This window comes from Garra rufa, chromosome 1 (genome assembly GCF_049309525.1).
Source record: "Garra rufa chromosome 1, GarRuf1.0, whole genome shotgun sequence".
NCBI classification, from domain to species: Eukaryota; Metazoa; Chordata; class Actinopteri; order Cypriniformes; family Cyprinidae; genus Garra; species Garra rufa.
Genome location: NC_133361.1, coordinates 91,390,848 through 91,462,936, shown reverse-complemented (window position 1 = coordinate 91,462,936; position 72,089 = coordinate 91,390,848). Strand labels below are relative to the sequence as shown.

The window sequence follows — 72,089 nt, the reverse complement described above, 5'->3', positions numbered from 1 at the left end:
GAGCGCTTTGTTGATGATAAGGAAGAAAGCGGCGTGCCTAGCGTTTTCCACACGTTTTTAGGCGCGACATGTGAACGGTCCCGCTCTGCTCACACACACACAGAACACTGAGCAGAGAAGAGAACAGCGCGCTCTCTCCACTGATCTATAATAGAGAACTGGATTGCTCATGACGTCATAAAAGTGAAGCCACCGCGCCGCCATATTAGTATTCCCTACTATTCGCATACATTCCATTGAATGAATAGGAGATTATACGATTTCATTGAGAAAACATCACATAACAAGTCAGCGTTTTTATATCTGAAGTCTCACTGTGCATTTTTACAACGCAAACGTCCTAAGCATGTAAACGGTTATTTGTTTATTGTCGGGAATTCCCTCTGCTTATTAAAAATGTACGTTCATAAAGCCTACATTACAGTCATGTACATCAGATAAGCATAAACATCGGGCGTTCAACATATGTTTACAAAAGAAAATGTGCTCATAAATCTGAATGAACACCTTAATTCATCTTAGTACAGTTATTCACTGTTTATGTCATTTTGTTGTATTTATTCGTACAGTAGGCTAACTACGTGTTTCAACAATACTTTTGTTATTAATTCGTTTATTGTATGTTATATTATTATATATTCATTAATAACATTATTTATTTTGAAGCAGGTAATGATTTGTTCGTTAAATTAATAATTAATTCAACATATATACGCAGCATTTTACTCACATGGAAACAGTAATGTTAGTAAATCATTACAGAATTTGGTGATTTGAAGAGACTGAAATAGATGCTGCTCGTTAAAAAAAAACGCACCATACCGCGCTGATTACTTAAAGACATTAAGCTTTATTTCAAAGATTTAAATTTATAGTACAAGAGCAATATTGTACAATCGAAACAATTTCAGGTAGGCTACTAATACCATATACACGGTTTTGTTTATAATTTCCTGCATAATTGGGTACATAAATATATTTTCGTTTTGGTTCAGTTAACTCACCTGTGTCTGCAAGTGCGCGGCTGACACACCCACCTAAACGATTTCAATATATATCGCTTATCCAGCCCGAAAAGACCATAAACATTCCAGGTAACATCTTAAGTATAATTTATTTACATACACATATCCTCAAAACTAATGATGTGTGAATGAAACGCTTCAAATCGGGTGATTTTAGGTCAGTGGTTTACATGCGAAATCAATGGCGCACTCTGCCGGTAGGGAATAGTAAGATGGCGGATCGAACACTTCCGGTGGCTTCACTGCCTAACGGCATTTTAGAACGCAATGAGCAATCCAGTCATTATATAGATCAGTGGCTCTCTCTCGTTCTCTCCCTCAGTCACTCAGGTTTGCGGGTTTTTTCCGTTAACGTTTAGGGTTTCTTCAGCTTCAGGTTTGTTTTTTACTTTGGTTTGTTTGTAGTACTTACTTAACCAGTAGAGTTTTGGTAAACGCGGGGTTTGTTCAGACGTGGTGCTTGGTAAAAGCGACTCGCGTCTCTGCCTGTCGGAGATTTTTTTTTCTTTTTTAAACAGTCAATTGGCTCTGACCAGTTTTTTTTACTTCACTCACTGAGTGTCTGACACTTTCTTTTTTGTATTTCATAAGTAAATAAAAAAATAAAAAAAGGAAGTAGTGGTATTACAAATTAGTTACACACACACACACACTCTCTCTCTCTCTCCCTCTCTCTGCCGTTCATCTGAGTTTTTTTTTTTAAACCTTCTGCTGGTTCGAAGTAGTGGTATAAAAAAAACTATATTACAAATGAATAAGCTACACACACACACACACACACACACACACACACACACACACACACACACACACATACCTGGTGTGGAAAAAAAGAAGAACCAAATAAATAAATAAATAAAAAATCACACTGCTCAAGGTTAAAAAAAGAAAGTTATGTTGAAATGAAAACTCTTGTCCATTACATTTTACTTCATAATTGCAACCGCATGTGTTGTATTCATTGTTGCAAAACTTGTTCTGTATATGGTTCGTTTGTTATCATGATCAAAACCACTGATCTGAAGCTCAATGCTGATGCTGTCATGTAAATAGTTTTCTAATCAGCAATAAATATAACAATTTCTGATCAACCCATATCAATTGCATGCTTAAAATAACATACTGGTTAAAGCCCCGCCCATTTCAAGACAACATGACCAACTTCCAGGTTAAATCCCACTCACTTCCGGATTAGGCCCCGCCCACTCCGAGTACAGATACAGATACAGATAATTCAATAGGGTTAACAGATACAGATACAGATACAGATAATGCTGTACTCGCTCATCCCTACTAGTAACAAACAAATTGAGGATTCAATTTTTTTTCATATTTGATTGTGCGTTTTCTACACATTGCACCCTTGTATGCATTCCAGTCCTTTCAGACCCTTTTCTCTATGCTGTTTTTTTTTTTTTTCTGATTTCAAATTTCCCATAGGTATAGGGTTTCTCTCACACAAAAAAAAATGCATATTCTGATCAGATCAGATAACATACCAATACTTTACGATGGCTGTATGACATGTTGGTCAATGTTTTTTTGTTTGTTTTTTGGAGAGTTTGAGCTTTTAAAGATTATTTCTACTTTCTCTGCTCACAATTTCCTTTGTAAAGCTATTTGAATCAACTGATGTGTAGGCAGAGGCCTGAAAGTTTCGACCTAGAGAGAGTTGTGCAGCTACTGCATTCTGTTAGCCTGACAAGCCAGACCCACATAAATGTAGGGTCTGGGCACTCTCCATAGACAGGGCTCAACCGGAGGGGTGGGATAAACGGTTGTCTTTCAAACTCCCTCTCCACACAATAGGATATTGCTACAACCAATCAGAGCAACGAAGAAGGTGACGTAATCAGAGCGACGAAGATTTTTTAACGAAAATCGTTGCAGTCTGTCAGCCAAATAATGGACATAGATTTGCACCAGACCTTTAAAAGTAAACAAAAACATGCACAGACAAATCCAAATTATTATTAAATGTACAGCTATATTTTGAAAAATGCAATTTTTTTACACCAAGCCAGTGGTGATCACAATGATGTAAACATACACATTAAAGGGTTAATGCCACAACCTAAAACTAACAAAATACCAATGTCTAATGATGTTAGAGTTTGACTTTGTGTGGATACTACCACGATGACGTCTATCAGACGTTGGATTTTGGTTGCCATACCTGACGAATAAATGTCAGTAATTGACGTCAATATGACGTTGGCTTAAGATGTTGGCTCGACGTTGGATTTTGGTCACTTTCCAACACAACTTAAAATCAACCAAATATCAACGTCTAATGATGTTAGAGTTTGACGTTGTGTGGACGTTACCACTATGACGTCTATCAGACGTTGGATTTTGGTTGCCATACCTGACGAATAAATGTCAGTATTTGACGTCAATATGACGTTGGCTTAAGATGTTGGCTCGATGTTGGATTTTGGTCACTTTCCAACACAACTTAAAATCAACCAAATATCAACGTCTAATGATGTTAGAGTTTGACGTTGTGTGGACGTTACCACGATGACGTCTATCAGACGTTGGATTTTGGTTGCCATACCTGACGAATAAATGTCAGTAATTGACGTCAATATGACGTTGGCTTAAGATGTTGGCTCGACGTTGGATTTTGGTCACTTTCCAACACAACTTAAAATCAACCAAATATCAACGTCTAATGATGTTAGAGTTTGACGTTGTGTGGACGTTACCACTATGACGTCTATCAGACGTTGGATTTTGGTTGCCATACCTGACGAATAAATGTCAGTATTTGACGTCAATATGACGTTGGCTTAAGATGTTGGCTCGACGTTGGATTTTGGTCACTTTCCAACACAACTTAAAATCAACCAAATATCAACGTCTAATGATGTTAGAGTTTGACGTTGTGTGGACGTTACCACTATGACGTCTATCAGACGTTGGATTTTGGTTGCCATACCTGTCGAATAAATGTCAGTATTTGACGTCAATATGACGTTGGCTTAAGATGTTGGCTCGATGTTGGATTTTGGTCACTTTCCAACACAACTTAAAATCAACCAAATATCAACGTCTAATGATGTTAGAGTTTGACGTTGTGTGGACGTTACCACTATGACGTCTATCAGACGTTGGTTTTTGGTTGCCATACCTGATGAATAAATGTCAGTATTTGACGTCAATATGACGTTGGCTTAAGATGTTGGCTCGACGTTGGATTTTGGTCACTTTCCAACACAACCAAAAATCAACCAAATATCAACGTCTAATGATGTTAGAGTTTGACGTTGTGTGGACGTTACCACTATGACGTCTATCAGACGTTGGATTTTGGTTGCCATACCTGACGAATAAATGTCAGTATTTGACGTCAATATGACGTTGGCTTAAGATGTTGGCTCGACGTTGGATTTTGGTCACTTTCCTACACAACTTAAAATCAACCAAATATCAACGTCTAATGATGTTAGAGTTTGACGTTGTGTGGACGTTACCACTATGACGTCTATCAGACGTTGGATTTTGGTTGCCATACCTGACAAATAAATGTCAGTATTTGACGTCAATATGACGTTGGCTAAAGATGTTGGCTCAACGTTGGATTTTTGGTCACTTTCCAACACAACTTAAAATCAACCAAATATCAACGTCTAATGATGTTAGATTTTGACGTTGTGTGGACGTTACCACTATGACGTCTATCAGACGTTGGATTTTGGTTGCCATACCTGACGAATAAATGTCAGTATTTGACGTCAATATGACGTTGGCTTAAGATGTTGGCTCGACGTTGGATTTTGGTCACTTTCCAACACAACTTAAAATCAACCAAATATCAACGTCTAATGATGTTAGAGTTTGACGTTGTGTGGACGTTACCACTATGACGTCTATCAGACGTTGGATTTTGGTTGCCATACCTGACGAATAAATGTCAGTTTTTGACGTCAATATGACGTTGGTTTAAGATGTTGGCTCGACGTTGGATTTTGGTCACTTTCCTACACAACTTAAAATCAACCAAATATCAACGTCTAATGATGTTAGAGTTTGACGTTGTGTGGACGTTACCACTATGACGTCTATCAGACGTTGGATTTTGGTTGCCATACCTGACAAATAAATGTCAGTATTTGACGTCAATATGACGTTGGCTTAAGATGTTGGCTCGACGTTGGATTTTGGTCACTTTCCAACACAACTTAAAATCAACCAAATATCAACGTCTAATGATGTTAGAGTTTGACGTTGTGTGGACGTTACCACTATGACGTCTATCAGACGTTGGATTTTGGTTGCCATACCTGACGAATAAATGTCAGTATTTGACGTCAATATGACGTTGGCTTAAGATGTTGGCTCGACGTTGGATTTTGGTCACTTTCCAACACAACTTAAAATCAACCAAATATCAACGTCTAATGATGTTAGAGTTTGACGTTGTGTGGACGTTACCACTATGACGTCTATCAGACGTTGGATTTTGGTTGCCATACCTGTCGAATAAATGTCAGTATTTGACGTCAATATGACGTTGGCTTAAGATGTTGGCTCGATGTTGGATTTTGGTCACTTTCCAACACAACTTAAAATCAACCAAATATCAACGTCTAATGATGTTAGAGTTTGACGTTGTGTGGACGTTACCACTATGACGTCTATCAGACGTTGGATTTTGGTTGCCATACCTGACGAATAAATGTCAGTAATTGACGTCAATATGACGTTGGCTTAAGATGTTGGCTCAACGTTGGATTTTGGTCACTTTCCAACACAACCAAAAATCAACCAAATATCAACGTCTAATGATGTTAGAGTTTGACGTTGTGTGGACGTTACCACTATGACGTCTATCAGACGTTGGATTTTGGTTGCCATACCTGACGAATAAATGTCAGTATTTGACGTCAATATGACGTTGGCTTAAGATGTTGGCTCGACGTTGGATTTTGGTCACTTTCCAACACAACTTAAAATCAACCAAATATCAACGTCTAATGATGTTAGAGTTTGACGTTGTGTGGACGTTACCACTATGACGTCTATCAGACGTTGGATTTTGGTTGCCATACCTGACGAATAAATGTCAGTTTTTGACGTCAATATGACGTTGGTTTAAGATGTTGGCTCGACGTTGGATTTTGGTCACTTTCCTACACAACTTAAAATCAACCAAATATCAACGTCTAATGATGTTAGAGTTTGACGTTGTGTGGACGTTACCACTATGACGTCTATCAGACGTTGGATTTTGGTTGCCATACCTGACAAATAAATGTCAGTATTTGACGTCAATATGACGTTGGCTAAAGATGTTGGCTCAACGTTGGATTTTTGGTCACTTTCCAACACAACTTAAAATCAACCAAATATCAACGTCTAATGATGTTAGATTTTGACGTTGTGTGGACGTTACCACTATGACGTCTATCAGACGTTGGATTTTGGTTGCCATACCTGACGAATAAATGTCAGTATTTGACGTCAATATGACGTTGGCTTAAGATGTTGGCTCGACGTTGGATTTTGGTCACTTTCCAACACAACTTAAAATCAACCAAATATCAACGTCTAATGATGTTAGAGTTTGACGTTGTGTGGACGTTACCACTATGACGTCTATCAGACGTTGGATTTTGGTTGCCATACCTGACGAATAAATGTCAGTTTTTGACGTCAATATGACGTTGGTTTAAGATGTTGGCTCGACGTTGGATTTTGGTCACTTTCCTACACAACTTAAAATCAACCAAATATCAACGTCTAATGATGTTAGAGTTTGACGTTGTGTGGACGTTACCACTATGACGTCTATCAGACGTTGGATTTTGGTTGCCATACCTGACAAATAAATGTCAGTATTTGACGTCAATATGACGTTGGCTTAAGATGTTGGCTCGACGTTGGATTTTGGTCACTTTCCAACACAACTTAAAATCAACCAAATATCAACGTCTAATGATGTTAGAGTTTGACGTTGTGTGGACGTTACCACTATGACGTCTATCAGACGTTGGATTTTGGTTGCCATACCTGACGAATAAATGTCAGTATTTGACGTCAATATGACGTTGGCTTAAGATGTTGGCTCGACGTTGGATTTTGGTCACTTTCCAACACAACTTAAAATCAACCAAATATCAACGTCTAATGATGTTAGAGTTTGACGTTGTGTGGACGTTACCACTATGACGTCTATCAGACGTTGGATTTTGGTTGCCATACCTGTCGAATAAATGTCAGTATTTGACGTCAATATGACGTTGGCTTAAGATGTTGGCTCGATGTTGGATTTTGGTCACTTTCCAACACAACTTAAAATCAACCAAATATCAACGTCTAATGATGTTAGAGTTTGACGTTGTGTGGACGTTACCACTATGACGTCTATCAGACGTTGGTTTTTGGTTGCCATACCTGATGAATAAATGTCTGTATTTGACGTCACTATGACGTTGGCTTAAGATGTTGGCTCGACGTTGGATTTTGGTCACTTTCCAACACAACCAAAAATCAACCAAATATCAACGTCTAATGATGTTAGAGTTTGACGTTGTGTGGACGTTACCACTATGACGTCTATCAGACATTGGATTTTGGTTGCCATACCTGACGAATAAATGTCAGTATTTGACGTCAATATGACGTTGGCTAAAGATGTTGGCTCAACGTTGGATTTTGGTCACTTTCCAACACAACTTAAAATCAACCAAATATCAACGTCTAATGATGTTAGATTTTGACGTTGTGTGGACGTTACCACTATGACGTCTATCAGACGTTGGATTTTGGTTGCCATACCTGACGAATAAATGTCAGTATTTGACGTCAATATGACGTTGGCTTAAGATGTTGGCTCGACGTTGGATTTTGGTCACTTTCCAACACAACTTAAAATCAACCAAATATCAACGTCTAATGATGTTAGAGTTTGACGTTGTGTGGACGTTACCACTATGACGTCTATCAGACGTTGGATTTTGGTTGCCATACCTGACGAATAAATGTCAGTTTTTGACGTCAATATGACGTTGGTTTAAGATGTTGGCTCGACGTTGGATTTTGGTCACTTTCCAACACAACTTAAAATCAACCAAATATCAACGTCTAATGATGTTAGAGTTTGACGTTGTGTGGACGTTACCACTATGACGTCTATCAGACGTTGGATTTTGGTTGCCATACCTGACAAATAAATGTCAGTATTTGACGTCAATATGACGTTGGCTTAAGATGTTGGCTCGACGTTGGATTTTGGTCACTTTCCAACACAACTTAAAATCAACCAAATATCAACGTCTAATGATGTTAGAGTTTGACGTTGTGTGGACGTTACCACTATGACGTCTATCAGACGTTGGTTTTTGGTTGCCATACCTGATGAATAAATGTCAGTATTTGACGTCAATATGACGTTGGCTAAAGATGTTGGCTCAACGTTGGATTTTGGTCACTTTCCAACACAACTTAAAATCAACCAAATATCAACGTCTAATGATGTTAGATTTTGACGTTGTGTGGACGTTACCACTATGACGTCTATCAGACGTTGGATTTTGGTTGCCATACCTGACGAATAAATGTCAGTATTTGACGTCAATATGACGTTGGCTTAAGATGTTGGCTCGACGTTGGATTTTGGTCACTTTCCAACACAACTTAAAATCAACCAAATATCAACGTCTAATGATGTTAGAGTTTGACGTTGTGTGGACGTTACCACTATGACGTCTATCAGACGTTGGATTTTGGTTGCCATACCTGACGAATAAATGTCAGTATTTGACGTCAATATGACGTTGTCTTAAGATGTTGGCTCGACGTTGGATTTTGGTCACTTTCCAACACAACTTAAAATCAACCAAATATCAACGTCTAATGATGTTAGAGTTTGACGTTGTGTGGACGTTACCACTATGACGTCTATCAGACGTTGGATTTTGGTTGCCATACCTGATGAATAAATGTCAGTATTTGACGTCAATATGACGTTTGTTTAAGATGTTGGCTCGACGTTGGATTTTGGTCACTTTCCAACACAACTTAAAACCAACCAAATATCAACGTCTAATGATGTTATAGTTTGACGTTGTGTGGACGTTACCACTATGACGTCTATCAGACGTTGGATTTTGGTTGCCATACCTGACGAATAAATGTCAGTATTTGACGTCAATATGACGTTGGCTTAAGATGTTGGCTCGACGTTGGATTTTGGTCACTTTCCAACACAACTTAAAATCAACCAAATATCAACGTCATTTAACGTCGATATTGGACGTCAAAATAACGTTGTCCTTAGACGCTGGCTAGACATTGGATTTTGGTTACCTGACGTCACGACCTAAATCTAACCTAATATTAACGTCTTATGACGTTGTGTGCCTGCTGGGAAGAACGCTAACGGATACAATAGGTGCCTACGCACCTTCGGTGCTTGGCCCCTAAATATATTTAAATATTGCAAAAAAAAACTTTACACAGTTGTTAACATTTAAATGTTTATTTACAAAATGGGAAAAGTGGCTACTTTAAAACATGTACAGTTAGAGTTGTCATAAAATTACACAGATAAAATATAAAAACATCAATTTTGAAATAAAACCTGCACTGACAGCTAAGTTTTAACAAGACTGCAGTAAGGTAAAACAAACCAAAAGAAATTCAGACCTTTAAGACATTTGCATATCAAAATGTTTTTAATAAATTAGTTCAGTGACACTGAACACTTTCAAGGATTCACATTGTCTTGGTTCAATTCTATAGGCAAAGACAAGCAAAGCAAACTGTTTTGATGCAACCAGTACCACAAATTCATTTCTGACAACATCTTTGATTTTATAAAACACTGACAAATCAATGTCTTCTTCTTCACAAATAATTAAACCCAAACGGTATTCAGTTCCATTAAACTTCACCCATTTAACCGAGAGAACATCTGTTTGAGGAGGAAAATTCAACTTGGATGCCATTTGTAAATTTTCACCCAAGTTACAGAGAGAAACAGTCTTTCCTGGTGCAAGCACTATTCTCCCATGTTTTTTGCAAGTGTCAGAGTAATGTTTTTGGACTCTCTTTCACTTTGCCAATGTCAATCTCAAAAATGGTTGTTTGTATAAAGGTATAGATTTTGTGAAGCACCATATTGTACAAGGCACCAAACACAAAGTGGGCTTTAAGCAGTACATCGAAGGCAGCAAGACCACTCGCATGGTATAGCTTTTTGTTGAGGATGATGTAGTATCCATGAGTGCTGCTTTACTTTGTCCCGACAGCAAACAGGTAGGGCTGGGTGCTCTCTTTAATCGAGTCAAGATGTTCCTGTATGTTAGTCCCTGCCTAAAAATAAAACAAAGACAATCCTTAACATTCCATTTGCTTGTTTCTACGTTAGTTTTACAATGAGGTTTTACAACTAGGTTGCAGTTGAAGCAGACAGGTCATACAGAAAATCTCAAATTGACCTTTTTGAAGACCACAGTGTATTTCTCAGCATCAGATGCCGACATTTTCCCATTTCTCTTGCGACCTTGTGCTGATGGTGGAATTAGGTGAAGTAAAAGAATCAAAGCCAGACCGCTGCCCCATCCTAAGAGACAGGATGATTTTTTTTTGGGGGGGGGGATCTAAAAGGGTACATAATCATGTTATTAACTTGTTAAAAACCAGCTTACCGTCATCATCTGATTCAGTATCCAAAGCTGATTCTGCACAATAAATCAGACCATGAAGTTCTTGAGGAGTTAGGCCCCTTGCTCTGCCAAATGACTTTCTGCATAAATGTAGTTGGTCACCTCTCTAAAAACTTAACTGTTGTCTTTTCACCAAAAAGACAAGCAAAATCCAGCTCGATCTGTAAAACCCACCAGCAGAAAAAAAACAAAGCAAATTTGTAAAAAGTGCAAATGTATTTATCTTTACAATGAATAATCGATAAAACTTTAAAATCACCACAAATATTTTATATTGTCCTTATTTCACAGAAAAATAATCCAAATCACATTAAGAACTCAAATGTTCTTACCAGGCCTTTGATATCCATATAATGTGGAAATTCGGTCAGCACATCAGTGCATCTGCTTGGGTCGTGAATCATCTTGCGACGATACTGAAAATTCTCCCTCATCTTGACCTTTACTGTCACCTCCTCTGAAGTATGCTTCATAAGAGAAACAGCTTCCCTACACTGTTCTTCAGTCAGGAAAACTTCTGTGCTGGATGAAGCTTCTCTCTGTGCAGATGGGTGTCATGGATTGGTCAGGTTCTTCACCAGCAATCACACCACGCTCACTGTCACCTGAATTCTAACAAGCCACACCTGCACGCAATCACCCAGGCACCTTCAAATATACTCCTCACACTCCACTCAATGTCCGGGCTCGTCTTGACCTAGCGGACTCAAAGCGGAAGCTCTACACAGCGAACGCTATTCTCCTACACGCCAGTATCTTCTAATCCTTCGGTAAAAGATTCTTACCTGTGTCTACTCACCTGTCTTTGTCCTTCTACAAGTCTTCTGTCCAGATCCTATCGTCGAGGACGATCGTGCCGTAAGTCAGTCCCGGAGTCTTCGGAGTACGTGAGTGTGTGCCATAAACCCTCTGGTCAGTCGCCACATCAGCATGGCCGTTGCTGTCTGTCATCCGTCCATCCTGCAAAGGAAGAGAACCATTAACCATCACCAGTCTACGCATCCCTACGAATTCAGTCTGTGAACGCCATTACTCACCTGCTCCACCAACCTGCTTCACGTCTTGCACTGCTGTTATTAAATAAACATACTTACCTTCACTTACCTTGCTGTCCGTTTGCTTCCCTGACAGAAGCCCGGACCGACACAGTTTACAGCATGAGTGCACTCGATCCATTCCAAGAGTTGGTGGATTCGCTGCGGAAAGTTTTAACCGCGGCTCATTCATCCACACCTTCTGCACCTCCGGCACCGTCACCACCGCTCACTTCTTCTACTACTGGAGTCTCCAGTCCCATGGCTCGACCGGCGCCCTACTCTGGCGGGGCGGAGGAGTGCAGCGGATTTTTGTTGCAATGTTCATTGATTTTCACCATGCAACCCTCTCTATATCCTACAGATCAATCAAAAATCGCCTTCATCGTCTCTCTGCTCACAGGACCCGCTCTTCAATGGGCCGATACGATCTTAAATCAAGCTGGACCGGCCACTCGTTCCCTACAAGCCTTCATTTCCCATTTTAAAGAGGTCTTCGGCCACTCGGATGGTGGCATTTCTGCCAGCGAGCAACTCTACCATCTCTCGCAAGGTATGATGACTACTCAGGAATATGCACTTCGTTTCCGCACCCTAGCGGCGGCAAGTGGATGGAACGAGCGATCTTTATTGACCACCTACCGGCTTGGTATAGAACCATCTCTACGCCTCCAACTAGCGGCGTTGGACAACACTATGGGTCTTGAAAAGTTTATCCAGCAATCCCTCCGATGTTCAGACCGAATGAAATCGTACCAATCCCATACTGAGCTCAAAAGTACTGCACTCCTCCCTCCATCTGCACCCGCCAGCCCTCCAGAACCAGAACCCATGATCCTCGAATCTGGTAGACTGTCCGCTGCTGAACGACAGAGGAGGCTGACCTGGGGTCTCTGTTTGTACTGTGGAGCCGGCGGACATAATCGACTCAGTTGTCCACTTCGCCCCATCAGAGCTGCGGTGAGTGTCATCCGGTCGGATGAAGAAAGTATGAACCCCCTCACAATATAACCACACCTCACTCTTCTGTTTCAGTCCCCGCACTCATCGACTCCGGGTCAGCAGGAAATTTCATCTCGGGCTCCCTCTGTCGTCAGCTCCAGCTCACCACCAAAGCCTCGGTCAATGTCTACCAGATTCAACCCATAACCAATGCCTTCTCAGTAAGACCCCGTATTCAGCGTAAATGCGAACCCATCCAACTTCAAGTCGGAGTGCTTCACAAAGAGAACATCCAGCTGCTGGTTCTGGAGGGTGCTCACATGGACATCATTCTAGGGCGCCCGTGGCTGGTGAAGCATGATCCCATCATCTCTTGGGGCTCCGGAGAAGTAATGCGATTGGGGAAGAAGTGTTCTTCAGAGTGTTTTCCAGATCTTCCTCATCCTATTCCACTTCCAGTACCCGTCTACGTCACGTCCATCGAAAGCCCCATGGAAAAGAGATCTACGAATATCCCTAAAATCTACAGTTCCAGGACATCTTCTGCCCCAAGAGAGCTTCCCAGCTACCTCCACATCGGCCATGGGACTGCGCGATTGACCTGATTCCCAACGCGCCCTTGCCCAGAGGTAAGATCTACCCGTTGTCACTTCCGGAGACGAAGGCCATGGAGGAGTATATCCAGGAGGCTCTCAGTCTGGGTTATATCCGTCATTCCACTTCCCCTGCTGCTTCCAGCTTCTTCTTTGTGGCCAAGAAGGATGGAGGGCTGCGGCCGTGTATCGACTACAGAACCCTCAATCAGAGCACCATCCCCTTCAAGTATCCTCTTCCTGACATCCCTGTGGCCCTCGAACAACTCAGGGCCGCTACCATCTTTACTAAGTTGGACCTCCGCAGCGCTTACAATCTGGTGCGAATATGTGAGGGGGACGAGTGGAAGACCGCATCCGTGACTCCAACTGGCCACTACGAATATCTGGTGATGCCGTACGGATTGGTCAACACCCCTCCTTATTCCAAAACTTCATTCACGAAGTCCTCCAGGAGTTTCTTCATCGATTCGTGATCGTGTACATAGACGACATCCTGATCTACTCCCGGAGGAAGAACATCGGCACCACGTTGCGGAGGTCCTCCACAAACTCCGACAACACCAGCTCTTCCTGAAAGCCGAGAAATGCACCTTCCATCTGAAGTCAGTCCATTTCCTAGGCTACATCATTGACCAGCAGGGGGTCCGCATGGACAAGGGGAAGGTTTCTGCTGTAACCGACTGGCCAACTCCAACGTCCATGAAGGAACTCCAGAGATTCCTTGGATTCGCCAATTTCTATCGACGGTTCATTAACAAGTACAGTATCATCACCGCTCCGCTCACAAACCTCCTTAAAGGCAAGCCCATAACTCTCGTCTGGTCGTCGGAAGCAGCCGCAGCCTTCCAATCCTTAAAGACCGCCTTCACTCAAGCACCCCTACTTACTCATCCGGATCCTGATCGCCCCTTTGTAGTGGAGGTGGACGCCTCCACGTCTGGAGTTGGAGCAGTCCTCTCACAATACCATGGAACACCCAGAAAACTCCATCCATGTGCCTACTTCTCCCGGAAGCTCAGCCCAGCAGAGAGGAATTACGACATCGGGAACCGAGAGCTCTTAGCCATCAAACTCGCCTTGGAGGAATGGCGACTCTAAGCGACTCTGTCCCCGGCAAGCAAGATGGTCCCTATTCTTCTCCAGATTCCGATTCACCATATCATATCGCCCAGGTCCCAAAAACGTCCGAACTGACGCCCTTTCCCGGATCAATGATTCCCAAGACACTCCTGAGGTCACTTCCACGATACTCCCCGAAGACATAATTGTCAGTCCCATCGAATGGACAGCCCCTCCAGCCGTCGCCACTCCCGATCCCCGACCTCCGCCGGGCTGTCCACCAGACCGTCAGTACATCCCTAGGATCCAACGGGTAGATCCATGTCACACATACCTCTCCGGGCACTGGACATCCGGGGGCCAACGAAACTCTCTCGCTGCTGTCCGAACGCTTCTGGTGGCCGGACATGGCAAGGGATGTGAGGAGGTACGTGAAAGGCTGCAAGGAGTGTGCCACATCCAAGACTCCCAGACATCTACCCGCCGGAAAACTCCATCCCTTGCCAGTTCCTAACCGCCCCTGGTCACACCTAGGAATGGACTTCATGACAGACTTGCCCTCGTCGGATGGGAACACCTGTGTATTCGTCATAGTGGATCGCTTCTCCAAATTCTGCAGGTTATTACCCTTGAAAGGCCTCCCTACTGCATTTGAAACCGCAGAATTGCTATTTAATCACGTCTTCAGATACTTCGGCATCCCCGAGGATATAGTGTCCGACAGGGGACCTCAATTCGTTTCAAGAGTCTGGAAGGCATTCTTCAAGCTCCTAGGTGTGGCCATCAGCCTCTCCTCTGGCTACCATCCGCAGACCAACGGCCAGACGGAGAGGAAGATCCAGGAAGTAGGGCGGTTCCTCCGGACCTTTTTTGTCATGCTCACCAGAATTCCTGGAACCAGTTTCTGGGCTGGACGGAATACGCCCAGAATTCACTGCGGCAAGCAACCACCGGCCTCACACCATTCCAGTGCGTCCTAGGATTCCAGCCTCCTCTGTTTCCCTGGAATGGTGAACCATCTGAGGTACCCGCAGTGGATTACTGGTTCCGGGAAAGCGAGAGAGTCTGGGACGAGGCTCACCACCATCTTCAGAGGGCAGTTCGCAGATACAAGTCCACTGCCGACAGAAGAAGGATTCCGGCCCCAGTCTATGTTCCAGGAGACAAGGTCTGGCTCTCAACACGAGACATCCGTCTGCGACTGCCCTCCAAAAAACTTAGTCCCATGTTTGTTGGCCCCTTCACAGTCATGGAAGAGGTCAATCCAGTCACGTACCGACTCCAGTTACCCCCGCAGTACAGGATCCATCCCACTTTCCACGTTTCTTTGTTAAAACCCTGGCACCCACCTCTTGTCTCTTCCACAGAACCTGGCCAAGAAGAGGAACCCCCTCCCCCGTTGCTGTTGGACGAAGGATCTGTGTATACGGTTCGAGAAATTCTGCAGTCCCGACGTCGTGGTGGTCTGCTGGAGTACCTGGTAGACTGGGAAGGATACGGCCCAGAGGAGAGATCATGGGTTCCTAGAGGCGACATCCTTGACCCGGCACTGTTGGAGGACTTCCATGCAAATTACCCCGAGCAACCAGCTCCCCGAGGAAGAGGCAGGCCACCACGGCGCCGGAGGTCCAGGCCCTCAGGAGCGGGCCCTGGGGAGGGGGGTAATGTCACGGATTGGTCAGGTTCTTCACCAGCTATCACACCACGTTCACTGTCACCTGAATTCTAACAAGCCACACCTGCACGCAATCACCCAGGCACCTTCAAATACACTCCTCACACTCCACTCCAATATTACAGAGAAACAATCAAATATGAATTGAAGCATATATTCTGTCAAACAGTGTTCACATATATTTTGACTAAGGATTTCACATCTTTGTCATCTGAAATTATTAAATTACCACAGATTTAAAAAAAAAACAATAATGCTGAAAAAATATTATTAACTTCTAAAATGTCAAGTAGTTAACACATTACACTTTATAAAATTGCATCAACAAGATGAGAATTTCAGTTTCACAGGCATTTGCTACAGGAAATCATGACCACTATAATAAAGAATACTTAAAATACAAGTTACCGGTGCTTTTCAGTCATTTATTGACCACCTTTCTCCTGTTGCTGTCAGATAAGCATTTGGTTTTGTTGCACTCTCTGAGGATGCTATTCCCACCAGGTTTAGTCTGCAGAATTTTTTGACCATCTGCAAAATTTCAGAGCACAATAAACAACCATATCCATGTCAGAAAACATTGTGAACATAATTGTATAGTCACATTGTGATTCGGCACCTGGATCAAATCTCCAACTCGACATAACTTTTGCACTTTAGTTTCATGTATTAACACAAATGAGAGTGTGATATTGTCAGAACACAAGACGCTTTCTTCAAACTGTTTAAAATATAATAAATATAATTTAAAAAAAAACTTGAAAAGGCATGGATCACCAATGACATGAACAGAACCAGTGATCGGTTCAGTTTTAATTTTTATAGAAACATTTTTTCTAAAATCTTACTAAGTAATATCCAAGGCACAGACATACACTCACAATTCCTGCTTCATCTGTTAGGGCTGTCATCACTTAGAAGAATGGTGTCATCAGATTCTTAGCTTGAAATATTAAACAAGCTTTCTTTACTTGGCACTGGAGGAACATGGGTCAATTCTGTTGACAAAGAATTATAAAAAAAAAAACTAAAATTAGTCTTGGTTCAGGTAAGTTTCCAGCTTAAGTTTAGTGGTTGTTTGTTAATAATTGATAATTCAAGGAGAACAACAGAAGCAATAACATCAACAGAAGTGCTATAGTGGTTTAAGTGCAACAAAGTTTTTTTTTGACTGAAAATGTATACCAAAGTTTTTCAATGCATGTTTGTAAAAATATTCCAATATTTTATTCAACTATAAACTTTGCAGGTAAAATAAACTAATTAATAAACAATGAATGACAAACTGTCACATCCTGGTAAGGTTACTGCTAACAAAATTTTAATTTCTTGTAAATTTACAAAATTAAATACCGTTTGTGATCGCAATGTTATCTGAACTGTGTTTCCTAAAAAAAAACACCTGAATGTGTTCGTGGATGTGACCCAGACGCGGTGGTGAGAAGTATATATAGTATATATTTTGTATATTAACTCAACAAGCAGATTGCATGCGCCTATGTCAACAAGGATTGGCAAGACATGAGGTTGGCCGAAAAAACTGCCGATTGCGATTTCTGACCGGCCATTCGGTGCATCTCGAGTCATTCAATTCCCTGTGAAGTCATGCTGTTAGCATTACGTTAACCGTTGTGCTAATCCCATCATGTGGCTTAGGTCCATTGCTCATGCAAAAGGCACTAGTGCTATGTGCTTAAATAAAAAATAATGGAAAGGAGTGCATCTCAACCTTTATACAAATTAATTGAAATAAATTTAATGGTTGACTTTTCAGTCACGGTCAACATGAAAAGAAATTTGAATTAAGCCTTAACGCGTAATATTTTTAATGCTCCATGGACGTCTGCAAAGCACAAACAACCACGTCACTTGCCTATAACGTTGCTCAATTACGTATATTTTGACGATATACATAACACCCAAAATCGGATGTGTCCTTGTCCATTTAAGCACCAGACTCATCGTAAAGCCTGACCTCGGGCCTAGCGTTACTAGAGACACTGATGCCGAACTTCACGAAGGCTCTTAACGAACCGAAATAAGATTAAATTTTAGTGGCTATGCAAACGCATAGTGCAAACGCCACCGATATTGTCAGCTTAATTCTTTTTTAGTATATAATTACAAACGCAATTACCTTCATCCGGAAAATCGGAAAGTTTCAATCGCTGTGAGAAACTTTCACATACTTCTGAACTTAATTTGACAAGCATCTTCACTTATAATAAAGTATTTAATGAGTACTTAAAGATATTTTTTACGTATAGAAAGAGTAAGGCCTTACCTTGCAGATGGCATCTGGATAAAATTGCGTTTTCATCTTCACGTCACGATGGGTAAAAGGGGAGGGGCAAAGATGATTTGGCGGGGTTTTTACACTTTAAGTGTAAAATTATAATTACACCACGTAGCACCTCTGCAACTACACTGCAAAGGAACATTTATTAACACTGTTGGTTATTAATTCAACTCTTTTAGAATTAATAACATGTAACACTGTATTTTATACACTGCTCATTTTACTGTGTATGTTTTAATATTCTTAACCTTTCCTCGTACCTCTCTTTTTGTGTTTTAATAATAATGTTTAATTTCCTATTGATCTCTTTCTGTAACAATGAGATTTATAGTTACATAGTTCTCTTGAGAGAGTTCTATTATTCCAGCTGTAAGACCCTCTATCACTAGACTCATTTTGGTCATATGTATTTCTCTGTTACCTCTACTCACAGCTTCTTGAATTATGTTTCTTATTAACAATCTGCTCTTATACACTTGTTCTTTACTGCGTGTCTGTGTATTACAGTCAGTCATTACAGTATGTGCTATACTCTCCCATTTTGGAGAACCTCTAGTAACTCTTAATGTTCCAGCTTGTTGAGGACCTAATCTAAACCTCATATTCTCTATTTCTTTAAGAGCCTCTTCCCCTAAACATCCAAAAACTGCACCAGCTGCTCCTGATCCCTTTACCATTTGTGCATTTCCCTGTATTACCACCATACCACCTGAGGTATTTTCTATCCATCCTTCATACATACATCCGGATCATTATCCGTTGTATCTGTATTTCTGTAATAGCTGACCGAGGTGGGTGTGGGTCAGCTATTGTGACAACACTATCTCTGTCATCATCTACTGGTGGTAAAGTAAGCAGGAACTCATGTGCATTGTGAAAGTCTGTCATTGCCTCTTTGTATATTCTAACCTTTTCAATAATTGGAGTCTCACCCTGAGACTTTTTCAGGCCTTTGCCATTCATAGTATACAGTTTAATTTTGCCCATATGTTTCTTACACACAGTGCTCATAATCCCCTCTGCCTCTGAGGTTTTACACTGTATAACCACTTCCTGCTCATAGTGGCTTGCTATTTCTAGGGTCCATTGTATAACTGCTAGGCCGACTTCTGAATCTTGAAAGTCACCTCTCTGCAGTCCATCCCTACTTGGTAACCATAAAAGTATCTGACCTGGCTCTGTTTCCTGGACTGAGGTTTCTGCCCTTAAGGCTTTTTTTCTCCCAGGCTTTCACCCTGTGGTCCCCCCAGGTATATGCCTGTATTAAGTTACTGCTGGATTTTTTTTCTGGGCTTTCTTCTCGTCAAATACGGATACCCTGAAAGGAACATGGGAAAGGACGCTTGATATACAAGACCGATCACCGTAGTGTCGTCTGCGAACTTAATGATGGAGTTAGGTCCATACACAGGCCTGCAGTCGTGGGTGAAGAGGGAATAGAGGAAGGGGCTCAGCACACAGCCCTGTGGTACTCCAGTGTTGAGCGTGACAGTAGTGGAGCAGATGTGGCCTGACCTAACATGCTGAGGTCTGTTGGTCAGAAAATCCATAATCCAGTTACAGAGTGAAGTGTTAATGTCCAGGTCTCTAAGTTTGGTGATTAACTTAGAAGGCATGACAGTGTTGAATGCTGAGCTGAAATCAACAAACAGCATTCGTGCATAAGTGTTTATATTGTCCAGGTGTGTGAGTACAGAGTGTAAAGCTATGGAGACTGCATCATCTGTGCTCCTATTGCCACGGTAGGCAAACTGATGTGGGTCCAGTGAGGATTGGAGGGAGTCCTTGAGGTGCGAGAGGACCAGCCGCTCCAAGCACTTCATGATGGGTGTGAGTGCTACAGGGCGGTAGTCATTCAGACACGTTGGGTTGGAGTGTTTCGGCACTGGCACAATGGAGGTGGATTTAAAACATGTAGGTACAGCTTGCTGTCTATGGTAGTATTAATGTAATCCAGAGCAGAGGAGGTGTAGCTGTCTATGTCCGTGTGAGAGCCACAGGTGGCCTGAGAAGCAAACATACTCCAGTCAGTGTGTAGAAACCCGTCCTGGAGTGTGATGTCTGCCCCCGCTGGCCACACTTTGATGGTCTTCACTGATGGCTTCACACGGTTGATGAGGGGTGAGTATTTGGGAGTGAGGAACAAAGAAAGGTGGTCTGATTGTCCCAAGTGGGGGAGGGGGTCACAGTATAGGCTTCAGCCATGTTTGTGTATACATGGTCTAAAGTTTTGTTTCCTCTGGTGTAACAGAAAATGTTTTGGTGAAATTTGGGGAGTACTGTCTTTAAGTTTGAGTATTTAAAATCCCCCGCAACAATAAATGCAGCCTCCGGGTGAGCAGTTTGTTGTTTGCTGATGGGCGCATGAAGTTCGTTCATAGCAAACTTGGCATCAGCGTCAGGAGGAATGTAAGCAGCAGTTATAATGGTGGAGGTAAACTCCCGTGGCAGACAAAACGGTCTACACTTAACCATGAGAAACTCTAGGTTAGCTGAACAGTGTCTCCCAATAGTAACAGAGTTCGTGCACCAAGCATTGTTAACATAAATGCACAATCCTCCGCCTCTGGTCTTACCGGAGTCATCCGCCGTTCTGTCTGCCTGGAATGTGTGATGCTCAGCTAGAGCAATAGCACTGTCCAATACATCGCTGTTTAGCCATGTTTCAGTGAAGATCATGACATTGCAGTTCCAAAGTCTCTTGCTGTGGTTGAGTCGAATCTCGTCTGTATTGTTCACCAGCGACCGTACATTAGCAAGGAAAATGTTGGGTAAAGAGAGCCGGTGAGGTGTTAGCTTTAGCTTAGCACTTAGTCCTCCGCGCTTCCCCCGTCTTTGTTTAAGGTCTCGACGCCGCCTTCGAGCACTTCCGCCCGGCCGGGTAGAGTGCACAGCCTCGGGTGTTCTGGCGATCTCAGGGACGAGTTGAAGATTGCTGATAAAACTGTCGGGAATGTACAAACCAATATCCAAAAGCTCCAGTCGGGTGTACGATGTAAAGGCACGACTGCTCTGTACGAACAGACCCGAAATGAGCAGGTAAAATACTGCAAATTTACAGAAACTGGAGAGACACTGAGCCTCGCGATGTGTACGCGCTGCCATCTTGGTCTTAATTGGCAGGTTTATCCAACAAATTGCCAGCTTCAGGAGGTTTGTCTAACTTCTTGGCTTCAGTTGGCATAGCCTCAGGCAACAAAACCTTACTTCCCATTTCTGCACACTCGTCAAACCAACTTTCCATCTCACCTTCCTGATCTACTCCAAGCAAATTTGCTCATTCAAGTTCACCTTCAGCTTGAGACTTTCTTTCATCCTTCACTTTGCTAAATGCCATCACTACATTGTTCTATATCTTGAAAGAACACATCCCCCTTTCCAGTAAATGCTCCTCAACATTCTGTGCATCCAAGAGCAAGTTTACCAGTCCTTCTTCCTCCAAATGATTATTCAAAACTGAATTGGACAGTTTGAAGTCATCTTCACCAAAGTCACCTGCTACAGAGATTTTTGCGGTGACACAGGGCTGAAAACTGGCAATCCTTTGCAGCAGCCCACATCTTACACAAGGGTGAAACTTTGCATCAAAGTCATTCTGCCAGGCATAACACTTGACCCAACAAAAATGAATGCTAACCTCAGCACCATTAATGTTAGCGGTAAGTGTAGTTACTTCTTCATCAATTGTAAATGGCAAATCTAAGCCTGGACCAGACAGATCTGCCACCTGTTTCATTTCTGTAAATCGAGTTGCTGTCAAATACAAATCACCTCTGAAATCCCTGGTGGAGAGTTTGGTAATGTCATATGACTTCCCACTGACCAGTGCTCCCAATTGTGCGTGCTCGTGAAGCTTCGTCAGCGTGGATTCAGGAATCGGAATCAGAATCGACAGGGAAATCGTGCGGCGGCGGGACGTGCTTTTACATCAATGAGAGGTGGTGTACAAATGTAACCGTGTTAAAGAAAATATGCTGTTCTGATGTTGAAGCGCTTTTCATAAACTGTAAGCCGTTCTATTCGCCGTGAGAGTTTTGCTCGTTCATTCTCGTGAGTGTGTACATTCCACCGCAAGCGCACGTAAGCCTGGCTTTACAGAAACTCGCTGATCACATCACAGAGACAGAACAACAACACCCGGACTCTGTTTTAATCATTTTTGGGGATTTTAATAGAGCAAATCTCTCCCGTGAACTGCCAAAATACAGACAGCACGTCACATGTCCCACCAGAGACAGTAATATATTGGACCACTGTTACACCACAATAAGGAATGCATATCACTCTGTCCCACGGGCAGCTTTGGGACTCTCTGATCAGTGCCTGGTTCATCTTATACCAACCTACAGGCAACAACTTAAATCTGCTAAACCTGTAGCAAAGTCTGTAAAGAGATGGACCAGTGAAACAGAGCAGGTTTTACAAGCCTGTTTCGAATGTACTGATTGGAGTGTTTTTGAAGCTGCTGCCACCGATCTGGACGAGCTTACAGAGACTGTTACTGATCTGTGAGGATTTATGCATTCCTACCAGGACTCGCTTAAATTACAACAACGACAAACCATGGTTCACTGTAAAACTCAGACAGCTCTGTCATGCCAAAGATGATGCTTATAGGAAAGGAGACAAAGTCTTGTATAAAGAGGCCAAATACACACTGGAAAAGGAGATCAAAGTGGCAAAGAGAAATTATTCCGAAAAGATAAGGAACCAATTTTATTCCAGTGACTCTTCATCAGTGTTGAAAGGTCTAAAACACATCACCAATTACAAGACACCATCCCCCAGCACTATGCAGAATCAGCAACTGGCAGACGATCTGAATGAGTTCTATTGTAGGTTACACCTCCAACATCACCCCTCTCCCCCACTCCTGCAACTCCCATTCAAATCAGTGAAGATGAGGTGCGCCAGGTCTTCAAAAAGAACAAAAGAAGGAAGGCACCAGGCTAGGGCTGCACGATTAATCGTTTTTAAACCGAAATCGCGATTTGAAAGGGTGCGATTTTCAAATCACAAGAGCTGCGATTATTTCGATTGATTATCAAATGTGGTAACAAGCATATAAGTTGTTTTTGACAGGTCACTTCATGTTCATATTACGTCTTCATGCTTATATTACGTTTGATGCAGAGTTTAACCAATAGGGGGCATTTTAACACTGCATGTAGAGACATGCACAGGACAGATTTTTCAGTCCCGCATCCGCAGAAATATGTTTATCTCGTTCAGTTCCCGCCTCGACATTCATGTTGTGTCCCGCTCCTGCCCGCATAAAAGTAACCTATATAGTTTTTTTTCAGTACATCAATTGAATTTACATGAAACAGTTTTGTAACATCTCGTAATTTCACAAAACCCCAGCATAAACGCTCCTGATAAAATATTTGTTATATAGGCTAAGCATCAACATTCACAAACCACTGTTATTCTTAACAGAAGAGCAAGCATGAGCTACTGTGTGTATCCATAGCAGAATGCAAGCAGACAAAGCTAAAGTTGACATCTCAGTTCATACAGATCTGGCCATTTAAAATGCGCGCGGGAAGTAAAGTGGTCTCGCGTGACGCCGGTGTATTGCGAAGGATCCTATAAAATGCTCTGACACAGGAAAGACATGATCAGTAGGGGGCAGTCATGTAACGCACTGGACTGGAGCAGGCTGAAAACTAAAAGGTACGGTAACCTGGAGGGGACACCTTCGGTTCACTTATGTTTGTCGTGGCCACACATGTGAATTCGTGGGAACATCATATTACTTTTTGTCATTGCCACGAGATATTAATTCCTGGGAACGTCATATTAGGTCGAGGCCACAAGATCATTTTGTCGAGGTAACGACATCCTTATGTTTAATGCATAAACAAACCTGCGTGACAATAACCCAGGATTATCAGAGACAGGTTTATTAATATTTTTTATTTTGAGTTAAGAAATGTTTATATTAATTGTTATAGAAATTAATGCAATATTAAGTTATATATTAACAATAGGCAATGCTGTATATGCGAATGTCTGTGCGCGATGTAGACAGCATTCAAAAGTTTATCAAGAATTTATTACATATAAGTACTTCAAATTAAATAGCCCTGCAAGAAACATTTTATGCATCCTTAAGTCTTATCCATTAATTGATCCTCTTTTTTTCTGTAATAAATTTATTATTCGTTTATATTCAGTATGTCCCCCTTAATTTTGATCTCTTAACATTCCGAATCTAAATGATAAATGCTGACATGCCATGAAAGCTTTGATTATACTATATGGCATATATTCATTTTTAGTCTAATTATAACCTATATAGTGTTTCATTGTCGAGTGAATCATTCACGTTCCATTTGTAAATCGTATGGTCACACACGGGCATTAATACAATCATAAAGTCAAAACTTTATTGGCATAATTGTAGTTCACAATATTTGCTAAATATATGCCAACTAGCATATATAAAGTTATTTAGGTTAAGCGATTCACAATAAAGAAAAAAGTAGATAGCTCTAAATCACTTATTATTTATTCTTATTATAGGTTATTATTATTTCAATACCTGGTTAGGGCTATTTATTTTTAACGCCTGACAATTATGCCAATTACGTTTTGACTTTTTGATTGTATTTATCCCCGTGTGTGACGATACATAATGTTTTCATTTACAAATGAAACTACGTAAATGATTAATTTCTCAGTAAAACAGTTTAATATTTATATAGTCTAGTCTATTAATTAGACTAAACAAAATAAAATATGTTCAATTCATATTTTATATGTTCAATTCTTTAGTTAAGAGAAGGAATGAAGGCCTATTTTACTGTGTGACGATAAATTATTTCCAAATGAAACTACGTGAATGATTCACTCTTCAGTTATTTGTCTATTAGTTAGACTAAATAAAATACAATATATGTTAAATTTAACCTTTAAACTGCATTCCAGTAAAAACCCCAGTCATAGAACCTTTACAGTATCATTTACATTCAGAATGTTATGTAACGAGATCAAAATGAAGGAAAAAATAACGAATACAAACGAATAATACAAATATAATGGGAAAAAAAGAAGGTCAGTCAATGGACAAGATTGTGGGATGCATGAAATGTTTCTTGCAGGGCTATTTAATTTGAAGTAGGCCAACATGTAATACATGTAAACACTTGAGCAAGGCACCGATCCCCCAACTGCTCCCCGGGCGCCGCAGCAATGGCTGCCCACTGCTCCGGGTGTGTGTTCACGGTGTGTGTGTGTTCAATACTGTGTGTGTGCACTTGGATGGGTTAAATGCAGAGCACAAATTCCTAGTATGGGTCACCATACTTGGCCTCACCTCACTTCCTTTCCTTTCCTTTCCTTTTGTGAAAGCTGTCTACATTGCGCACAGACAGCATTAGCATATACAGCATCGCCTGTATAATTATTTAATATTGTATTAATTTCTATAACAATTAATATAGGCAAACAATTTCTTAACTCAAAACGAAATATCTCAAATAATTTTGGGTTACTAATGTCACGCAGGTTGGTTTATTCATTAAACTCGTGGCCACGAGAAATGCATGTTGAGCAAAAATACATTTCACGAAAATAATATAAAGATTACAAAACAAAGAAAACAAATGGAATGAGGGATAAGCTTTAAAGTTCACGTAAAAGCCAAATATTAAGCGGCATCCCTCATGTTTTCTTTAATCAGCAAATACTTAACATTTTTGAATTATATTCACCTTCTGTTTTTATGACAATAAATTTTGAATTTTGAATTCTTATTTTTTTTTTTATTATTATTTTTTTTTAGAAAAACGTCCGAACACCGGTCTCAAAAGTAGAAGCGAAAGTCTTGTTTCCACCAGCGCGGAATTTTTTTTATTCACCGTAATTGATGGATGTCTAAAACAAAAATAAGGAGAATCCTAAAACATATATATTTCTTAAAATAATAACATCTGAACTTCATACACAACAATACGGCAACGACTTTACAACAGGACACATTATTTTATTTTAATTTTATTTTTTAGCTTGTACACCAATGGATTTCTGATGTCGGGATATTTCAGACTGCATCTCCACAGCTTAATCACTTTAGTATTAAACATACGGGTCAGGAGGCGGGTCGGGTACAATATTTATTTTTTTTATTCTGCGGTCCGAGTTGCGGGTGGGTTATTTGAAAACGGTCGGGTTCGGGTTGTTTATCCACTGACCCGCGTGTCAGGTTGGACACTAATGTTTTGAAAAAAGTGGAGCGTGTGAGGAAAGCTTTCCCCTTCTCCCTGGCATGCATTTGAATGCTGAATTCGAAATGCAACTGAATGCAGTCGGAATCCGCCCCCAGCACCCCCAAAATAGTCTCCAAATGTTGATTACAACAAGGCAACAGACAGCGTTCAACACCCCACCCCACCCCCACTCTGCCATTCATAAACATTTCGCTCTTTATACTGCATGCCGCTTAACTCTGATGCCTCATTAACGGCTACTTTTCAGAAAACTGAAAAAAAAAAATACACTTCCCTTTGGTTTCCCAGAACAGACTTAAGCCTAGTTCCAGGCTAAAATGATGTAAATCGGAGCTGTTTAAAGATGAATAAAAAAAAATAAAAAAACTTAAAAAGACTTAATGAACTTCTCCGAAATAGAAGAACTACTTTTCCACTTTAAAAAAAAAAAAGAAAAATAAAAAAAGGTGGAAAAAAATGCATAACTCACTGGAGCACTTTTGATACTTAACAATTGTTGTATTCGTTGTCAGTCAGGCTAAGCTTTATTGTTTTGAAAAGTGAGCCTTCTGTTTATTTGTCTAAATTATTTTCTATATTAGGATATAATACTAGGCTATAGTATTTATGGCCATTAGACCAAATCTACATGGGTTTCTTCCCTTTCACTTCAATTAGTTTTTAAGAAAAAAAAAAAAAAAAAACTGGCAGTGAGTCATAATAATGTACGGCATCAAAATGTAAGAACAAATCTAAAGACAATAATAATAATAATAATAATAATAATAACAACAATAATAATAATAAAATTAATTATGAACACTCCTAAAAGTACAGTATAGTGCTCAGATACACTTACGGTAGGTGACCTAACCCTAGTTGATACTTTATTTCAACTTTTCAATTATTTCATCAATTAACAAATAAACAAATGCCTTTCCGATGTGATATAAGTGAAAAGGGAGACGATTTCGAAAATGATTTCACCAAAAGGCGGATGCGAACTCGGGTCTCCCGCGTCAAAAACGATATGCTACTCGTATTATCACTTACGCCACTGAAAATGTTGCAGAACAGCCGTCTTTTGTAATATTTGTAAATATGGAGTATTTGCATTGTGTAAAAACATTAAATAAAAGGCACCAGACTACAGAAAATGGCATATACTAAAGTATTTATTTTTCTGGGGGTGGACCCACCCACATTTATTTTGCTTCCGACGCCCATGCTTGATGATGAAGTATAGTCTACATAGGATATAACAATAAAGTGCTTTTCCAATCCCGATTCCACAAGGTTTTATTCCGCATCCACCCGCTCCCGCTATATTAACTATATTATTCGCCCGCTGCCCGTTTAGAATAAATTTCTAAGCACCAAAATAGCAAAAACTATTAATAATCAAAATATCAAAATAATAATAGTAATAATACTAATAAATAAATTAATTAATTTTTAACTCTATAAAAACTGTAGTTTATATTTAACCTCTCCATTTTTATTCCTCTCTACTCAAATTAATTGTCAGTGTATCTAAAATTGTGTATCTTAGAAAAAGAAAAAGAGGAACTACCTCTTAAACATGCATATCTTAATTTGATGTTGCTTTAAAACGCTGAAATATATAATGTATTTTATTCTGAAGGTGAAAGTGGTCCAGTTATTTAACTGCCTGCGGCGCCGTCAGGATCACGTTTTTTCCCCCCTTAAATTAAGTGGATACAGCTTACAATACTCCTTCAAGAGTGCGGGATTGCTCAAAACTATGCTATTTTACATATTTCTGTTATTTGTGTACAATCACAATGAAAAAACAGATGTGTATGCTATTTGTAAAAAAAAAAAATAATGTAAACAAGATGCTGGTTCAAGGGCACGTCACAGAAATTCCCTACAATTCTGCATATAGGCTTGCTACTTATTAATTTTATTTTATTTCGTTTTGTTAAATTATTATTCATTAAGAAATTTATATTTCGCATATGGGCATTTTTATTTATTTTACATACAGATTTTTTGGGTTTTCTCTGTGCATAAGATCTGCGTGTGATGTTCTGATGTTTATGCTGCTTTTTGCTTGTGTACAATTAACCCCTCAAAACGAATTTAACTGTTATTAATGTGTCACAGCCACGTTTCAATTTAAATGTAATTTAACACAATCTTGTCGTTAATAATAACTAAACGCGTCGGTTGTCGTTTGGAAAAAAAAACAAAAACAGAAATTAACATTTCTATTTTCAATGCAGTCTAATAAAAGTTCGTCAGGAAAAAAATAAAATAAAATAATAATAAAACTGCTCCTGCTTATGAATAATTTTTTGCTTGATGATGAAGTATCTAAATAGTCTATAGGATATAACAAAGTGCTTTTCCAGTCCCGCTTCCACAAGGTTTTATTCCGCATCCACCAGCTCCGCGCTATATTAACTATATTATTCGCCCGCTGCCCGCTTAGAATAAATTTCTAAGCACCATAAACGCAAAAATACTGTAGTTTATATTTATCCTTCCCATTTCTATCTGTCTCTACTCAAATTAATTGTCAGTGTATCTAAAATTGTGTATCTTAGAAAAAGAAAAAGACGAACTACCTCTTAAACATGCATATCTTAATTTGATGTTGCTTTAAAACGCTGAAATATATAATGTATTTTATTCTGAAGGTGAAAGTTGTCGAGTTATTTAACTGCCCGCGGCGCCGTCAGGATCACTTGATTTGTTTCCCCTTAATAAAGTGGATACAGCTTACAATACTCGTTCAAGAGTACGGCATTGCTGTTTTACATATTTATGTTATTTGTGTACAATCACAATCACAAAAAAAAAAAAATAAAATAAAAGATGTGTAGGCTATTTGTAAAAAAAAAAATAAAAATGGAAACAAGATGCTGGTTTAAGGGCGCATCACAGAAATTGCCCAAAATTCTGCATACAGGCTTGCTACTTATTAATTTGTTAAATTATTATTCATTCAGAAAAGAAAAACATATATTTCTTATGTGGGCCTATTTTATTTATTATTATAAATAGGTTTATAGGGTTTTTCTCTGTGCATAAGCTCTGCGCGTGAGGTTCTGATGTTTATGCTGCTTCTTGCTTGTGTATAATTAATCCCTGAAAACGAATTTAGCGGTTTACGTCAGTTGTCGGTTGGAAAAATAAAATAACCGAAATTAATATTTCTATTTCCGATGCAGTCTAATAAATGTTCGTCAGGAAAACAAAGAAAGAAAACAAAATAACAATACAACTGCACCTGCTTATGAATAGGCTATCTTTTTGCTATTGGTTTGAACCATAATTTCAGGAAAGAGGAATCATTGAACTATTGTACTGGTATTTGTGACCAACGCCCCCTAGAGCTGGCCATGGTGTTTGGCTACAGAATGTTGTTCCTTGCGCCACCTGGTGGATATTATATGAAGTGCAACAACGTTGTAAAAAAATCAAAAAAAGCAGCTGCGGTAGGACGCGTGCCCACGCGTGCCGAATTGCAGGCTGCCGCGTGAAAATAGACACATTTTTAATGGCCAGATCTGTATACATACTAGCAGATTACAGAAATGAGACTTTATGCAATCTGACTCCTGTTGCATGACGTCCACATACGTGGACAGTTGGTTTTTGGTGAATAAAAAAAATAATTTTACTCAGAATTTTAGTTAATAAAATACTAACATGTTCATCATACTTTACTGTACACGCTAATATATTTTTTATCTCAATTGACCTCCTTCTATAAGTTTTTCACAGATATGTCTGGGCATTTAGCACATGGCTATCCATCCGCTGTCAGCCATCTTGGATTTATGATGTTATCAAGCAACAGGTGTTTCTCAATGTCAAGGATACGTCCTTGGCAGGACTGGTCCTTCCAAGTCACTTCCTTCAGAGGCTAGGCGAGGCTCCTCTTAAGCATTTGGAGAACAAGTAAATGGAACAGGCTAGCAAGTGCACGTTATTGCGTCATTACGTGAGTGAAAAGGTCCGCTTTCGGCGCTGAAAAATGGAAGTGCAACCATTACTGGTTTGGTTGCTGTACAGCATTTTTTCTGATATGGAAATGGAGATGGTGAGGCAGCATCGGCGTCAGGCTCGAAGGAGGAGAATTTAAATTTGTCGCCACCTCTGCCGACGTGGGATGGTAAGTAACGTTAATGCTCTTATCATTCATTTAAAAATAATTACATCCATTATGTCAAACTGACCCGCACTGTTTAAACACACTTGACAGTCAAAGAATCAATATGATTAAAAAGGAGTTTATTGATTTAAAAACGATTATATTGCCTGAGTGAACAGAACTGCGACCATAGCAACGCTCTGTTTTTCATGGCAACAGTGTGCCGTATACTTCACGGTGGTCTGTTATCAAGAAATAACAGACCTGAATTCAACCAAGCCATTGTAATAATATTTGATATTTGAAAAATATTTATAATTTAACAACTATTTGTTAAAGACTTGTCCTATCTCACAAACAAGTCCCACAAACAAATGGAAATCAGTTGAGCCGATATGTTTAATAGATTAATAAACATTAAATAAATGGCAAAACTGAAATTATACTTAAACCTTCCTCTCTTCTACATGTTGTACAGGCTCGGCACTACTGTGCCATCAATGCCACAGTGTCAGTACTGCAGCGGTACTATGGAGGGGAGGACACTCGGCCATACTTCAGGCTGGGCAGAGAGGCCATGCAGCAGCTGATGGTGGGGCCCGACCCTGGAGACACTCGTGTTCCTGTTCTGGCTGGCAACCGATTCAGCCAACAGAGTTGTCTCCAGGGTCTTTAGCGTGCCTCTTCCCACAGTGCACAGAGTTGTCCACAAGATGGCAGATGAGGTGGTGGCTGTGCTCCCCCAATTTGTCCACTTCCCTCGCACACAGGAGGAGCTCCAAGTGGTTGGGGATGGTTTTGCTCGATTGGCTAATCACCAAGCATTTGGCAAGGCAGCAGGGGCAGTAGACGGCTGCCACATTAGAATAAAATGTCCCGGCGGCCCTGATGGTCACGATTACAACAACAGAAAGCTTTTCCCTTCAGTGGTGCTCCAGGCAGTCTGTGACCATCAGGGCCGCTTTATTGACATCTTTGTGGGTTACCCAGGAAGTGTGCATGATGCACGCATTATCAAGAACAGCCCCATCTACACTAGGGGGACTTACCCTCCGCCTGGGTATTTTCTCCTAGCTGACGGTGGCTACCCATGTCTACAGGAACCCCTGGCCCTTATCACACCATATAAGAGGCCAGTGAGAGGCATGGCAGAGCAAAGGTTCAACTACCATCATTCCAAAGGTCGCACAATCACTGACTACGTTTACATGGACACCAGTAATCTAATTAATGACCTTATTCTGAATAAGACAATAATATGATTAAGCTGTTTACATGAGTTGCTTTTAGAATATTCCTTTCATGTTCCCGTTTTACATGTTATAGTACATAGATCGGTTAATGACACGCATCATTAACACGCGACGCTATCAGTTCATCTTCTTTATAGACTTTTGGATGTTTCGGTTTTAATTTGACAAAAGCTTGAAGTGGCTCTGGACATATGCAACACATTTTTGTGCATGCTGTGCTGCTCCAAAGCGTCTGCTCCATACAGCGAGCGTTTCAGAGCCAGACAGTTTTTAGGAAAAAAATCACACGCAAGCACAGTCACCGAAAGCCAGTTTAGTTTGACTTTTTTTTGTTTGTTTTCATTTTGAAAACCCTGTTATCTTTGCCGTTTACGTCACATTACGCCTTGGAGGCTTTCTTTTATTTATTTATTTTTTATTAATTAATTTGATTGCGCGCCCTGTAATAAATGGTTTAGTCGGCATATAACACAGCATGTGATGGAGTCCATGCCTCGTCTTATTAGTTTTTGTTAATAAATGCTATATAAGCTAGTTTTATTTGATTGTTGTTATGCTGTTTAATTAAAAATAACAAATCCATCTTTTAAGAATTTGTTTTAATCTTAAAATTGATAGGTGTAGCCTATATGTAAGCAAAAGATCATGAATTCGTAAAAGTAAAAGTGAAAAGCATCCTAAGACGTTCCAATAGCGGAAATCCCGTTCACAAAATTAAAATCACAAATAATAGCCTACTAATGAAAAAGAACGGGTTGAATGTTAAATACGTTTCCATAAAACTATAAATTATGATAACAGACAAACTATTTATCAGCAATGAGCATTGATTAATCCCATGTTGTAGCAAAAAAAATTAATAAATAAAAATGAAACCAAAGCATATGCACGTGCGACCAACTGAGAGCGTTATGCCGCGTTCCAGGAAACCCGTGTTTTTCCAAACTTCTACCCGTGAAAGTGCTACAAAGTCCTGAGTCGTGGTTTGAAGACGTGATTTACGAGCTCAAAAACCTGTCTGGAACGCAGCATTAGTGTGTATCCTCTGGTGAAAAGTCCTACGCAAGGGGAATAGTGTGATTAAAGGTGTGTACATGTCTTCCATAATGCGACTAAAATAGGAATACTCCACCTGTCTTAATTCGATTTGTGTTTACTCCGATTATGACTTTAGTCGGATTAAATTAATCAAAAATATCAGTTTACATGGTTGCTTCTTAATCAGAGTATTGTCTTAATCGCGTTAAAATCGGAGTATTGTTGTCCATGTAAACGTACTCATTGAGTGTGCATTTGGAATGATGAAAACCCGCTTCAGGTGCATCTTTTTAGAAGCACTTGAAGTACATACACTGTTTGTCCCTAAGGTAATACATCATTGCAATACTTCTGTAGTGGATTTCTTAAGCAAATCATAGTATCCTACTCAAAATGACAGTTAATGATTAGGGATGCACCGAAATTTCGGCCGAAATAGCATTATCGGTTTTGGCCGAAACGTAAGAAAGCGCCGAAAATAAAAGCCGAAATTGTCGCCACGCCTCTCCCATCCTCCCGTTTCGTTCGCGCTGTCATTACGCATCAAACACGGAGTATGTCGGCGGTTTGGAAGCACTTCAAAGTTTCAGATGAGGACAGCAAATTTGCAATATGCAACATTTGCTCTGCAAAAGTTTCAAGAGGGGGTTCGACAGCAAAGATATTTTCGACTACAGGTTTAATACACCACCTTTAGTCAAGACACACAATTGAATTTGAGGAATACCGTCAAACAACGTTGGTTAAAACTAAGCCAACTAGCACACCAACACCCTCGGTTGCCACAGTTTTCGAAAAAATTAAGAAATTTGCAAATGACAGTGCTAAAGCACGTGACCAGTGTTGGGGTTAGTTACTCAAAAAAGTAATATATTACATATTACATATTACTCTCAAAAATAGTAATCCCTTACTTTACTTTATTACTCCCTGGAGAAAGTAACTAGTTATATTACTAGTTACTTTTTTTCTTACACAAACCACTGTTATTCTTAACAAAAAAGCAAACATGACCTACTGCGTGCATCCACGGCAGAATGCAAACAAACAAAGCTCCTTTAAAGCTGACATCTCAGTGCATACGCGATCTCATAAAGCTCTTATAACACAATGGATATTATGCACAATTCATCTTTCATAAATGTCTACACTTTGTGTGTTGTAATTCTTAAGCACGCAATATTCAGCACTGTTCAAAACTTTTGAGCAGTGAGTGAATTCCATCTTAAACACCATTGATTGGCGATGCGTTCCAAAAATCAGCAGATGGCTACATTTTAAAACATTCGATTTAAATCGAAACTGCCTATTCTTGCGCTTACTAATCATATATGTTGTTCTTGCTGCTTTTGTGCAATAGATGAATAAATAAAATTTGTTTTTTAGATATTTTATGTTTACATATTTCTATATTGCGGAAGTCCCGCGAATCATTTTAATTTCCCGCATCCCGCACACACACACACACACACACACACACACACACACACACACACACACGAGTCTCTACCCGCCCGCACCAGCACACGCACTTGCCCATCTAGTTTTGTCCCGCGCCGCACTCTGTTGCGTTGGGTCCCGCGGGTTTGCAGGTCTCTATTTGCAAGTGCCGCTCTGCTGCTGGCTGCCGGGTGTCGACCAATCGGTGATGGTAATTTAATGATACCTCGTGCCAAACCCAGACCAATCACTGTTCCATTCACGCCCCCCTCCCCTTCCCTTCTGTTCTCTGTGTTGTCGTGTGCCTTGTGTGTGATGAAGGTGCTACTGGCAAATGTAACGCAAGTAACTAGCTCGGGAAAACTGTAATAATATTACTTTTTTCAGACGAGTAATGCCTTACACTACTAGTGTTAGAACCTCGTTTCTGGGTCACTGCAGTTTCTCAGGTCTGTCGAGTGGATCAGCAACAAGCGCTTGGGATAGACAACAACACACCAAAGTCTAATACAAGTTGGTTTATTGTTATCTACCAAAGAAGATGGGGCAGTCCCATCTTTTATACAGCATGACCTCTGCATAACTTGAGGGTGTGCTAATTGTCTTTCTGATATTATTTATCTTCTCAGAAAAGAAGGAAGCAAACTCATCGCACTTGCTGTCAGAGAGCAGTTCACTAGGGATCTGACTAGGGGGGTTTGTTAGTCTCTCAACGGTAGCAAAAAGAGTGCGAGTGTTGTTTAAGTTGCTGTTTATAAGGTTTGAGAAGAATGTTTGTCTAGCTTTACCTAGTTCAACATTGAAAGCATGAAGGCTGTCTTTATAGATGCTATAGTGAATTTCAAGTTTTGTCTTCCGCCACATCCGTTCAGCTTTTCTGCATTGTCTTTTTATTGTCTGTACTGCTGTTGATTTTCTCCACGGTGATTTCTGTCTTCCGGTCATCTGTCTGACCTTCACAGGTGCAATGTCATCAATGACATTCTTAACTTTTGAGTTAAAGGAGTCCAGGAGAAAATCAACAGAGTCTGCAGAAATGCTTGGCATTGAAGATATAGCCTTCATAAATAGCACACTAGTGTTATCGTTAATGCATCTCTTCCTGACAGAGACAGATCTAGATTCAGTGGTAGCAGAGATCAATATATCAAAGAAAATACAGAAGTGATCAGATAGTGCTACATCCTTGATAACAGTGGATGAAATGTTTAGACCCTTACTGATGAGTAAATCAAGAGTGTGTCCACGATTGTGTGTAGGCCCATGCACATGCTGAATCAGGTCAAACGTGTTCAAAATTGTTATAATTTCTTTTGTAGTTTTGCTTTCTGCATTGTCTATGTGAACATTAAAATCCCCTGCAATAGCAAAACAGTCAAACTCTGAACAAATCATTGATAGCAGTTCTGTGAACTCCTCAACAAAGGCTGGAGAGTATTTTGGGGGCCTGTAAATAATGATAAACAGAATGCGAGCACCTTTCAGCAGAATCCCTAGATATTCAAAAGACAAGTACTGACCAAATGACACTTGTTTGCATTCATAGACATCTTTAAATAGGGCAGCTACGCCACCTCCCCTTTTGCCAGCTCTGCAGACATTCATGAAAATAAATCTGGGAGGGGCTACTTCATTGAGGACTGTTGCATAAGAGCTGTCTTCTAACCATGTTTCATTTAAAAACATAAAATCCAGGTTGTTTGTGGTTATAAAATCATTGATCAGAAGTGATTTATTTTTTAGTGAGCGAACATTTAAAATGCTAGCTTGATGGCATCACTTTTTGTCTCTAGAGCAATCTTAGTTTGATGCCTAATAAGCCTCAGTTTAGATGTGTGAACTGTACGATTTGAGAGGGCCTTAGACTTTCTATCACATATTAAAACAGAAATAGGGAAAGCTACAGGCACACTGGGTTCCCGCTTGTTTTGTAAACATTCCTGATTGTTGCTGTTACCGTAGCGGGGACCCGACACATATCACCGAGAGCTGTTATCATTTGTTTTTGGTTCACTCACAGCAGACGCAGGAGGGTTTGAGCCCTGGCGTTGTGGCAGCGGCCGGAGAGCTCTCACTGGAGGAGGAGGGTGAGCTGGGCCCACAGGCTTTGGTGGTTGTGGCGCCTGCCGTTTTTTAGTTGATAACTGGGGGCTTGCAGCAAAAGAGTGGGAGAGTCTGGTTCCAGCATATACCAGTTCCTCCATTTTCTGTGAGAAGCTTAGAAGTGGAGATGCTGGAGAGAGGGATAATGTGTCTGGTGAATGGAGCTCTGGCTCTGGAGTTTCCGGTGGCTGGAAAATGTTGTTGTCCTGGCTTCTCTGACTGTTTACCAGAAAGTCGTCCTTCGGTGTTGAGTCTGTCTGTGATAAGCTCTGTGCGCAGGGCTCAGCCAGGAAAGTGTCCATAAGCAGTGCTTGTTGTGACTGCGTGGCGTTGTCAGTGTCCTTGTTGGTTGTGTTGGCCACATGATGACTCTGAAGCTGATAAGATGTCCTGTCGTCACTTTGTCCAAGTGTGTGTGTGCCATTCATGTTGGGTAGACTCACACATTCTACTGAGGGATGCCGGAGTGAAAAATAGATATTGTCCTTAAGCACTCTCGCACCAAGTTTGTTTGGGTGAAGGCCGTCCAGTTTGAACAGTTGTCTATGGCCCCAGAAAAGATTGAAGTTGTCAATGAAGTTGAGTCCTTTTAGACTGCAGGTTCTTTGTAGCCAGGTATTTAGTCCGAGCAACCGTGAAAACATGTTAGTTCCCCTTGCTGGGAGTGGTCCACTGATGAACGACTGAATTTCAAGTCTTTGAAGTGTTTCAATGAGTTCACCGAAATCCTTCTTTAGGAGTTCTGACTGCTCTTTCCGAATATCGTTCTTTCCCACATGGATGATGATTCGATTTGCAATCTTGTGTTTCATTAGAATGTTCCGAAGTTCCTTGTTCACATCAGAGACGGTTGCTTGAGGACAGCAGCATGTAGTTGTAGTTCTGCTACTGATATTTCTGATAATGGAGTCACCCACTATGAGAGTCCTGGGCTCGGGTGCGCTCTGAGCTGAGTGCCGCTGTCTGCTCGACCTTGCGCGCCTGTTTATAGGAATGTTAGCAGTTGGCTGACATGATATATGTTCAGTCACATTTGAGGATTCCTCACCCACATTCATTAATGCATCAAATCTGTTTTCTAGCTGTATAGGGGGTGGAAAAACAACAGTTTTTGCAAGCCTTGTCGTGGCCATATCTGGGGTAGAGGATGATACCGCAGCAATACGAGATACTCTTGATAGTCTGATGTCTCGAGTAAGCAAATACTTCTACATATGGGAAGGAAAATTACAGATGATCCAGGGTAACTATAAGGAAGAGAGGAAGATAGTGCAGCCGCACTCAACTGGTTTCCTGCCGACAGATAACCCTGAAACAGACAGACAAAACATTCCCAGACAGAACTGTATCATCACACTCTTAACTGAAGCAAACTGCGAAAGACAAGAAACTTCAAGATATTAACTCAAGAAAACCGCACTGCAAAACACATTAATTCTTATAACTAGTTACTGAAAAAAGTAATATTATTACAGTAACGCGTTACACCCAACACTGCACGTGACATAACAGAGAAAGTAATGGAATTCATTGCTTTAGATGACCAGCCGTTTTCAGTCGTGGAGGACATCGGATTTCGTAGGCTAATACACCACATTGAGCCGCGTTACACACTGCCAAGCAGACGGTATTTTGCAGAGACCTCTCTACCTGAAATGTATGACCGTGTTGCAAAACATGTTCATGAGCTCATGACCACAGATATCTCTGCTCTAAGTTTTACCACAGACATATGGAGCTCTGACGTTAGTCCAACTAGCATGCTCAGTTTGACAGCGCAGTGGATAAACGCGGAGTTTAAATTGCAAAACATTCTGCTTCATGCACAGGAGTTTGTCGGCTCACACACTGCAGCAGCAAATATCCGATGCTTTGGCTAACATGTTTGAAACTTGGAACATAGACAAGTCTAAAGTGCATGTGACTGTGAGAGATAATGCACGGAACATGATAAAGGCTATGGATGACAGTGGATTAAAGAGCTTACCTTGCATGGGACACACGCTGCAGTTGGCTGTGAATGAGGGAGTGCTTAGTCAGCGCAGCATATCAGAAATCACAGCAACTGGGAGAAAAATTGTGGGACATTTTAAGCATTCTCCGCTTGCTTATTCCAGACTACAAGATTTGCAAAAACAGTTTGGGATGCCAACAAAACGACTACAGCAAGATGTGGCCACTCGCTGGAACAGTACATACTATATGTTGCAAGGATTACTTGAACAGAAGCGGGTTTTAGCTGCATACATGACAGATCACGACCTGCCAGCAACTTTGAGTGCACATCAGTGGATGTTGGTGGAAAACATTGTCTCTCTCTTCTCGCCCCGTTCGAACAGTTAACCAAGGAAATAAGCTCAGCTCAGGCGTCTGTTGCTGAAGTTATTCCACTGATCGCAGCACTGAAGCGCCTGCTTGGAAAAGAGGCGGAAACAGATCATGGCGTAAAAACAGCTAAAAAAAATCTACTGGAGGCTGTTAACAAAAACTTCCAAGACATTAAGTCAAACCCTCTTTACGGCATTGCAACAATATTAGATCCACGCTTTAAAGACCATTACTTTGACGATGAGAAAAGGCAGGATGTACGCGAAATGGTGCAAACAGAGCTCACGGCTCTTGAAACCTCTGGTGAAGCACAAGCCGCGACGGGGAGAACAGAGCAAACTGTGCCTGAGAAACGGTCACGTACAAGTGATGAGGCGCACATTCCTTCGCTTTCTGATATGTTTGACGAAATTTTACAGGAAAGCGTCCCAACCCACAGCGGTGTAAGAGCAAGCGCAGCCTCACAACAAGTAGCAACCTATCTAGCTGAACTACCCATTGGCAGAAGTGACAATCCACTTGACTACTGGCGCGCGAACAAAGATCGCTTTCCTTTGCTTGCATGGACTGCGCGCAAGTACTTATCTGCCCCAAGCACCAGCACAGACAGTGAGAGATTATTCAGTGCAGCATCTCATGTTCTTGATGAGAAGAGAAATCGTCTCTCCAGCCAGAAAGCTGAACAACTTTTGTTCATAAAGAGAAATCTGCCACTTTTGCTAAAATAAAAGCAGCCTAATTTGATGTTGTTTACAGTTAAAGGTTTGATTTATTTATTCTGTTATTGCAATGTTGTTTTGCACAGTAATTTAAAATTGAAGTAAAACGTTTAATGCAGGTAATATTTTGCACAATTCGTAAAGGCACTAAAAGCTAGCACAGACTGAGTGATTTTATTCAGTGCAGTATGTTCTTCATGAGAAGAGGAACTGTGTCTTCAACCAGAAAACTGAAAAACTTTTGTTCATAAAGATAAACCTGCTTCTTTTGCTTAAATTAAAAGCAGACCAATTTAGTGTGTATAGTTATGTTGTTTACAGTAAGAGGTTGGATTTATTTATTTTTCTTCTGTTTGTGCACTGTTGTTTGGTACAGTAATTTAAAATTGAAGTAAAAAAAGCAGCTAGCATTTTTTTTGCACAATTTTGTTACAGAAAGAAATTTTATTTAGTTTTGTTATTGTTAAACAGCCTTATTACTGTTATTTATTATCAATAAAAGTTTGATTGCTTAATTAATTTGTAGTTTTTTTAATACAAACAAAAAGAAAATATTTTAAACATGTTTTTTAATGAAGCCATTTTCGGTTTCGGTATCGGTTTTTGGCCAAGTGCATCCAAAATTTTCTATTTCGTTTTCGGCCCAGAATTTTCATTTCGGTGCATCCCTATTAATGATAGTCACACTACCTTACTGTATGTGTTCATGTTTTTTCATAACTCAACAGTCTTGTTTTGCTCTGCCTTGCGCATAGGTGTTGACGGCTTGTGTAATTTTGCACAACATTTGTGTTGGTGTCAGGGACGTGCTGGAAGAGGTTGTGGAGGAGAACAACCAGCCACCTGTGGAGCTTAATGGTGGGGAGAGCCGGAATGGAGCTCCTTGATGGGTGTCGCTGACCAACGAGGTGTCTGCACTCCGCGAGGCACCTCTTGACCATGACTATTTTTGTCAGGTGAATAATTAAGTGTGGACTATGACCTGCTGTGCTTACATCCAAGTACATACAACCCCACCATTGGTAAATACCCATAGTCAAGAAGGTAAATGTAATATACTTAATGTACCAGTGATGTACTGTGTTAAGGTCTTAACTGACCAAAAAAGTACATTAAAGGGATAGTTCACTCCAAACTTCTGTCATCATTTACTCTCCCTCAAGTTGTTTCAAACCTGTATGAATTTCTTTTTTCTGCTGAACACAAAAGAAGATATTTTGAAAAATGTCTGTGACCAAACAGTTGATGGACCCCATTGACTTGCATAGTAGGAAGAAAAATACTATTGAACTCCATGGGGTCCATCAACTGTTTGGTTCCAGACATTTTTCAAAATATCTTCTTTTGTGTTCAGCAGGAAAAAAAAAAGGCAATTTCCTGCTGTCGCCTTGCCATCCTCTGTCCCTTGACCTGTGGCAGGACACTTACATTCCTAAACAGTGAAGACCAAAAAGTTGTGATGCTTTACACTACCGTTCAAACGTTTTGGGGTCAGTACGATTTAAAATGTTTTTAAAAGAATTCTCTTCTGATAACCATGGCTGCGCTTATTTGATTAAAAATACTTCAAAAATCATAGTTATAGTATTAATTGTTATTTCAGTGTAAATCAGCTGTTTTCTATGTGAATATACAGTAAAGTGTAATTTATTTCTGTGATCAAAGCTGAATTTTCAGCATCACCAGTCTTCAGTGTCACATGATCCTTCACAAATCAGTATAATGTGAGGATTTGATGCTCAAGAAACATTATGATTATCAATGTTGAAAACAGTTGTTTGTCTGTCAGTTGTACAGTTTTTTCCCCCCCAGGATTCTTTGATTAATAGGAAGTTCAAAAGAACAGCATTTGTTTTGTACAGTATTGATTTCTTTCCTCCAAAAAAATATAAATGAAATTCTCACTGACCCCAAACTTTTGAATGGTAGTGTATTAGTACTATTGTACACTACATTGCATATACTTACCGGAAGCAGGCCCAAGTCTGTCAGATTAACATTCAATGCTTACTTCAAAAATCACAAGTTACATTAAAATGTGGATAAACAATTATTTCCATACTTGTCTCCCACCTTGTACTTGGTTTTTAAATTGTCCCACTTTTTTTTGGCCTGGGCGTGGGAAACCCTCCCTTCGAGCCCCATCTTCTCCAAAATAAGCCTATATGTGAATGACGGGGAGAAATAAAAAGAAGATTACACAGCTATCACTTCTGAACATTAAATAATTTACTTCTCACCGATATCCGTTCGCAGCGGTGTCTCTCTCCCCGGTAAACAGCTGTTTTTTTTTCTACACGGAGACAAATGACCGCCTCCGTTTGTTCCTTGGTCCCTGTTAAAAAAGACGAGAAAGCTATGAATAACGCTGTGAATGGTATAATATTAACGTTAAATTACTTTGGACAACTTAACTAAGTTAGTAATTTACAAAAGAAATGCCGGTGAACGCTAACAATTGTGAAATGACATGATGGTCCAGTTCAGTTAGCCATCAATAACATAATTTGTAATACCAATACGGTAGTAATTGTCATAGTCAGGCGGGTTGAGGAGTGGAGATGGAGGAGGAGAACCGGATTAAATGTAATATAAAGTTTATTAAACAAAAATACTGAAATTACAAACAAACAAATCAAAACCAGGAGCAAGAATTGAGAACATGTAACGTTAACGACGGACAGCTGGGAGTGATCAGACACAGACTAAAATACACAGAAAACAAGGCGTGGTTACAAACGAGATGACGAGGGGGAAATACAAATATGGGCATAGACTGAACCAACTAAGAACAAACCAAAAGGGGGAGACAAGGACTAAACCATATGGACTAGAAACAGAAGGGGAAAAACATTGGGAAAACAGAACAGGACAGGACAAAATACTGACAGTAATCTGTACTGTTTAATACAAAAATGTTTTTTAAGTAATTTGTAAATGTACTTACATTTGAAAGCATATTGCCACGTTGGCGCTCCGACTCCGCTAACGTCCAACATTTTGTATTTTTGAACAAGATAGCAAAGCTGCGCGCATAGGATTGTGGGTGATTGTAGAGAGCGAAGGCTACACTTATGCATCCTTTCTTGTGTATAGGATATTTTTCAAACGAAGGACGCAAAATGAAGAGCGACTTTCGGGAGCGACAGCCAATAGGAAAGAAGACGATAGTGCTCATGTGATCATTCTCCTTTCAGCTCCAGCAGTGATCTTAAAAAATCAAAACCAAAATGTGTTAAATGTATGACAACAGACAAAATCATAAATGAATAGATAGCAAATAAACGTACCATATTAAAAATAATATTAACTGCATTAAAATGAATTGTAACTTGCTTGTCTTGCTTTGGATAAAAACGTCTGTTAAATGATTAAATGTAAATGTAATGTAAATGTAATTGTATCGAAACACTACCGTTTACACTCCTACTCACACAATGTATAAAATGCATTTAATTATGTATACTACATAAATTAATGCAATTAAATTAATACTGGAGTAATGCACTGTGTACATAAACAAACTTTATATTAATACAATAAGCTATATGTATTCATGTATTCAGTGCAATATAGGCTACAGTATACATTTTAGAGTGCATAAATACACACACACATACATTATATACATTGCATATATATATATATATATATATATATATATATATATATATATATGCAATGTATATAATGTATGTTATTTTTTTAGTTGAAGAATGCAAAAAAAAAAAAAAAAATGGAAAAACCTTTGTGATATATATAGAAGAGAGTTAAACAAAATAAAAGAAAGAAAAAGTGGCTCAGCTGCGGGTCCAGTAAAACCTTGGAGGTATGGGCTTCCTTAAGCCATTTATAGAGTACCGAAGCACAAGTGGAAACATGTCCCAAGGAGTTGGGGAGCCCACTGTGGCAATTGAACTCCAAAACCAGAAAAAGACAGAAGTCGCTGCTAGTGTCAACAGGGCTTTATGTTTCGCGAAAATCCTAAAGTCTGTGGAAAAATCCTATTGGGTTTTGTCGAGGGAACCAGTGTGATGCAAACAGCTTACAAAGTTCCAGCACTCTTTGTTCACTACAGTAAGTTTGACAGTGCTTTTAAAGAATACTTCTTCAAAGGCAGTATGGTGGGCTATCAGCTTATCTATAATTCAGGGTTTTTCTGTAAATCAGTTTATTAGAATGATTTCTGAAGCATCATGTGACATTAAAGGCTGGAGTAATGATGCTGAAAATTCAGATTTGATCCCAGCAATAAATTATATTTTAATGTGTATTAAAATAGAAAAACTTTATTATAGTAATATTTCACAATATTACATTCTTTTCTGTATTTTTGATCAAATAAATGCAGCCTTGATGAAATGTCTTTAAAAAATAAATATCTTACTGATCCCAAATTTCTGAACGTCACACACATTTTCAATACTGCAATAAGTTACATTTTTATAATCTGTCCCTTTTAAAGTTGTGATTTCACTGACACGTCTTGTTTAAATTATATTTTTTGCTGTGACACTGGTAAATAAATAAAGCAGTTTATGGAAGAAAAAGGGAAAAATACTTTTTTGCAAACAATATTTAGCCTTTTAGACACAATCTCATTAGTCAGCATGTTTTTAAACGCATTTCACTATCTGTATTATTATTGTTCTTTTAATGTGTATATCTGTATGTACGTATGTAAATTTACATGCATCGTATGGGACTTTTATTTTGGTCTGGTGGTGACGTCATGAGGCTGCGCGTGCTCCTGCATCTGTGGTTCAGATCAACGAAGGTTTGTGATTTGAAATATATAATTAGATATAAACCGTTAAATCTATATTATAGATTTGATTTAAAAGATATGTAAAGTGTATTAACTAATACTAAATGTAGCATTGTAATACTCTAACAGTAACTAACATTATTTATGTAAGTAAAGTGCGAATAACAGAAAAGGCACATCTCATTTCGCTCAATATAATCAGCAATTTATTTAATACCAAATATAAATGACAAATAGTAAGTTTCTGTGTAGTGTATTCATTATTTTATTAGTTTGTAGTGTTAGTAGTATTAGTAGCAGCGTTTTAACTCTCTTTTGCAAGTCCACTGACTACTGACCTATGGACCTGATTGAGAGACACAGGGAGTTAGTTAGTTAGGATTTATTTTTCTTTCTATTAATTATTTTTTATCTTAAACAGATTGTCCAAACACACAGACAAACTCCTGGTGAAGCAACTGAGATCCACGAGACACTTTCATAAAGATGGCGTTAATCAAAGAGGAGAAAGAAGACATTAAGATTGAAGAAATATTAAATCTCAAACAAGAAGATACTGAGGAACAAACAGGTTGGTTTTCATTCTCTAAGCTAAACTCAGTCATTTGATACTTATTAAAATTTCAGTCTCTACAGAAATGAATATGTTTTTGAAGAGTGTCATTATTAAAGTGGTTTTATTTGAGAGATGTTGAGGTCACATGAGCAGACAAATACTAATACTGCCTTCAAGTGCAGCTGAGAAGATCCTAACACATGATTTTATTATGCAACAGTCCCTAAAAAACATTTTTGCTTCATGCATAAAAATGTTAAATGTGAGAGATTACACATTTGCTCACATATTTGTTGTCTGTAAAAGCACTGTACTAACATGTTATCATACCCGAACATAAATAGCAATAAATATTAACTAGTCGTGTGTCAAGGAGGAGAGGACAGAAATTGTTTATCACAATATTACTATTGTATTTCACAAAATGCAATTACTAATATTACATCAAATTACATAATTTGATTTACAGATGGATTTGATTTGACAGTTTGGTACAGAGTTTGAGTAGGGATAACAATGTAAAATTTTATATTTTTATTAGCAACAATCTGTAACAACATCAGTAAAATTTACAACATAAAAAAAAGACCTTTTGTGTAAAAACCTTTTAAATGTTCTGACAGTGCACACAGATCTGACCATAAAATCCATCATGATGTGCTCGCTGAATAAACCTGCAAATATAAACAAGTTTGTAGAGAGATAAAAGATTAAAGTGCCCCTATTATGCTATTTGAAATGTTTATAATTTTTGTTTTGGGAGTCCCCAACAACAGGTTCACATGCATGCAATATATATATATATATATATATAAAACACTTTCATTTTCTTATAATGTGCATTTAATACTACATTATTTCGCAAAAAGACTCTTAAACAATTAGTTTAAAGATGAATCTTTCTGGCGTGAGGCTACTCTGCTCTGATTGGTCCGATGACCCAGTCTGTTGTGATTGGTCTACTGCATACAGCGCATGACGTCAAAAATTCATTCATCATAATGATAGCGCTCCATCTAAAAAAAAAAAAAAAAAAAAAAAAGATTATTATTATCCAAATGAGTAGATGATGATCCACAAATAAATGTGAAGAGATTACAAAAATTAAACATACTGACAAATAAACAGAAAGAGATCCACAAATAAATCTTAGCATTTCACAACCATGAATTAAATTCACAAATACATAAAATGAGACTAGCAAATAAAAAACATTCACATATCTTTTTATGTGACACAACTTTACATGGCATTCATTTGTGAATGGAATCATGAGCCTCATTCATGAAACTTAAAGGGATAGTTCGAGCATTTAAGACATGAAGTTGTATTCAATCCTTATCAGCACTATAGTGTATACACACTGACCCACACTGCGTTCACCTCCCTGGTCAGAGTTCTGGCCGCTGGAAGTTTTTCAAGAAAGTAGTCACGGTTAGTTTCCGGGGCCTCAAAACTGTGCGTTTTTACGTGAAAAAAATATATGCGTTTCAAAGCTTGATTAATTTACATCACAAAAAACGCTCCTGACAAAAATCATACCTCAGTTTTAATCGGCACTATATTCTTTCCGTTTCCATCAATCCGCGCTGCTGTCAGTTCGCACGTTCCGATCAGTTGTTGATAGCGCGACTCACTGACAACATGTCTGACTACGAAACTTCTGATGATGAAACCAATTTTAGCACAATGTCAGACGGAACAGACGATATATATATATTTATATTAGACCTCGTTTCACGTGATTTTCCACAGGAGTCTAAACATCAGATTGTTTACTGTACAGTTTAGACATGGGATCTCCAGTCCTCGTGAGCTAATGTCTTGCTGGTTTTAGTTTTTCTCTGATGCAACACACCTGACTCAAATCAACGGGTAATTAGCAGGCTTGTACAGAATGTCTCATTTGAGAAAGGTGTCCTGTCATAGGAAAACATCGCGCTGCAGGAATGTAGCTCACGATGAGCGGAGTTGGAGTTACCTGGTTTAGACCTACCTGTATGTATGTGACTTCAAGCACACTTATAAACACGATGATACCGACACACGTTCCGCATAGTTACAGACAATAACAAATATAGCAAAGCATCATATTTTGTTGTGTTATATAGATTCAATTTAATTCATTAGTTATGACATTTGCCGACTTTCTCACCACATAGACAGTCAATTATTGTCGATGTTATCACTGCCCCGGTTAGAATATTCTCAATGTGACGTTAGCCTAAAAACCGACGTTAGCTTCAAAATAAACCTGTCGTATGCGACATAAAGTTAGTAAATATAGCTTACCCGTGGTACTGGTACAGCAGAACTCTTTAAAATCCGTTTTTTGATTTTTCCTCCTTGGTTGGGGATGTAATCGTCTTCGCTGAAGTAAGCACTGCACACACGAAAATCCTTGATACTGGATATATTAGCTCCCGCAGAGTAGCCGATGGCAACCAGCCAAAGCTGTCTCATAACTATATCAGAAACAGGAAAACGATGGAATCTGAACGGCGATCCCTGCACATTCTTGTGGTCACAACCTGGGAATTTACAAGTTCGCACCATTGTTAATTTTCTACTTTTTACGTCGTTGTCATTCGAGTGTGTAATGGAACAGCTGATCGGAACGTGCGAACTGACAGCAGCGCGGATTGATGGAAACGGAAAGAATATAGTGCCGATTAAAACTGAGGTATGATTTTTGTTAGGAGTGTTTTTTGTGATGTAAATTAATCAAGCTTTGAAACGCATATATTTTTTTCACGTAAAAACGCACAGTTTTGAGGCCCCGGAAACTAACCGTGACTACTTTATTGAAAAACTTCCAGCGGCCAGAACTCTGACCAGGGAGGTGAACGCAGTGTGGGTCAGTGTGTATACACTTTAGTGCTGATAAGGATTGCATACAACTTTATGTCTTAAATGCCCGAACTATCCCTTTAAAGATGCACCGATTGCAACTTTCTTGGCTGAATCCAATTTCCGATTTTTCAGTAAGTGTAATCTGCAGATTTTTTTTTCTCGTCTCACACACAGCTTTTAACTTAACCGTGTTGGCAAGTAATCATGGTCCAACTCAATGTGAACTATACATATTTTTAAGAGCAAGGCCATTTAATGCACAAGTTTCAACCATGTCAATAGTAAAGCAGTCACCAATAGAATAAGTTTAGGGATGGGGATTAATGTAAACACAGATATCCGATGACAGTTGTGTCTGAAATGCAAACCGAAAAGACAAAAAAATGGATATTGTCAAAAGACATGCATTAAGCCTTGCAGTGTAAATAGAGCCAGAACTGCATCCATACACTTTGTGAATATATACAGTCTATGTGAGAAAATAAAAATTCCCTCTGATTTACCGCAATATAAATGTTTTGATGTCTGTTGCTTTTTGCCATTAAACTGGAGATAAATTTCATTTGTTTAAATCTTAGACCTGATGCAGCTGAAAGAGGAGAGTCAAGAACTGAATAAAAAGGAAGGTGAAAATTTGTATAAAAATTTTGATGCCATAGCTGGAGAAAAAACTCTTGGTTGTTCATCAACTAAAAATACTTCCAGACCTACTAGAAGCCTCTCCTGCGATCAGTGTGGAAAGTGTTTCACTAGATATGGAAACCTTGAATGCCATATGAGAATTCACACTGGAGAGAAGCCTTTCACATGCCAACAGTGTGGAAAGGGTTTCACTAGATATGCAAACCTTGAATACCATATGAGAATTCACAGTGGAAAGAAGCCTTTTGCATGCCAACAGTGTGGAAAGAGTTTCACTGGAAAAGCAAGCCTTAACAGACACATGCGAATGCACACCGGAGAGATGTTCACCTGCCAACAGTGTGGGAAAAGTTTCTTAGATAGGGGAAACCTTAACAACCACATGAGCGTTCACACTACAGAGAGACCTTTCACCTGCTCTCAGTGTGGAAAAAGTTTTGTTCAAAGACGAATACTTCAAGCACATATGAGAGTTCACAATGAAGAGAAGTCTCACGTATGTCTGCACTGTGGAAAGAGTTTTAAACAAAAAGTAACATGTACCACCCATTTGAGAATTCACACTGGAGAAAACCCGTTCGTATGTGATCAGTGTGGAAAAGGCTTCAGACGTAAAGAAAATCTAATGCTGCACATGAGAGTTCACACTGTCCACAAACCAGACGGACCTCATATGTCAGTTGCAATTCCGATGGTAGCTTACTGTTTTCTATTACAGAAGTAATATACTGTAGAAATCAATGTGTTCTGGGCATTATCCATTCCATTATCTATGATGACACTCTACTGTGAGTTAAAAACAACCTATTATTTCCATTTTGACTAGAAATACCAATTTTGAGTGGTAGCATAAACATGCTATTTTGGTGTTGTTCCCCAACCCCTTTCCAGAATAAGGTTATGCCTTTACATCTTTACATTTGGGATACTCTGCCAAAATAAATCATATATTTGATTTTGATTATCATGAGTCTATTTTTAATCAAATTTCTGTTTAATATCCTGCCAGTTCTCATAAGAACTGGACAAAGTTTTAAGGAGGCTTAGCAAAAAACAATACTGTACTTTTCAAAATAGCCACTACTGTAATGGGTGGAGTCTTAATGTAAGCTATCGAATGTGATCAGCATGAGCATCAGCATATAATTTTTCTAGAACAAAAGGTTCAAAAGATTTAACCATTTGAAAAGTGAATTTTTGAACTGGTGCTGGCCCCATAGGGTTGCTTAGCCCTGGATTATTTTACTGATGGAGCCATCTTCTGTAGATCTATAGATCGCCCAAGTTTAAAAGACGTTCTGTGAGAGTCAACTCACGTAGTCAGTGTCTGGACCAAAAAATGCCATGAAAAGCAGCTTGAATCTCGTCACGTCAAGCTACATTAGATTTACAAGTGAGCAATATGAATATTAAGATTATTACGTCGATCTTCACGAGGGGTGGCTTTTTTGTGGAGGGCAAATTCAGACCTTATTATCTTACGTTATGTAACACAAATTTATAGAGTCTGAAAGTTTAGATTGTAAGCTTTCAAAAGATACTATATATGTCTATATTTGTGCAACAACATGTATAACATTTTCATAAAATTACGCAATTCCTATACCGGTACCAGTATTACAAGCTTAAGGGGTTACACATTTTTATTAATCAGCCGATCATGCCAAAGATGCAGTTTGCCAACGAATGCACCGACTTTGTGTGAAAAAAGGAATATGTTGGCATCTCACCCTTACATCGATATATTCAGCGAATTTAACTTGTTGAAAATGTCTACAAGGTATGACAACTTTGTTAACCACAGGGGCGTCATCGAGGTATTGCGCAAGGTCGGACTTCACATTAACAAGAAATGTCTTCACATCTGAATGTAATCCGTAGAGCTGGTGTAACACCCGCGCCTCTGGAGAGCCAGCAAACCTCATTGTGAAAAAGGAGCTCCTCATGTTCGGCTCCAAAGTTCTTACAAAGCAAGGAAAACAAGCGTGCTTTCATTGGGTGTGCTTTATTGAAACTGACCATTTGCACTGCCTGCTTTAAAACTGTCTCAAGACACTCAGGCATTTTCTTTGATGCAAGAGATTTGCGATGAATCATATAGTGGGTCCACTTTGTTATAGGGACTAAATTCAAGACCGCTAACCCTCCTAGTCATTGAACAACACATTTATCCCATGACATGCCTGCATCCCGTGTTTATCCATCCAGAGCTTCAAACAATACCTTGCCGGTTGTGTGCTCTGGAAGAGACCGACAGAAAACAATGTCCTTCTCAGTATTTCCATTTTTTTTTTACATATATGACACGGAAGGCAACTGTGCTAGCCCTGCAACATCAGTTGTCTCATCAAGCTGTAGGGCATAGTACTGGCTTTGCATAAAGTGAAGCTAGCAATTGTTCTTTAACGTTGCTTGCCACGTCAGATATGCAGCGGCTAACGGTGTCATTAGAAATCATGTCACTAATCTGCTGAGCGAAAGTATCTCCAAACATAACATGACAGATGTCTTTGGCAGCAGGTAAGATTAGCGCCTTGGCAATTGTGTGGGGTTTTCCTTTTTTAGCAACATGTTTGGATCCATAAACTTCCCAATATCTGTTCTGCTGCTACAGACGTTCTGAATGTGTCTGCACTGACAGCTGGAAAAAAAAAAACAGGTAAATAAGCTCCGCCTCTCCAGACCATTTTTTTTACGATTTCAAGGGGCACTCGTCAGGCATGCCTTTTGTCCCAGTTACTATTCACAATAGTTTTAGAGCCTTTGGCTATTATGATTAGGGCAGACCCAAACATGGGAGTAAAGGGAGACCCATTCGCCGTCCGTTTTTTGGTAAAGCACGAGCTCGGCTGTATTGTGGCGCGCAGCCAAAGGCATCGCTGGGATTCGAACGCAGGATCTCCTGTTTACTAGACTAGCTTGGCAGCACGTTCGCCCTCCAGGAGGGCGACTCAGACGATCCAGGCTTCCAGAGAAGAGGCCAAGGGTTGGCTGACCGTGCGCTGGACAGCTTTAAGGCGTTTGCCGACAACTGAGTCTGGGCGATTTGCAAAGTTACCCACTCGCTGCCCTAGCTATCCCTGTTTCCGGGTCACTTTCGGAAAAGCTTGCGCTTGCTGGACTGCAAAGCCGCCCAAGGCACCGCTGGGATTTGAACCCAGGATCTCCTGTTTAAGAGACAGGCGCTTTAACCAACTAAGCCACGGCACCAAACCGCATGCAAGGCTGTCGGGAAACCTTTGTCGAGGATCAAAACATCCAGAGGCGGGCCAGGTGCTGGTACGCTTAAAAGAGAATGTCTACAAATTTCTACTGCCTGAGGGCAACACTCCACAGTATGAGAGTTACTAGAAAGCCAAAAGCCACGACTCTGGTGGGACTCGAACCCACAACCTTTGAATGGCCTCGTCTGGCAGTCTAGAAGTCCAATGCGCTATCCATTGCGCCACAGAGCCCATAAGGGGTTAGCAAGCAGAGCCGCGTGAAGGCTGACCTTTCAGGTCTGTGGCCGTCCAACGGTAAGAGAGCACAGGCTCTCTCTGCAGGAAGGACAGGCCCTAGGGTCTCTGCACAATTGCGGTGTCATTTGAAAGGCAGAGGCACTGTAAGGGCCTCAGGTCCAAGGGAGAGCAAAAAGATCCAACCTGTCGTTTGCAAGGCTCCGCTGGGATTCGAACCCAGGATCTCCTGTTTACTAGACAGGCGCTTTAACCAACTAAGCCACGGCACCACTCCTCTTGTTAGGCGTGGGGAGGGCGGCTCAGAGGATGCATGAATCAACACTTAGAACATCCTGCTGCCTCCACTTGATGCAAGACAGTGATTGCCATACCAAAAATGAATTGGTTCTTGGGCATGTTTTGTTACTTTTTAAATATGTTTGACTTTTTTTTTTAATCAATGTACGCTGAGAACAGGAGGCCTCAAAATGGTTTCTGCTGTGCGAGGGCAACACTCTGCAGTATGAGCTTAATAAAATGGCAAAAAGCGTGACTCTGGTGAGACTCAAAACCACAACCTTTGAATGGCCTCATCTGGAATTCCAGAAGTTCAATGCACTATCCATTGCGCCACAGAGCCGGTCAATATGCCAGGCTGGGCCACTGAGAGCTTTTCTTACAGATTTGTGCCTAGCCAGCTCAGCCGAGTGGCACGCTGTGTGGGCAGAAAGACAGGTCCTCAGGTCTTTGCACAATTGAGGCACGGTTCAAAAATATACAGTGTAGTTGGGGTCTCCCATCCAACAGTGAGGCCAGGGACAGCCACCGGTGGAAAGGCACCGCTGGGATTCGAACCCAGGATCTCCTGTTTACAAGACAGGCGCTTTGACCAGCTAAGCCACGGCGCCACCTCGGTTGGATCCGTTAGCCTGGGATGCTATCCTTCAAAAGCAGGTGAGAGGGTAGTGTTGCAAGAGAAACCTCCCGCTAACCTCGAGCTTCTCTGTGTCCCATTCGCCGTCCGTTTTTTGGTAAAGCACGAGCTCGGCTGTATTGTGGCGCGCAGCCAAAGGCATCGCTGGGATTCGAACGCAGGATCTCCTGTTTACTAGAGTAGCCTGGCAGCACGTTCGCCCTTCAGGAGGGCGACTCAGACGATCCAGGCTTCCAGAGAAGAGGCCAAGGGTTGGCTGACCGTGCGCTGGACAGCTTTAAGGCGTTTGCCGACAACTGAGTCTGGGCGATTTTCAAAATTACCCACTCGCTGCCCTAGCTATCCCTGTTTCCGGGGCGCTTTCGGAAAAGCTTGCGCTTGCTGGACTGCAAAGCCGCCCAAGGCACTGCTGGGATTTGAACCCAGGATCTCCTGTTTACGAGACAGGCACTTTAACCAACTAAGACACGGCACCAAACCGCATGCAAGGCTGTCGGGAGGGTGACTCAGAGGATCAAAACATCCAGAGGCGGGCCAGGTGCTGGTACGCTTAAAAGAGAATGTCTACAAATTTCTACTGCCTGAGGGCAACACTGCACAGTATGAGAGTTACTAGAAAGCCAAAAGCCACGACTCTGGTGGGACTCGAACCCACAACCTTTGAATGGCCTTGTCTGGCAGTCTAGAAGTCCAATGCGCTATCCATTGCGCCACAGAGCCCATAAGGGGTTAGCAAGCAGAGCCGCGTCAAGGCTTACCTTTCGGGGTCTGTGGCCGTCCAACGGTAAGAGAGAGCAGGCTCTCTCTGCAGGAAGGACAGGCCCTAGGGTCTCTGCACAATTGCGGTGTCATTTGAAAGGCAGAGGCACTGTAAGGGCCTCAGGTCCAAGGGAGAGCAAAAAGATCCAACCTGTCGTTTGCAAGGCTCCGCTGGGATTCGAACCCTGAATCTCCTGTTTACTAGACAGGCGCTTTAACCAACTAAGCCACGGCGCCACTCCTCTTGTTAGGCGGGGGGAGGGCGGCTCAGAGGATGCATGAATCAACACTTCGAACATCCTGCTGCCTCCACTTGATGCAAGACAGTGATTGCCATACCAAAAATGAATTGGTTCTTGGGCATGTTTTGTTACCTTTTAAATTTGATTGACTTTTTTTTTAATCAATGTACGCTGAGAACAGGAGGCCTCAAAATGGTTTCTGCTGTGCGAGGGCAACACTGTGCAGTATGGGCTTAACGAAATGGCAAAAAGCGTGACTCTGGTGAGACTCAAAACCACAACCTTTGAATGGCCTCATCTGGAATTCCAGAAGTCCAATGCACTATCCATTGCACCACAGAGCCGGGCAATATGCCAGGCTGGGCCGCTGAGGGCTTTTCTTACAGATTTGTGCCTAGCCAGCTCAGCCGAGTGGCACGCTGTGTGGGCAGAAAGACAGGTCCTCAGGTCTTTGCACAATTGAGGCACGGTTCAAAAATATACAGTGTAGTTGGGGTCTCCCATCCAACAGTGAGGCCAGAGACAGCCACCGGTGGAAAGGCACCGCTGGGATTCGAACCCAGGATCTCCTGTTTACAAGACAGGCGCTTTGACCAGCTAAGCCACGGCACCACCTCGGTTGGATCCGTTAGCCTGGGATGCTATCCTTCAAAAGCAGGTGAGAGGGTAGTGTTGCAAGAGAAACCTCCCGCTAACCTCGAGCTTCTCTGTGTCCCCATTCGCCGTCCGTTTTTTGGTAAAGCACGAGCTCGGCTGTATTGTGGCGCGCAGCCAAAGGCATCGCTGGGATTCGAACGCAGGATCTCCTGTTTACTAGACTAGCTTGGCAGCACGTTCGCCCTCCAGGAGGGCAACTCAGACAATCCAGGCTTCCAGAGAAGAGGCCAAGGGTTGGCTGACCGTGCGCTGGACAGCTTTAAGGCGTTTGCCGACAACTGAGTCTGGGCGATTTGCAAAATTACCCACTCGCTGCCCTAGCTATCCCTGTTTCCGGGTCGCTTTCGGAAAAGCTTGCGCTTGCTGGACTGCAAAGCCGCCCAAGGCACCGCTGGGATTTGAACCCAGGATCTCCTGTTTACGAGACAGGCGCTTTAGCCAACTAAGACACGGCGCCACCCCGCACGTAAAGGGGTGGGGAGGGCGGCTCAGAGGATGCATGAATCAACACTTTGAATGTCCTGCTGCCTCCACTTGATGCAAGACAGTGATTGCCATACCTCACTGAATTGGTTCTTGGGCATGTTTTGCTACCTTTTAAATATGATTGACATTTTTTTTTAAATCAATGTACACTGAGAACAGGAGGCCTCAAAATGGTTTCTGCTGTCTGAGGGCAACACTCTTATTATGGCCTTAGTATGGGCTTAACAAAATTCCAAAAAGCACAAATCTGATGGGACTCGAACCCACAATTTTTGAATGGACTCATCTGGCAGTCTAGAAGCCCAACACGCTATCCATTGCGCCAGAGAGCACGACCAGCTTGGCTGAGTGGCAAGCTGTGCACTGAGCAAGCAGGTCTGTGCACAATTTAGGGACTCTTGCTGGACTAGAGCTCAGCCCAAGGGACCGCTGGGATTTGAACCCAGAATCTCCTGTTCATTAGACAGGCGCTTTGACCAACTAAGCCACGGCGCCAACCCGCATGTTAGGCGTGGGGAGGGCTGCTCAGAGTATCAAATCAGCATATTAGATTTCTGAAGGATCGCATGACACTGAAAACTAGAAAAATAATGATGCTGATTATTTAGCTTTGAATCACAGAAATGAATTATTTTTAAAATTATATTAAAACAGAAAACATTGTTATAATGACATTTCACAAAATCACTTTATTTTTGTATTTTTATCGCATAAAGGCAGATTTGATAAGCATAACAGACATTTGACCAATACTGTAATTGATTCTTTTTGCTTCATAATTTTTTTTTTTATCTGCTATAAAATCTTAAAATATGGTCCACCCAAAAAGTTCAAATTCTTTTATCTCTCTCGTGTTATTCCAATCCTTAATGGCTTTGTTACTTTTTTTATTCTTTCTATATTTTAAATATGACATATTATGAATTAAATTTTAGTTTTTACCATGCACTTCATCATCTATCAATCTTATTTGATTCTGGTGAGCCACACATTTTAAATGTAAAATGCATTGGTTTAGGTTGGCTGGTTCAGGATGGGCCAATGAACTTGGAAGCTATTCTGGTGGTAAACAGAAGTTTAGAGAAAGAGAACTTGACACAGCCTGATAAATGAAAACCAGACAACAAGCACAACTGTGAACTGTGTTGCACCCTCTCAAATGATGAATGTGATTTTATTCAGATTTGACTATTAAGCAAAACGTTGCATTTGTAATGCATTGTATTTAGATATTTCGTATCTAATAGTGTTATATTAAGACTAAATTTATGGCAAGAAAATCTAATGTGAAGATTCATAAACTACAGATCAACTATCAAAACAAACCTATGCCCTTGTATGATGATTCAGCAAAACATTTAATAATAGGCTGTTATTTACAGTCGCAGATTCCAAGGATGACTATGATGCAAGACACCAAGTTCCTGTCTTGGATTTGTACTGAAATGCAGCCCATATTTCATGTTTTTTTTCTGGCATGACAAGGCCCTTGAAGAGCTTCACCTCAACATTCAGGTAATCTTTACCTGTCTGAAGGCTGTCATCAGACGTGGCCACTGCAAGCTCAACTCCCCATCTGTGATATACTGTTGAGGTATATTATATATTGGACAACATATTAATTTGCTTCACTGGAAATCATTTTAAAATGTCAAGTAAATGATGACAGTTTTCATTTTTGGTGAACTATCCTTTCATCAGTTTCTTTAATTTGAAATAAAGTTTCTGAGCTAGCTTGAGATTAAATGTGGGTCATGTTCTTTGAAGTTATATAGTTCTCCACTGTAGTCTTCAAGGTGTGAGGTGTATTCAGATAGCTTTGCACATGTAGCTCTTCAAAGTTAGCCTGAAGTTTTTAATCAACACATGCACACAGTTTCACAAAAAATACATACAAACTCTCATTAGATCACATTGCACATACACAACTAGTGCATCTAAAAAAAAAAATAGAATATCATGAAAAAGTTCTATATTTGTTGCAATTTAATTCAAAAAAGCAAACTTTTTTTATTCTAGATTCATTGCACACAAACTGAAATGTTGCTAGATATTTTTTGATGTATTATTCTGATGCCTGGGCCTCAAAAACGCCTCAGCAGTGCCACAGGATTATTGCCTCCATGTCACGCCGCATTGAAGCCGTAATTTGTGTAAAAGGAGCCCCAACCAATTATTAAGTGAATAATTAAATCTACTTCAGAAAATATTTCAGTTTCTCTTGAAATATTTCAGTTTGTTTGCAATGAATCTAGAATATAAGAAAGTTTCCTTTTAATAATTAAATTACAAAAAATAAAGAACTTTTCCATGAAATTCGAATTTTTTGAGACACACTTGTACACATGCAAACAGAAAACATTTAAAATGCTTAAAAAAAGTAAAAATAAATAAATAAAAATCAAAGGAAAAGGTTATATAAAATACATTTTCACTACTAGTGTTTATCCAGTTATGGCCAGCTACATTATTACCTTATTAGACATTATAAACATCCCACACAGAATATGTTGTCTTTTTTGCTATTGTCATCACACACTGAACTGCCTAAGTCTGATTGGGACCATGGGTCTCCAAATATGAAGACTATCCTAATAGGTCAACAATGGGGTCATGGGCAAAATCAGTCTCAAATGCCCTTGAATAAAAACAAAACCATTCACAACAGAACTTTCAAATCTGTGGACTCAACCGAAATAAATGACCCAATGTTCACATGTTGGACTTACATTTAATACATTTTATCTTCATGAGCCGCAGGGTGTAATTTGGATTTGTCTGTGCATGTGTTTTTTTACTTTTAAAGGTTTGGTGCCCATCCACTTCGATTATATGACTGACAGACTGCACCGGTTTTAGTCAAAAATCTTTGTTTGTGTTCTGCTGAAGAAACAAAGTCACCTACATCTTAGATGCCCTGGGGCTAAGCAGATAAACATCAAATTTTCATTTCTGGGTGAACTATCCCTTTAACATAATTCCATAGCTGTAGATGTGTGAAGAAATGAGAAGAGGGTAATCCAATGAATCACTCTGTTGTCTAAACATGATTTTGCAAATGGTTTTTCAGGTCATTTTGATATATGAAACTCTCCTCACACTGAAGACACTTGTAAGGTCTCTCTCCTGTGTGTATTCTCATGTGAACTTTTAGGTTTCCTTTAACCGTGAATCTCTTTCCACACTGAGGGCAGGTGAAAGGCTTTTCTCCAGTGTGAACTCTCATGTGATTCTCAAGGTTTGCTTTGTGTGTAAAACTCTTTCCACAGTGATGACACATGAAAGGCGTTTCTCCAATGTGAATTTCAACATGATCCTTAAGGTGATTCATGTCTGTGAAACTCCTTTCACACTGATGACATTTAAAACCGTTCTCTCTTGAATGAATCCTCATGTGATTATTAAGGCTTCAATTATTTCTGAAACACTTTCCACACTGATCGCATGTGAACGGGTTCTCTCCCGTGTGACTTCTAATGTGAATCTTCAGGTTTCCTTTAACCGTGAAACTCTTTCCACACTGAGGACAGATGTAAGGTTTCTCTCCGGTGTGAATTCTCATGTGGATATTAAGGCTTTCTCTGTATGGGAAACATTTTCCACACTGATCACATGTGAAAGGCTTCTCTCCAGTGTGAACTCTCAGGTGACTCTTAAAATCCTCTGTTCTTAGGAAGCTCTTCCCACAATGTTGGCAGGTGTACGGTTTCTCTCCAGTGTGAATTTTCATGTGGACTTTAAGGTTTCCGTTTTTACTAAAACTCTTTCCACAATGTTGGCAGAAGAAATGACTTGTAGTTCCAGTCTTCTGAGCTCTTTTTTGAAAGGAAGTTTTTTCAGTCTGTGAAAAACTAAAAGATTTTTCTCCAGTTATGAAATCATGTTTTATATCTTTCTCTTCCATTTCATTCAGATCTTGACTCTCCACTTTTACTGTCACAATGTCTAAGGCAAAAAAAACAAATGCATGTTAAGCCCAATTGAATAGCATAACACTATGCTATCCGTTATGGAGCGGAATTATTATTCACATTTTGAGTTTGTGTTATGCACCTTTACATAGACATATAAGCATGCTTGGATGGCTAGAAACACTTTTAAAAATTTACAGATAATGTACTCACCCTCTTGTCATCACAGATATTCATATCTTTCTTTCTTCAGTCATAAGGAAACTGTTTTTTTAAGTAAAACAGTTCCGGATTTCTCTCCATATAATGGACTTCTATGGTGCCCCTGAGTTTGAACTTCCAAAACGCAGCTTCAAAGGGCTCTAACTGATCACAGCCAAGGAAAAAATGAAAATCTAGAAAAATGATGGGTTATTTTCTAAATTGTTTTACAATTTATATACCTATTAACCTCAAATTCTTGTCTTGTCTAGCTCAGCAAGATGAGGGTTTGAGATTAAAAAGTATATAAGTTGTAAATGTTTTTCAAAAATACCCGATCATTTCGCTAGATAAGTACCTTCTCCTCGTCTGGGATCATTAAAGCCTCGTTCAGACTGTCAGCCCAAATCCGATTTGTATGCAAATCCGATTGAAATCCGATCATATTTAGGTAGTCTGAACAGCAACGAACTACATGAAATCTGATTTGGTCAAATCCGTTTCGAGCTTCATTCGTATGTGGTTTGGAATCCTATTCAAATCGGATTTCTGCTTTTTCACGTTTTCATGCCACATAAAACGTAAACACGTCAGACGTTTTTGTGGAAAACATAACAAAAGTCTTTGCAGAAACAAGCTTGTGTTGTTGCGAACTGCAAATCAAGCGGGAAAAGACAATATACAGCTAGTATACGCACCTCTTTGAGCTTTGAAACCAGCGGAGACGGCAGCACAGAATAAAGTCGCACATTCCAGCTTCCTGCGTTTCTGCCGCTGCTTTAGAAGACGAAATATAATCCAGCGCGACGGCAACGTTGTCATATCGCAAGACAGCATCTATATTGCAAACTGTAATGCTGTTATTGTTTTTAGCGTTGGCATAATAACGCAACGGCATTGCCATAGAAACCAACGCACATTCCGTAAAACGAAAGAACGCTTATGGACACACAAATCGGATTTGAACAGTTGCGATATGACTGTGTGGACAGTCAGTTATTCAAATCTGATTCCATCCAGATCTAGACAAAATCGGATTTGGGCTGACAGTCTGAACGAGGCTTTAGAGCCCTTTGAAGCTGCATTTTAGAAGTTCAAACTCAGGGGCACCATAGAAGTCCATTATATGGAGAGAAATCCTGAAATGTTTTCCTCAAAAAAAAAAAAACACCATTTCTTTACGACTGAAGAAAGAAAGATATGAACATCTTGGATGACAAGGGGGTGAGTACATTATCTGTAATTTTTACTATAGTACACAAGTTGTGTGTGGTACTATCTAAATTATTCTCAAAATGTATTCTGTTTGTAAATGTAAAGTAAAAAACAGCACTAACTCATTGGATCATATACAAGCTAGTCTCAGTTTGTCTGGAAAAAAATAATGTCGCTAAAGGTTCATTGAGAGTTTGTTCCTCAAATTTACATCGTGGGTCTTAATATGAAGAAGATTCCACACATCTGCTGCTGCTACGTGAAGAAGAGAAGAAACACTCATCCTAGACCAACTTCTGATGATACATATATTTACAACTGAGCTGGACAGAAGATCAAGGTCATAACAGATGATTTATTATTATTATTATTATTATTATATAGTTTTTTCATATTATTATGCATTATTATAAACGTACTGGCCATGTTATCTGCTCTTTAAGCTCTATAAATCAAGAACTAATGTAGACAGCATGCAGTGAATATAGTAAGCTGTGTCAACTGGAGAAATGTTTCATATTACTAGCAGACTGATGTTTTTGAAGCTCTGAATATTGTAAAATCCAAGTTTTAGTATTACACAAATAAAATGTTTAATTACTACACAAAACATTAAGTTCTATTAATTTCTGTAGAGCTGGACATTTTAATAATGAACAAATGAGTTCAGCTTTGTTTGTTCCTCAGTGTCTTCATGCTTGACTCTGAATGTTTCTTCAATCTTCATGTCTTCACTCTTCTCTTTGAAAAACGCCATCTTTATAATTGTGTCGCATGGATCTGTTTTTTCTGTGTGTTTGAACACTTTGTCCTGTTTAAGATCAGAATAATATTGAAAAATAAACTGAAATGAATAAAAAGCACACACAAAAGATTCCTATTTGCATTAAGTTGAACTTAGTCTTTACTGAAATAGCATGCTACATTTAAAGTATTACAGGTTCATAAAAAAATCATTACCCATGCTGATTATTATTATGTTATTTTCGTTGCATTTCCAGTTTTGGTCAGCAGCGTGTGTTGATTCGAAACAGTGAATCATTTTGCGAATCAATTGATTCAATTGACTCGGAATTTCTCAAAGATCCGTTTCTCCATCACTGACTGAATTCGTCTTTATGATAAACTGGTTCAGATATAAAGTGCGAAATCAGATGCACTGTTTCTGAGCGCTTTATTCACACAAAATAACCTTAATAAGTTACACTATTTAACAATTCATTTCACATTTTTATAAACAATTCTCTAAACGAGTTGTTTTGATTTAAACACTTTAAAAATTTAAAAACACTCACCTTTCTTCAGCAGAATCACAGACAGGAGCGCAGCGCAGCCTTATGACGTCTTCACCAGGCCAAAATAAAAGTCCTGTTCGTTAGAGTATAGAATTTATTATTAAAGGTCTTATTTTTAAATGCAAAATCAATATCTTTTCATCAAATTACAGGACTATAAAGGCAATAATATTTGGTTCATAATATTTATTTGAGCAAATAGCTACTTAAAATAGATGTGTGTAAATAACAATTAATGCAAAATGTAATTATGTTGGTCAAAATTTAATCATAGCCTACGAAAAAAAGCAGATAGATAAAAAAATAAATAAAAAATAAAGGGAATATATTTTGCTTAACAAGATTTCACATGTGTATTTATACACATATTAAGTGTCACATTTTGTCTTTATTGATGCTTCTGCTTAATTTCTTTAATTGATGTCTTTGTTCTCGCTGATCAATATCTGAGTTAAATGTGAAAGCAGTGTCTGAAGGTGATACTTTCCCTGATCTCTGTGATAATGACTGTTATTATGCTGATAGTCGCTGAAAATCTGGGCAAATTCCTGTAACTGCTGTACATTAACAACCTTAATGTACTGTTTTATTCCAACAGCAAACAAGGGCATTTTTTAAAAGAAAAAAAAAAATATTACTTTTGTGTGTCATATGTATTCAAATGTATTGCAATACTTATGTATTGTTGTATGTGTAATACGTAGATCATAAAACTAAACAAATGGCGTAAATATCTCTACATTGAAGAAACATAAGTTAGCAAAAATGGAGACATATGGTCCATTTGAAACGGTGTTTATTTGTTCAGACATGTCATAGAAAATGACTACAGTAATGCAACATTTAAGACATATCAGAATTACCTGGAACCCTTGTTATTTAACACATATTAGATATTGCTGACACTTTCTAGATTATTTAATAAATTGATGAAAGACTATTTCTAGCAAAGTTCGATTATTATTAATATTAATAGTGCGAGTCTGGAAGTCTTATGTTTATTTGATGGTGATTTCACATTCATTTAGTTTGTATGAAGGCTCAAAACAAATAAAATGGGAACATTCATTTTTTTTTGTACCATTTTTGCTAAAATATATCGTCTTATAGAAGGAGGTTTCATAGGTTTGGCAAATCATTTTTTTAGAAGTTTGTATAGACATCTTTTGGGGGCGTTCTTGGGAGTCTTTTTAAATATTGTTCATGTGAGAACTTGCACGCCTGACCTCGCGTTGTTTCCATGTCACTTCTCGCGTGTGTTTGGTTGTGAGACGATTTGCGGACCGGGACAAAGTTGTCAGCGATTCTTCCTATTGTAAAGTCATGCAGTGTGAAACCTCCTGTCGCCGATCCATCTTGCAGTGTGAAAACATCTGTGACGCGATTGCTTTGAAAATCGTGCAGTCTGAACTCGACATAAGTTGTCTTTACAGGTCAACACTGCTTTACCCACTTCTGCAGCTTGTGAACATCTTTACAGCACAGCAGGGCTTATTTTCAGTCCCAGGAGGGCAATAATGGACTCAGAAAACTTTGAGAATCAGCTCCTTCTCAAGCTGAATAAAACATATTGCCACTTTAGTTAGATCAGTAGTGCAATACTGTACTAGCATACTCACCAAAAGTATAATTAATGGCATGCTGACTAATGATATATACTGACACAAATACGGATATAACATTCTTCCTGGAGAAATGCATGACTGAAACAGAGTTTTGTACCCTTATGCAGCTGTGACAGTGACTGAAATCGATGTGTTTCTGATACAAAAACCTGTTACAGTAAATCTGATATGGCCAGTTTATTTTTATGCAACGAGACATTCAGATACAATATAGTGAGAGAAAACTCATGTGAACCTGTTTAATACAAGTTGTAATAAGCTGTAACTTGTAACTTTACAAATAAACCTTAAATTGAAACAGCCTGCTCTGAAATGGTGTTATTTCATTTGGTTCTAAAGGAAACTTTTTAGCTTTAATGTTTTGAGCTCATGATAATTTTAGTAGACGTAAGTGTCACGTGAGACAAAGGAGGTCTGGGTCTAAATGCAGGAGAGTAATGAATTTAATAATAAAACAATAAACAAAGCAAACAAAGCCAACACGGCAAACTAAACATAAACTTAAACATAAACTAAACAAAACAGAGAACAAGGTCTAGAGCTGGAGCAGGAACACAAAATAACATTGAGGACAAAAGACAATGCAGACATGAAGCAGGAGAGAAATGTGAGAGTATTTAAAGACCGGATGTGATGTATGAGAATTGTATTATTATTCCTTACCTGAGGGTGGTGCTCTCCTGCTAAAGACATGGTGGGTGTAACCTGTAAAAGAGGGAATAAGAAAGTGGAGTAAAAGTTACGAGTTGCATGAAACCTGTGTCTCCGTGTGTTTTTGTAAAAACGTGAATCCAATAAACATCACATGGTGTCAGAAGAAAACTATGGATCAGTTAAAGCCTCCTAACAGTTTGGATTTTGAAGGGAATCTGGCGGAAAACTGGCGAAAGTGGATTCAAAAGTTTGATCTATATCTCATCGCAACTGGCATTGCAGAAAAGAGCGACAAGGTAAAATGTGCGACATTTCTTCACGTGGCGGGAGATGATGCCATGAAGGTATTTAATACCATGGACTTTGATGATGATGTGGATGATTTTGAAGTGCTCAAAGAGAAGTTTAGAGAATACTGTGAGCCAAGAAAGAATATTACATATCTGAGGCATATGTTTTTCACGAGAGCACAGGGACCGAACGAAACCATTGATGCATACGTGACTGACTTGAAAAATAAGGCAAAAGATTGTGAATTTGGAAGATTAAATGACGACTTGATTAAAGATCGCATTGTCTGCGGTGTTAACAATGACACTGTGAGAGCTAGGCTTCTCAGAGAAACAGATCTAAACCTAGCAAAGGCTGTGGATATCTGTCGTGCAAACGAAATAACACAAAGCCATCTGAAAGTGCTGCATGAAGAAGCAGAAGTGGCAGTGAACAAAATCACGAAGAAAAAATCGACCAGACAAGCGAATTTCAAGCACACATGGAAAGAGAAAGATGAGTGCACAAGATGTGGGTATGTTCATGAGCCAAGGAAGTGTCCGGCATATGGAAAAATTTGTAATGAGTGCTCGAGGAAGAATCATTTTAGCCGCATGTGCAAAACACCACAGAAAAAGGACAAACAAACAAGATTTGAAAAAAAAGTCCATGAGATAGAACAACAAGATGCTGAATTATTTATTGGTACCATTGAAATTCAACAAAGTGAGCAAAAAGCTAGCAAAAGGCTGCCACAAATGAATACAGTCTCTACAATGGAAAGTGAAGCCAAGAAATGGACACAAGAATTCAGCATAAACAACAGTCAACTTACCTTTAAGCTAGATACAGGAGCGGAGTGCAACGTGTTGTCATTTAAAGATTTTGAGAGAACTTCTAACAAGACAACAACTTTAAAGAAGTCAAACTGCACTTTAGTTACTTATTCTGGCCACACGATGGAGACAAAGGGTAAAGTATGGCTTAAGTGTGGGTACAAAGACACTGAGTTTGATCTGGAATTCCAAGTTGTAGATGAAGATTCACCAGCAATTCTGGGAAGAGAAGCATGCTCAAAACTTGGACTGATTAAAAGAGTGTACAAAGTAGAGAACAAAGACCAAACTGACATTCTGAGTGAATATCAAGACGTGTTTACTGGTTTAGGATGTGTACCAGGATTGCATCACATACAGCTAAACCCAGATGTTGCTCCAGTCATTCACGCACCACGAAAAGTACCCATAGCTTTAAAAGAGAGGGTCAAAATGGAGCTGAAACGAATGGAAGATCTTGGAGTCATTGTGAAGCAAACTGAGCCCACTGATTGGGTTAATAGTATGGTTACAGTAGTGAAGCCAGAGAAACTCAGGATCTGCATCGATCCACAAGATCTTAACAAAGCCATCAAGAGAGAACATTATCCGTTGCGTACAATTGAAGAAATTGTAGCGGAGATGCCAAATGCTAAAGTCTTCTCAGTGCTTGATGCCAATCATGGATTTTGGCAAGTACAGTTGGATGACATGAGCTCCAAACTATGTACGTTCAACACTCCTTTTGGAAGGTACCGTTTTTTGAGACTTCCATTTGGTATTGTATCAGCTCCAGAAGTGTTTCAAAAGTGCATTGCACAAAGACTGGAAGGCTTAGATGGAGTTGTGAACATAGTGGATGATATTCTGGTGTGGGGTGAAGACATGGGACAACATGACATGAGACTAAGAAAGCTGTTGGACAGAATCAGAGACATTAATCTAAAGTTGAACAAAACCAAGTGCAAGATCAGGATGACTGAAGTCAGCTATGTTGGACACATTCTGACTGCAGAAGGATTGAAGCCAGACAAAGGAAAAGTCAGAGCAATACAGAACATGCCAGAACCAGAGGACAAAGCTGCACTGATGAGGTTCTTAGGTCTGCTTCAGTATCTGTCCAAGTTTGTTCCAAACATGTCAGACATAAGTGCGCCATTGAGGAAACTGCTAGAGGGAGATGTAGCATGGCATTGGGAGTCAGAACAACAGAAGAGCTTTGAAAGACTGAAGTCACTTGTGAGTAACGCCCCAGTGTTAAAGTATTTTGATGTCAACAAAGAGATAATGCTCTCAGTGGATGCAAGCGCTGAAGGTCTTGGAGCAGTGTTGCTGCAAGAAGGACATCCAGTAGCATTCGGCTCAAGGTCTCTTACCGAGTGTCAGAAAAGATACGCCCAAATAGAAAAAGAGCTCTTGGCAATTGTCTATGGCTGCGAGAAGTTCCATCAGTATGTCTATGGAAAAACAGTACAAGTGGAGACGGATCATAAGCCCTTGGAGACCGTTTTCAAAAAATCTCTCCAAAAAGCTCCTCCGAGACTGCAGAGAATGCTGATGAGATTGCAGCTATATGATCTACGTGTCAGCTACAAGCCTGGAAAGGAATTGTACATAGCAGACACTCTGAGTCGAGCGTACCTAAAAGAACAAGTGGAACCACTAATGGAAGATGAGTTACAAGTTCATACTCTGTCAGTTTGTCTGCCAATCTCAAAGGAAAAGCAGAACACATTCAGAGCAGCAACAACAGAAGATGAAGAGCTGCAAAAAGTCGTGAAAGTAGTTCAGACAGGATGGCCTGCTGACATAAGAGACGTTCCAGCAGACATAAGGAAGTACTGGACTTACAGAGAAGAACTAACCTGTTCTGATGGGTTACTCTTCAAGAACTGGAGAATAGTAGTTCCGCAAAGCTTGAGAGCAGACATGCTTAAAAGAGTTCATGAGTCACATCTGGGTATTGTCAAATGCAAAGAGAGGGCAAGAGATTTGATGTTTTGGCCCAGCATGGCAAAGCAAATTGAGGATGTCGTGTTGAAGTGTGCTATCTGTAATACTTTCAGACGGAGTAACACCAAAGAGCCACTCATCTGCCATGACATTCCAGACAGAGCATGGGCGAAAGTCGGTGTTGACTTGTTCCACTTCAACCAAGGTGAATACTTGATGTGTGTGGATTACTTTTCAAAGTTTCCGGAGATTGCTAAACTCACACAAACAATAAGCAAACATGTGGTGACAGCTCTTAAGTCAATCTTTGCGAGACATGGAATCCCGGATGAAGTGGTGTCGGATAATGGTCCACAATTTTCGAGTGCAGAATTCAGAGCATTTACAGAAAGTTGGGAGTTTGGACATACCACATCTAGTCCTGGATTTCCTCAGGCAAATGGACAAAGTGAAAGAGCAATCCAGACAGTCAAGAACCTGTTAAAGAAAGCACAAGAGAGCCAACGAGATCCTTATATTGCACTATTGGAGTACAGAAATTCTCCTATGGATGGTGTGAAACTTTCTCCTGCACAGATGCTTATGGGTCGAAGACTGAAAACAAAATTGCCTACATCAACAAAGCTGTTGAGACCACAACTGTACACAAATGTACACAAAGACATCAAGGACAGACAGAAACCTTAAACAGAAAAGTTACTTTGACTGTGGAGCAAAACAGTTACCACCTATTGCAACTGGAGAGAACGTGAGAGTGAAAGTCAAAAACAACTGGCAACCAGCAATTGTGTTGAGGACTCATGAAAAACCGAGATCATATGTGATTCAAAGGCCTGACGGAAACATCTTCAGAAGAAATCGAACGAGACCTGCTGAAAACCAGAGAAATGACATTTCCGAAACCAAGCTCTATCGAGTTGGATGAATGTTCTTCAGCAAACAGAGAGCTTGCAGAGAGTAATTATCCGGTGCAATCACCTGCACTGTCACCAGTGAAAAGACCTGTGACACCAATTAAGGACATGGAAGAACAGGTCAAAAGATCAAGATGGGGAAGACTGATTAGACCACCAAAGCTCTATTCTCCATGAAAACATTAAAGAGGAGTTAAAAAGAGTAAAGAGATGTTTATAGTTAATTGGTTGTGACAGCAAGATTGATTTAAGTTGTAGTGGGTAATTGAGAAAATAATTATAATAGTAAATGTGTAGTTGCTATTCTGTTAAGGAATTTATTTCTTAAGAGGGGAGATGTGATGTATGAGAATTGTATTATTATTCCTTACCTGAGGGTGGTGCTCTCCTGCTAAAGACATGGTGGGTGTAACCTGTAAAAGGGGGAATAAGAAAGTGGAGTAAAAGTTACGAGTTGCATGAAACCTGTGTCTCCGTGTGTTTTTGTAAAAACGTGAATCCAATAAACATCACACCGGCCTGAGGACAGTGACCCGCCGCGGCAGTTCATTGCTCGGATACACTTTGGCCATACCATGGAAAACATCATGCGAAAAGTATCATCACAGAGAAAGCTAACCTTTAACGGTCGCTCCATTCAGATCTTCAGAGACTATCCCTCGGCTGTGGTCAAACGCCGGGCAGCCTTTGCCAGAGTAAGGCAGATCCTTCGGGATAAACCCGGTGTGAAGTTCGGTATTCTGTATCCAGCAAAGCTGCGGGTGATGTACAATGAAGGAGAGAGGCTTTTCACCGACGCAAACGAAGCATGGAAATTTGCAATCGAACAGTTTGGCACAGATAAGTAGGGTTAAATGCTGAGCAATAATTCCGAGACGTTGTTTTGTTTAAGTTTCTGTTAGCTGGCGGACTCACTGTTGGACTTTTGTTACTCTGCAAAGTAAAATGCGGAGGTCGGCTTTTCTTTTCTATTCATTTTTTATTTTACCTTTTTATTGCCTTCTACTTCGTGGTAAGTTGTGCTGTACATTGGTTCCTGTAACAGCTAAATATGAGGAGCTCTTTTCCAAAACGCTATAAATCCATTTTAATAGTTTTAAGAAAAATAACATTTTTTGCCCAAACCCATATATTTTGTTTATATTCAATTTATCCTGTTAAAATGGTCTGTTGGCTCATTCTGAACATGTTAAACAATGATTGTTAAATGAAACAACAATATTGTCGATCATACATTCAAAGTTTTTTTTTTTTTTTCAAAACGCTACAAATCCATTCTTTTTTTTTCTAAAACATTGCTCGTTTATGTCTTATAAAAAAAAACAAGAAAACATGCAACATATGGCATAAGGGACTCATACTATAAATTAATATAAATCTTTATTTTTAATGTCAGTCTTTTAATTTGTTTAGACTATCAGATGCTGCCTTTCCACTTGCGTTATGTCCAGGAGAAGTATGGTCCAGTCCTTGTAAACCTTGTTTGGTCTTTCATAAAACTAAATTTATCATCAGCTTTTAGTTTGCGTATTTTAGTTTGAAAACTCCGGTGTTGCGTTTCATTGTAAATGGACCAAAACTTTTGGAGAATTTTGAAAACGAAAGCGTGGCTGTCCACATTCTCTCTGCGTATCCTTGATGACCGACAGTGTAAACAATCACATCTTGATCGTTGCTGTACCCATAGATATGTATAAGTAGTAGGGTTGGGTCGATAGACGATGCCATCGTCGATGGCCGATAGGCATCGCGATGCTGATCCGGCATCGCGATCCATAGCCCCACCCCCGCCGCAGCAGCAACCCGCTCGCGAAAAACGCACACTTAAATCACACTATACAGCCAAATGAAATGCATGCTTTCAATTTCCGCATCTTTACTTACTTTACTATTATTATTACTATTATTATGAGGAAATAATAAGGAAGTTGGTAGCGATCACAATACAAATTACAGTGAACTCCAAACAAATTACACGAACTATGTTCGTTTACATTAATAAATGAGGCGGAAAAAGTGATTGGCAGGTGGTAATTTGTGTGTAACTTATCTTTATTTATTTATGGTTTGGTTTAGGGCTGCAACTAACGATTATTCGTAATAAAGAAAAAAAATCAGAAGAAAAACACACTATAACAAGCATAAAATACAGTGTTTCTGCTATTTATTCTGCCGCGGCTGTGTTTAGTGTCCCGTCAACAGCAGCGAGTGCAAGTGCCTCCAGCAGAGTTCCGCGTTCAAATGCACGCAGTAGTGTTAAGCTGGTCGCAAAGCCCCGTGAATGAATGAGTTTTGTTTTTGATTTGAATTATTTCGTTTCATAGTAGCCTAGTTAAGTAATAGTTTAAAGTAAATTTTACTCTTACCTTTATGAGCAAAAATTAAGTTTCACATGGCGCTGGCATCTCCATGTCGTGCAAATGCGCTTCTCCAAAAAGCTCTCTGCAAAATGATTAGATATGCGCCTATTAGTAGTTAGGATTTATCTAGGTTAAACGAATAAACTAATATTGTGATATGCTTTAAGGTTTTTCTTATATCTATGGATTTTAAATTATGATGACTTGAGAAGGCTATAAATTGACCATTAACCGCTTGGTCGTTACTTTAAAAAACAAAAACTTGAATTTTACAAACAAAACGTGTTCCAAATATATTTCTAAATTTTATTTATTTTATTTATTTATTTGAGAAAAAAGGGACAATACATATTAATGAACATTTTCACAAATGTAAATATGTCAGATTATAGCCTTAGGCTAATTTCCATCTGCAGACCCCCTGGCAGGTTGGTGTTACACACAAATTAATAAATACATACAGAGCCATATATACAAACTATATACAGAGAGACAAGGACAAAAACAGTGATTAAATCATGTTAGAACAAACAATAACAACAAGAGTGAGCAACAAAGGACAAAATAGAAAACCAAAAAGCATCAACTGTATTACACACTCCAATTTTGCACAAGCCCTGACTGACCTGATATTGCACTGACCCATATTACACCATTCTATATTGCACTTACCCGCATTACACTGATCCCTATTGAACAACCCATGTTACACTGTCTCTTATCGCACAACCCGTATTGCACTAATAATTGTATTCCTTTTTGTAATGCACTAACTCTGTTTTACGTCTTATATATAATGATTAACTAAACATGATCACATGTTTGTATGTCCCTCAGCCACAGTTTTAAATGACTCCTAAAGGTAGGAAGACTTGTGCTTTCCCTCACTGACAGTGGAATACTATTCCAGAAGCTCACTCCCTGATAGGACAGGACATTCTGTGAAAAGGCGGTCCGCCTAAATGCCAATTCACAATCACCTCTCATAGTGGTTCTAGTCACTCGAGACCCGGCAATACTGCTAGACTTTTGTTTAATAAAATCACTCAATGGTGGAGGCGCCAGACCATGTATAACCTTGTAAATTAGACAGGCTGATTTAAATAATTTGAAATTAGCTAAATTTAAGAACCTATATTTATCTAAAATTTGACAATGGTGATATGACAAAGGTTTCTTATCTAAAATTTTCAATGCTCTTTTGTAGCATACTTCGATTGGCCCAATAGCTGCATGACTCGTATAGGACCAACTTGTGATACAGTACTCAATATGAGCCAGTATCATAGAGTGCAGGAATGTAATCGCTGCTGTATCCGTTAATGATGTACGAATGTGACTAAAATTCTGTATATTAACATTTACAGTTTTCACTACTTTTTTAACGTGTTTTTTAAAGGATAATTTCGAGTCTATTAGCACTCCCAAATACTTAAATTCCTCAACATTAATTAATTCTTGACCACCCATGCGAACTTTTACTCCGCCCACGGTTGTTTTAGGTTTACTAAAAAACATTGATACGGTCTTTTTAACATTAATGCACAAGCATGAATCATTCAGCCATTTTTGTAAGTCATTTAAGGCCAATGAAAGCTGATGGGGTGCATCCTCAGCACTTTTAGCTTGTGTAAAAATTACCGTATCGTCTGCATACATAATCATGTCCACATTTTTACACACATTGGGCAAATTATTTACATACAGTGAAAATAGCAGGGGGCCTAAAACTGATCCCTGAGGGACACCTTGCGTATAGTGAAGATAGGGTGACTTACTATTCTTTATTTGCACGCATTGTTTTCTATCTGATAGATAAGACTGTATCCATTTAACGGTTTGATTGCTAAAGTTAAATGTTGACAGTCTCGACAGGAGCATAAGGTGGTTCACAGTATCAAACGCACGTTTAAAGTCAACAAAAACAGCCGCAACACAACTGTTTTTATCTAAATAAGACTTCACCTTCTCAACAAACACACAGACAGCCGTTTCAGTTGAGTGTAGAGATC

The 72,089-nt window shown here is 39.7% G+C and overlaps 1 protein-coding gene and 9 non-coding genes across 10 annotated transcripts; 1 reads left to right on the top strand and 9 right to left on the bottom strand.

Moving 5' to 3' along the window:
- The first annotated feature begins 44,781 nt into the window (after positions 1–44,781).
- Positions 44,782–50,214, top strand: LOC141322039 (uncharacterized). Its single transcript, XM_073833407.1, has 3 exons — positions 44,782–44,866; positions 48,283–49,021; positions 50,151–50,214. The coding sequence occupies exons 1-3, from the start codon at positions 44,782–44,784 to the stop codon at positions 50,212–50,214; spliced, it is 888 nt and encodes a 295-aa protein (XP_073689508.1).
- A 1,497-nt stretch (positions 50,215–51,711) lies between these two features.
- trnar-ucu (transfer RNA arginine (anticodon UCU)) lies at positions 51,712–51,801 on the bottom strand. The gene is given in 2 exon segments: positions 51,712–51,747; positions 51,765–51,801. It is a non-coding gene; the product is annotated as a tRNA-Arg (tRNA).
- Positions 51,802–52,002: 201 nt separating this feature from the next.
- On the bottom strand, positions 52,003–52,076 carry trnat-agu (transfer RNA threonine (anticodon AGU)). The gene has a single exon. It is a non-coding gene; the product is annotated as a tRNA-Thr (tRNA).
- Positions 52,077–52,620: 544 nt separating this feature from the next.
- On the bottom strand, positions 52,621–52,694 carry trnat-ugu (transfer RNA threonine (anticodon UGU)). Its single transcript has one exon. It is a non-coding gene; the product is annotated as a tRNA-Thr (tRNA).
- A 427-nt stretch (positions 52,695–53,121) lies between these two features.
- On the bottom strand, positions 53,122–53,195 carry trnat-cgu (transfer RNA threonine (anticodon CGU)). Its single transcript has one exon. It is a non-coding gene; the product is annotated as a tRNA-Thr (tRNA).
- Positions 53,196–53,350: 155 nt separating this feature from the next.
- trnar-ucu (transfer RNA arginine (anticodon UCU)) lies at positions 53,351–53,440 on the bottom strand. The gene is given in 2 exon segments: positions 53,351–53,386; positions 53,404–53,440. It is a non-coding gene; the product is annotated as a tRNA-Arg (tRNA).
- A 202-nt stretch (positions 53,441–53,642) lies between these two features.
- Positions 53,643–53,716, bottom strand: trnat-agu (transfer RNA threonine (anticodon AGU)). The gene has a single exon. It is a non-coding gene; the product is annotated as a tRNA-Thr (tRNA).
- Positions 53,717–54,259: 543 nt separating this feature from the next.
- trnat-ugu (transfer RNA threonine (anticodon UGU)) lies at positions 54,260–54,333 on the bottom strand. Its single transcript has one exon. It is a non-coding gene; the product is annotated as a tRNA-Thr (tRNA).
- Positions 54,334–54,761: 428 nt separating this feature from the next.
- Positions 54,762–54,835, bottom strand: trnat-cgu (transfer RNA threonine (anticodon CGU)). The gene has a single exon. It is a non-coding gene; the product is annotated as a tRNA-Thr (tRNA).
- Positions 54,836–55,285: 450 nt separating this feature from the next.
- Positions 55,286–55,359, bottom strand: trnai-aau (transfer RNA isoleucine (anticodon AAU)). The gene has a single exon. It is a non-coding gene; the product is annotated as a tRNA-Ile (tRNA).
- Between the last annotated feature and the right edge of the window lie 16,730 nt (positions 55,360–72,089).

What these genes read in the sequence shown, in the direction of transcription:
- LOC141322039 (XM_073833407.1), top strand. Translation starts at nt 44,782, where the DNA reads ATGGCGTTAATCAAAGAGGAGAAAGAAGACATTAAGATTGAAGAAATA. An exon ending in AGATACTGAGGAACAAACAG is followed by an intron (nt 44,867 to 48,282) that starts GTTGGTTTTCAT and finishes TTTAAATCTTAG; the next exon opens with ACCTGATGCAGCTGAAAGAG. An exon ending in AAACCAGACGGACCTCATAT is followed by an intron (nt 49,022 to 50,150) that starts GTCAGTTGCAAT and finishes TGTTAACCACAG; the next exon opens with GGGCGTCATCGAGGTATTGC.